General features: G+C 22.8%; 1 long non-coding RNA gene and 1 pseudogene across 2 annotated transcripts; both read left to right on the top strand.

Annotated features, from left to right (window-relative positions):
- Positions 1 to 30,236: 30,236 nt before the first annotated feature.
- LOC149513450 (N-terminal acetyltransferase A complex auxiliary subunit NAA15-like) lies at positions 30,237 to 47,335 on the top strand (annotated as a pseudogene). Its single transcript, XR_016330436.1, has 32 exons — positions 30,237 to 30,249; positions 30,334 to 30,353; positions 31,562 to 31,647; positions 31,745 to 31,824; positions 31,926 to 32,029; positions 32,116 to 32,140; positions 32,682 to 32,701; positions 32,814 to 32,892; positions 33,555 to 33,637; positions 33,728 to 33,877; positions 35,462 to 35,577; positions 36,308 to 36,413; positions 37,381 to 37,452; positions 37,554 to 37,669; positions 38,510 to 38,642; positions 39,300 to 39,377; positions 39,481 to 39,534; positions 39,667 to 39,759; positions 40,110 to 40,157; positions 40,271 to 40,366; positions 40,854 to 40,982; positions 41,086 to 41,168; positions 41,255 to 41,484; positions 44,580 to 44,703; positions 44,781 to 44,888; positions 45,010 to 45,141; positions 45,499 to 45,555; positions 45,676 to 45,773; positions 45,893 to 45,951; positions 46,040 to 46,151; positions 46,256 to 46,356; positions 46,850 to 47,335. The product of XR_016330436.1 is annotated as an N-terminal acetyltransferase A complex auxiliary subunit NAA15-like (transcript).
- Positions 47,336 to 48,579: 1,244 nt separating this feature from the next.
- On the top strand, positions 48,580 to 54,051 carry LOC111293681 (uncharacterized). The gene is made up of 5 exons (XR_016330398.1): positions 48,580 to 49,650; positions 50,598 to 50,683; positions 50,825 to 50,953; positions 51,056 to 51,455; positions 53,264 to 54,051. It is a non-coding gene; the product is annotated as an uncharacterized LOC111293681 (long non-coding RNA).
- The last annotated feature ends 18,038 nt before the right edge of the window (positions 54,052 to 72,089 follow it).

Below are 72,089 nucleotides of genomic sequence, written 5' to 3'. Positions count from 1 at the left end.
TTTTGATTCGCTAATTTTTTATTTTCTTACTTTCTTTGTTTTTATTTTTTCCTTTTTTGGTATTTTATTTAATTTTTTCTCTTAATTTATTTTTTTATTTTCTTTTTTTTCTACTTTGTAATTTTTCAAAAACTTTTGTCCTTCACAATTTTCCTTCTTTATGCTTGTTTTTTATATGCTTTCATTTTTACTTGTTTTAATTTTTTTATTGTTTTAAAAATTTTTATTTTTCTGTTTTTTATTCCAAATCTTTTGTCTTTTCTTTTTTTTTTCCACAAATTTTCTTTCATTTTTTATTTACGTTTTTAAATTCTCATACTTTTTTTTTTATTTTGCATTAACTTTTCTCTTTTTTAATTTTTTGTCTGACTTTTTATATTGTTAGGTCTTATATGTTTTTCAATTTTTTTGTATTTTTTAAACTAATTTCTTTTTTTTTTATTTTGTCATTCCATTTCATTTTTGAAATTTTTATTCAATTTTTTTCCTTTCTCGTTTCCTTACTTTTTATAATTTTTTGTTGTATTTTCGTTTGTTTTTTTTTTCGTGCTTTATTTATCTTTTTTCTTTCGCTTTAATTTTTTTTCTTATTTTATTTTCTATCTTTATTTATAATTTCATAAATTTTTATAAAGTTTTGGAATTTTATATTTTTCTATCTTTTTTTCTTTTATCATTCCTGGTTATTTTCTATTGCATTTTTATAATTTTTCATTAACTTTTTCTCCTTTCAAATTTTTCTTCTTTTTTTTTACTTTTTTTTATGTGCTTTTATTCTTTTTTGTTCACTTTTTTCTTTGTTTTAAAATTTTCTATAAATTTTTTCCTTTTTGTTTTATTTCATATTGTTGCCACTTCATTTTTTATTTTTTCTTCTTTTTCTTATTTTTTTCCCAAATTTTATTTTATATATTTTTTATTTTCATTTTTTATTTTTTTCTTAAATCTTTTTGTTCACACCTTTTTTTATTTCTTCTTGATAATTTTAAAACCTCAAACTTCTTTTTTTGCGCAGTTTCTTTTATTTTATTTTTCATCTTTCTTATTTTAAATCTTTTTCCTCTATTTGTTATATTTTTGTTTTCTTTTTCTTTGTACATTCTAAACTAAAAACTTTTTCCATTTTATATTTGAAATTTTTATTCATTTTGTGTTTTTATATTTTTTTTGATTCGCTAATTTTTTATTTTCTTACTTTGTTTGTTTTTATTTTTTCCTTTTTTGGTATTTTATTTAATTTTTTCTCTTATTTTATTTTCTTTTTTTTCTACATTGTAATTTTTCAATAACTTTTGTCCTTCACAATTTTCCTTCTTTATGCTTGTTTTTTATATGCTTTCATTTTTACTTGTTTTAATTTTTTCATTATTTTAAAGATTTTTATTTTTCTGTTTTTTATTCCAAATCTTTTGTCTTTTCTTTTTCTTTCCACAAATTTTCTTTCATTTCTTATTTACGTTTTTAAATTCTCATACTTTTTTTTATTTTGCATTAACTTTTCTCTTTTTTAATTTTTTGTCTAACTTTTTATATTGTTAGGTCTTATATGTTTTTCAATTTTTTTGTATTTTTTAAACAAATTTCTTTTTTTTTCATTTTGTCATTCCATTTCATTTTTGAAATTTTTATTCAATTTTTTTCCTTTCTCATTTCCTTACTTTTTATAATTTTTTGTTGTATTTTCGTTTGTTTTTTTTTTCGTGCTTTATTTATCTTTTTTCTTTCGCTTTAATTTTTTTTCTTATTTTATTTTCTATCTTTATTTATAATTTCATAAATTTTTATAAAGTTTTGGAATTTTTTATTTTTCTATCTTTTTTTCTTTTATCATTCCTGGTTATTTTCTATTACATTTTTATAATTTTTCATTAACTTTTTCTCCTTTCAAATTTTCTTCTTTTTTTTTACTTTTTTTTATGTGCTTTTATTCTTTTTTGTTCACTTTTTTCTTTGTTTTAAAATTTTCTATAAATTTTTTTCTTTTTGTTTTATTTCATATTGTTGCCACTTCATTTTTTATTTTTTTCTTCTTTTTCTCATTTTTTTCTCAAATTTTATTTTATATATTTTGTATTTTCAATTTTTATTTTTTTCTCAAATCTTTTTGTTCACACCATTTTTTATTTCTTCTTTATAATTTTAAAACCTCAAACTTCTTTTTTTGTGCACTTTCCTTTATTTTATTTTTCATCTTTCATATTTTATATCTTTTTCCTCTATTTGTTATATTTTTGTTTTCTTTTTCTTCGTACATTCTAAACTAAAAGTTTTTTCCATTTTATATTTGAAATTTTTATTCATTTTGTTTTTTTATATTTTTTTTATTAGCTAAATTTTTATTTTCTTACTTTGTTTATTTTTATTTTTTCCTTTTTTGGTATTTTACTTAATTTTTTCTCTTAATTTATTTTTTTTTCTACTTTGTAATTTTTTAATAACTTTTACCTTCACAATTTTCCTTCTTTTTGCTTTTTTTTCATACGCTTGCATTTTTACTTGTTTTAATTTTTTCGTTGTTTTAAAAATTTTAATTTTTCTGTTTTTTATTACAAATCTTTTGTCTTTTCTTTTTTTTTTCCCACAAATTTCCTTTCATTTTTTATTTGCGTTTTTAAATTCTCATACTTTTTTTTTATTTTGCATTAACTTTTCTCTTTTTTTATTTTTTGTATGACTCTTTATATTGTTAGGTCTTATATGTTTTTCAATTTTTTGTATTTTTTCAACTAATTTTTTTTATTTTGTCATTCCATTTCATTTTTGAAATTTTTATTCAATTTTTATCCTTTTTCATTTCCTTACTTTTTACAATTTTTTGTTGTATTTTCGTTTGTTTTTTTTTCGTGCTTTATTTATCTTTTTTTTTTTGCTTTAATTTTTTTTTCTTATTTTATTTTCTATCTTTATTTATAATTTCATAAATTTTAAAAAAGTTTTGGAATTTTTTATTTTTCTATCTTTTTTTCTTTTATCATTCCTGGTTATTTTCTATTGCATTTTTATAATTTTTCATTAACTTTTTCTCCTTTCAAATTTTTCTTCTTTTTTTTTACCTTTTTTTATGTGCTTTTAATCTTTTTTGTTCACTTTTTTCTTTGTTTTAAAATTTTCTATAAATTTTTTTCTTTTTCTTTTATTTCATATTGTTGCCACTTCATTTTTTATTTTTTTCTTAAATCTTTTTGTTCACACATTTTTTTATTTCTTCTTTATAATTTTAAAACCTCAAACTTCTTTTTTTGCGCACTTTCTTTTATTTTATTTTTGTTTTTCTTTGTGCATTCTAAACTAAAAGTTTTTTCCATTTTATATTTGAAATTTTTATTCATTTTGTGTTTTTATATTTTTTTGATTCGCTAATTTTTATTTTCTTACTTTGTTTGTTTTTATTTTTTCCTTTTTTGGTATTTTATTTAATTTTTTCTCTTAATTTATTTTTTTATTTTCTTTTTTTTCTACTTTGTCATTTTTCAATAACTTTTTTCCTTCACCATTTTCCTTCTTTATGCTTTTGTTTTCATATGCTTTCATTTTTACTTGTTTTAATTTTTTCGTTGTTTTAAAAATTTTTATTTTTCTGTTTTTTATTTCAAATCTTTTGTCTTTTCTTTTTTTTCCACAAATTTCCTTTCATTTCTTATTTTCGTTTTTAAATTCTCATACTTTTTTTTATTTTGCATTAACTTTTTTCTTTTTTAATTTTTTGTCTGACTTTTTATATTGTTAGGTCTTATATGTTTTTCAATTTTTTTGTATTTTTTAAACTAATTTCTTTTTTTTCATTTTGTCATTCCATTTCATTTTTGAAATTTTTATTCAATTTTTGTCCTTTTTCATTTTCCCACTTTCTATAATTTTTTGTTGTATTTTTGTTTGTTTTTCTTTTTTCGTGCTTTATTTATCTTTTTTCTTTTGCTATTAATTTTTTTTCATATTTTATTTTCTTTCTTTATTTATAATTTCATAAATTTTTATAAAGTTTTGGAATTTTTTATTTTTCTATCTTTTTTTCTTTTATCATTCTTGGTTATTTTCTATTACATTTTTATAATTTTTCATTAACTTTTTCTCCTTTCAAATTTTTCTCTTTTTTTTACTTTTTTTTATGTGCTTTCATTTTTTTTTGGTTCACTTTTTTTTTTGTTTTAAAATTTTCTATAAATTTTTTTCTTTTTGTTTTATTTGATATTGTTGCCACTTCTTTTTTTTATTTTTTTCTTCTTTTTCTCATTTTTTTCTCAAATTTTATTTTATATATTTTGTATTTTCAATTTTTATTTTTTTCTCAAATCTTTTTGTTCACACCATTTTTTATTTCTTCTTTATAATTTTAAAACCTCAAACTTCTTTTTTTGTGCACTTTCTTTTATTTTATTTTTCATCTTTCATATTTTATATCTTTTTCCTCTATTTGTTATATTTTTGTTTTCTTTTTCTTCGTACATTCTAAACTAAAAGTTTTTTCCATTTTATATTTGAAATTTTTATTCATTTTGTCTTTTTATATTTTTTTTATTAGCTAATTTTTTATTTTCTTACTTTGTTTATTTTTATTTTTTCCTTTTTTGGTATTTTATTTAATTTTTTTCTTTTAATTTAATTTTTTTCTTTTTTTTTCTACTTTGTAATTTTTTAATAACTTTTTCCCTTCACAATTTTCCTTCTTTTTGTTTTTTTTTCATATGCTTTCATTTTTATTTGTTTTAATTTTTTCGATGTTTTAAAAATTTTTATTTTTTTGTTTTTTATTACAAATCTTTTGTCTTTTCTTTTTTTTTTCCACAAATTTCCTTTCATTTCTTATTTGCGTTTTTAAATTCTCATACTTTTTTTTTTATTTTGCATAAACTTTTCTCTTTTTTAATTTTTTGTATGACTTTTTATATTGTTAGGTCTTATACGTTTTTCAATTTTTTGTATTTTTTCAACTAATTTTTTTTATTTTGTCATTCCATTTCATTTTGTATTTTTATATTTTTTTATTAGCTAATTTTTTATTTTCTTACTTTGTTTATTTTTATTTTTTCCTTTTTTGGTATTTTATTTAATTTTTTCTTTTAATTTATTTATTTTTTTTTTTATTTTGTAATTTTTTAATAACTTTTTCCCTTCACAATTTTCCTTCTTTTTGCTTTTTTTTTTCATATGCTTTCATTTTTACTTGTTTTAATTTTTTCGTTGTTTTAAAAATTTTTATTTTTCTTTTTTTTTTCCATAAATTTCCTTTCATTTCTTATTTGCGTTTTTCAATTCTTTTACTTTTTTTTTTATTTTGCATTAACTTTTCTCTTTTTTAATTTTTTGTATGACTTTTTATATTGTTAGGTCTTATATGTTTTTCAATTTTTTGTATTTTTTAAACTAATTTCTTTTTTTTATTTTGTCATTCCATTTCATTTTTGAAATTTTTATTCAATTTTTATCCTTTTTCATTTTCTTACTTTTTATAATTTTTTGTTGTATTTTTGTTTGTTTTTTCTTTTTTCGTGCTTTATTTATCTTTTTTCTTTTGCTTTAATTTTTTTTCTTATTTTATTTTCTATCTTTATTTATAATTTCATAAATTTTTATAAAGTTTTGGAATTTTTTATTTTTCTATCTTTTTATCTTTTATCATTCTTGGTTATTTTCTATTGCATTTTTATAATTTTTAATTAACTTTTTCTCCTTTCAAATTTTTCTTCTTTTTTTTACCTTTTTTTATGTGCTTTTATTCTTTTTTGTTCACTTTTTTCTTTGTTTTAAAATTTTCTATAAATTTTTTTCTTTTTGTTTTATTTCATATTGTTGCCACTTCATTTTTTATTTTTTTCTTCTTTTTCTCATTTTTTCTCAAATTTTATTTTATATATTTTGTATTTTCATTTTCTATTTTTTTCTTAAATCTTTTTGTTCACACCTTTTTTTATTTCTTCTTTATAATTTTAAAACCTCAAACTTCTTTTTTTGCACACTTTCTTTTATTTTATTTTTCATATTTCATATTTTAAATCTTTTTCCTCTATTTGTTATTTTTTTTTGTTTTTCTTTGTACATTCTAAACTAAAAGTTTTTTCCATTTTATATTTGAAATTTTTATTCATTTTGTGTTTTTATATTTTTTTGATTCGCTAATTTTTTTTATTTTCTTACTTTGTTTATTTTTATTTTTTCCTTTTTTGGTATTTTATTTAGTTTTTTCTCTTAATTTATTTTTTTATTTTCTTTTTTTTCTACTTTGTAATTTTTCAATAACTTTTTTCCTTTACAATTTTGCTTCTTTATACTTTTTTTTCATACGCTTTCATTTTTACTTGTTTTAATTTTTTCGGTGTTTTAAAATATTTTATTTTTTTGTTTTTTATTCCAAATCTTTTGTCTTTTCTTTTTTTTTCCACAAATTTCCTTTCATTTCTTATTTGCGTTTTTAAATTCTCATACTTTTTATTTTTATTTTGCATTAACTTTTCTCATTTTTAATTTTTTGTATGACTTTTTATATTGTTAGGTCTTATATGTTTTTCATTTTTTTTGTATTTTTTAAACTTTTTTTTTTTCATTTTGTCATTCCATTTCATTTTTTGAAATTTTTATTCAATTTTTTAATTCGCTAATTTTTTATTTTCTTACTTTGTTTGTTTTTATTTTTTCCTTTTTTGGTATTTTATTTAATTTTTTCTCTTAATTTATTTTTTTATTTTCTTTTTTTTTCTACTTTGTAATTTTTCAATAACTTTTTTCCTTCACAATTTTCCTTCTTTATGCTTTTTTTTTCATATGCTTTCATTTTTACTTGTTTTAATTGTTTCGTTGTTTTAAAAATTTTTATTTTTCTGTTTTTTATTCCAAATCTTTTGTCTTTTCTTTTTTTTTCCACAAATTTCCTTTCATTTCTTATTTGCGTTTTTAAATTCTCATACTTTTTTTTATTTTGCATTAACTTTTCTCTTTTTTAATTTTTTGTCTGACTTTTTATATTGTTAGGTCTTATATGTTTTTCAATTTTTTTGTATTTTTTAAACTTTTTTTTTCATTTTCTCTTTCCATTTCATTTTTGAAATTTTTATTCAATTTTTGTCCTTTTTCATTTTCCTACTTTCTATAATTTTTTGTTGTATTTTTGTTTGTTTTTCTTTTTTAGTGCTTTATTTATCTTTTTTCTTTGGCTTTTAATTTTTTTTCTTATTTTATTTTCTTTATTTATTTATAATTTCATAAATTTTTATAAAGTTTTGGAATTTTTTATTTTTCTATCTTTTTTTCTTTTATCATTCTTGGTTATTTTCTATTACATTTTTATAATTTTTCATTCACTTTTTCTCCTTTTTTTACTTTTTTTATGTGCTTTCATTCTTTTTTGTTCACTTTTTTCTTTGTTTTAAAATTTTCTATAAATTTTTTTTCTTTTTGTTTTATTTCATATTTTTGCCTTTTCATTTTATTATTTTTTTCTTCTTTTTCTCATTTTTTTCTCAAATTTTATTTTATAGATTTTGCATTTTCAATTTTTATTTTTTTCTCAAATCTTTTTGTTCACACCATTTTTTATTTCTTCTTTATAATTTTAAAACCTCAAACTTCTTTTTTTGTGCACTTTCTTTTATTTTATTTTTCATCTTTCATATTTTATATCTCTTTCCTCTATTTGTTATATTTTTGTTTTCTTTTTCTTCGTACATTCTAAACTAAAAGTTTTTTCCATTTTATATTTGAAATTTTTATTCATTTTGTCTTTTTATATTTTTTTTATTAGCTAATTTTTTATTTTCTTACTTTTTTATTTTTATTTTTCCTTTTTTGGTATTTTATTTAATTTTTTTTCTTTTTTTTCTACTCTGTAATTTTTTAATAACTTTTTCCCTTCACAAGTTTTCTTCTTTTTGCTTTTTTTTTCATATGCTTTCATTTTTACTTGTTTTAATTTTTTCGTTGTTTTAAAAATTTTTATTTTTCTATTTTTTATTACAAATCTTTTGTCTTTTCTTTTTTTTTCCATAAATTTCCTTTTTTTTCTTATTTGCGTTTTTAAATTCTCATACTTTTTTTTTATTTTGCATTAACTTTTCTCTTTTTTAATTTTTTGTATGACTTTTTATATTGTTAGGTCTTATATGTTTTTCAATTTTTTGTATTTTTTCAACTAATTTTTTTATTTTGTCATTCCATTTCATTTTTTAAATTTTTATAAAATTTTTATCCTTTTTCAATTTCTTATTTTTTATAATTTTTTGTTGTATTTTTGTTTGTTCTTTTTTTTCGTGCTTTATTTATCTTTTTTCTTTTGCTTTAATTTCTTTTCTTATTTTATTTTCTATCTTTATTTATAATTTCATAAATTTTTATAAAGTTTTGGAATTTTTTATTTTTCTATCTTTTTTTTCTTTTATCATTCTTGGTTATTTTCTATTGCATTTTTATAATTTTTCATTAACTTTTTCTCCTTTCAAATTTTTCTTCTTTTTTTTTACCTTTTTTTATGTGCTTTTATTCTTATTTGTTCACTTTTTTCTTTCTTTTAAAATTTTCTATAAATTTTTTTTCTTTTTGTTTTATTTCATATTTTTGCCTCTTCATTTTTTATTTTTTTCTTTTTTTTCTCATTTTTTTCTCAAATTTTATTTTATATATTTTGTATTTTCAATTTTTATTTTTTTCTCAAATTTTTTTGTTCACACCATTTTTTATTTCTTCTTTATAATTTTAAAACCTCAAACTTCTTTTTTGGTGCACTTTCTTTTATTTTATTTTTCATCTTTCATATTTTACATCTGTTTCCTCTATTTGTTATATTTTTGTTTTCTTTTTCTTTGTACATTCTTTTTTTTTCATATGCTTTCATTTTTACTTGTTTTAATTTTTTCGTTGTTTTAAAAATTTTAATTTTTCTGTTTTTTACTACAAATCTTTTATCTTTTCTTTTTTTTTTCCACAAATTTCCTTTCTTTTCTTATTTGCGTTTTTAAATTCTCATACTTTTTTTTTTATTTTGCATTAACTTTTCTCTTTTTTAATTTTTTGTATGACTTTTTATATTGTTAGGTCTTATATGTTGTTCAATTTTTTGTATTTTTTGAACTAATTTTTTTTATTTTGTCATTCCATTTCATTTTTGAAATTTTTATTCAATTTTTATCCCTTTTCATTTTCTTACTTTTTATAATTTTTTGTTGTATTTTTGTTTGTTCTTTTTTTTCGTGCTTTATTTATCTTTTTTCTTTTGCTTTAATTTCATTTCTTATTTTATTTTCTATCTTTATTTATAATTTGATAAATTTTTATAAAGTTTTCAAATTTTTTATTTTTCTATCTTTTTTTCTTTTATCATTCTTGGTTATTTTCTATTGCATTTTTATAATTTTTCATTAACTTTTTCTCCTTTCAAATTTTTATTCTTTTTTGTTCACTTTTTTCTTTCTTTTAAAATTTTCTATAAATTTTTTTCTTTTTGTTTTATTTCATATTTTTGCCTCTTCATTTTTTATTTTTTTCTTCTTTTTCTCATTTTTTTCTCAAATTTTATTTTATATATTTTGTATTTTCAATTTTTATTTTTTTCTCAAATCTTTTTGTTCACACCATTTTTTATTTCTTCTTTATAATTTTAAAACCTCAAACTTCTTTTTTTGTGCACTTTCTTTTATTTTATTTTTCATCTTTCATATTTTACATCTGTTTCCTCTATTTGTTATATTTTTGTTTTCTTTTTCTTTGTACATTCTAAACAAAAAGTTTTTTCCATTTTATATTTGAAATTTTTATTCATTTTGTCTTTTTATATTTTTTTATTAGCTAATTTTTTATTTTCTTACTTTGTTTATTTTTATTTTTTCCTTTTTTGGTATTTTATTTAATTTTTTCTCTTAATTTATTTTTTTCTTTTTTTTTCTACTTTGTAATTTTTTAATAACTTTTTCCCTTCACAATTTTCCTTCTTTTTGCTTTTTTTTTTCATATGCTTTCATTTTTACTTGTTTTAATTTTTTCGTTGTTTTAAAAATTTTTATTTTTCTGTTTTTTATTACAAATCTTTTGTCTTTTCTTCTTTTTTCCACAAATTTCTTTTCATTTCTTATTTCCGTTTTTAAATTCTCATACTTTTTTTTTATTTTGCATTAACTTTTCTCTTTTTTAATTTTTTGTATGACTTTTTATATTGTTAGGTCTTATATGTTTTTCAATTTTTTGAATTTTTTCAACTAATTTTTTTTATTTTCTCATTCCATTTCATTTTTTAAATTTTTATTCAATTTTTATCCTTTTTCATTTTCTTACCTTTTATAATTTTTTGTTGTATTTTTTTTTGTCTTTTTTTTCGTGCTTTATTTATCTTTTTTCTTTTGCTTTTATTTCTTTTCTTATTTTATTTTCTATCTTTATTTATAATTTCATAAATTTTTATAAAGTTTTGGAATTTTTTATTTTTCTATCTTTTTTTCTTTTATCATTCTTGGTTATTTTCTATTGCATTTTTATAATTTTTCATTAACTTTTTCTCCTTTCAAATTTTTCTTCTTTTTTTTTACCTTTTTTTATGTGCTTTTATTCTTTTTTGTTCACTTTTTTCTTTGTTTTAAAATTTTCTATAAATTTTTTTCTTTTTGTTTTATTTCTTATTGTTGCCACTTCATTTTTTATTTTTTTCTTCTTTTTCTCATTTTTTTCTCAAATTTATTTTTATATATTTTGTATTTTCATTTTTTATTTTTTTCTTAAATCTTTTTGTTCAAACCTTTTTTTATTTCTTCTTTATAATTTTAAAACCTCAAACTTGTTTTTTTGCGCACTCTTTTTAGTTTATTTTTCATCTTTCATATTTTAAATCTTTTTCCTCTATTTGTTATTTTTTTTGTTTTTCTTTGTACATTCTAAACTAAAAGTTTTTTCCATTTTATATTTGAAATTTTTATTCATTTTGTGTTTTTATATTTTTTTGATTCGCTAATTTTTTATTTTCTTACTTTGTTTGTTTTTATTTTTTCCTTTTTTGGTATTTTATTTAAGTTTTTCCCTTAATTTATTTTTTTATTATCTTTTTTCTCTACTTTGTAATTTTTCAATAACTTTTTTCCTTCACAATTTTCCTTCTTTATGCTTTTTTTTTCATATGCTTTCATTTTTACTTGTTTTAATTTTTTCGTTGTTTTAAAAATTTTCATTTTTTTGTTTTTTATTCCAAATCTATTGGCTTTTCTTTTTTTTTTCCACAAATTTCCTTTCATTTCTTATTTGCGTTTTTAAATTCTCAAACTTTTTTTTTATTTTGCATTAACTTTTCTCTTTTTTAATTTTTTGTCTGACTTTTTCTATTGTTAGGTCTTATATGTTTTTCAATTTTTTTGTATTTTTTAAACTTTTTTTTTTCATTTTGTCATTCCATTTCATTTTTGAAATTTTTATTCAATTTTTGTCCTTTTTTCATTTACCTACTTTCTATAATTTTTTGTTGTATTTTTGTTTGTTTTTCTTTTTTCGTGCTTTATTTATCTTTTTTCTTTTGCATTTAATTTCTTTTCTTATTTTATTTTCTATCTTTATTTATAATTTCATAAATTTTTATAAAGTTTTGGAATTTTTTATTTTTCTACCTTTTTTTCTTTTATCATTCTTGGTTATTTTCTATTGCATTTTTATAATTTTTCAATAACTTTTTCTCCTTTCAAATTTTTCTTCTTTTTTTTACTTTTCTTTATGTGCTTTCATTCTTTTTTGTTCACTTTTTTCTTTGTTTTAAAATTTTCGATAAATTTTTTTCTTTTTGTTTTATTTCATATTTTTGCCTCTTCATTTTTTAGTTTTTTCTTCTTTTTCTCATTTTTTTTCTCAAATTTTATTTTATATACTTTGTATTTTCATTTTTTATTTTTTTCTTAAAAATTTTTGTTCACACCTTTTTTTATTTCTTCTTTATAATTTTAAAACCTCAAACTTCTTTTTTTGCGCACTTTCTTTTATTTTATTTTACATCTTTCATATTTTAAATCTTTTTCCTCTATTTGTTATTTTTTTTTGTTTTTCTTTGTACATTCTAAACTAAAAGTTTTTTCCATTTTATATTTGAGATTTTTATTCATTTTGTGTTTTTATATTTTTTTGATTTGCTAATTTTTTATTTTCTTACTTTGTTTGTTTTTATTTTTTCTCTTAATTTATTTTTTTTTTCTTTTTTTTTCTACTTTGTAATTTTTTAATTACTTTTTCCCTTCACAATTTTCCTTCTTTTTGCTTTCTTTTTCATATGCTTTCATTTTTACTTGTTTTAATTTTTTCGTTGTTTTAAAAATTTTTATTTATCGATTTTTTATTCCAAATCTTTTGTCTTTTCTTTTTTTTTCCACAAATTTCCTTTCATTTCTTATTTGCGTTTTTAAATTCTCATACTTTTTTTATTTTGCATTAACTTTTCTCTTTTTTAATTTTTTGTCTGACTTTTTATATTGTTAGGTCTTATATGTTTTTCAATTTTTTTGTATTTTTTAAACTATTTTTTTTTTCATTTTATCATTCCATTTCATTTTTAAAATTTTTATTCAATTTTTGCCCTTTTTCATTTTCTTACTTTTTATATTTTTTGTTGTATTTTTGTTTTTTTTTCTTTTTTGGGCTTTATTTATCTTTTATCTTTTTGCTTTAATTTTTTTCTTTCTTTATTTATAATTTCATAAATTTTATAAATTTTTGAATTTTTTTATTTTTCTATGTTTTTTTCCTTTCATCATTCTTGGTTATTTTCTATTTAATTTTTATAATTTTTCATTAACTTTTTCTCCTTTCAAATTTTTCTTCTTTTTTTTACTTTTTTTATGTGCTTTCATTCTTTTTTGTTCACTTTTTTCTTTGTTTTAAAATTTTCTATAAATTTTTTCGTTTTGTTTTATTTCATATTTTTGCCTCTTCCTTTTTTATTTTTTCTACTTTTTCTCATTTTTTTCTCAAATTTTATTTTATAAATTTTGTATTTTTATTTTTTATTTTTTTGTTAAATCTTTTTGTTCACACCCTTTTTTATTTCTTCTTTATAATTTTACAACCTCAAACTTCTTTTTTTGTGTACTTTCTTTTATTTTATTTTTCATCTTTCATTTCATTTTTGAAATTTTTATTCAATTTTTTCCCTTTTTCATTTTCTTACTTTTTATATTTTTTGTTGTATTTTTGTTTTTTTTTTCATTTTATTGTGCTTTATTTATCTTTTTTCTCATTTTATTTTCTTTCTTTATTTACGATTTCATAAATTTTTATAAACTTTTAGAATTTTTTATTTTTCTATCTTTTTTTCTTTTATCATTCTTGGTTATTTTCTATTGCATTTTTTTAATTTTTCATTAAATTTTTCTCCTTTCAAATTTTTCTTCTTTATTTTTTTTTATGTGCTTTCATTCTTTTTTGTTCACTTTTTTCTTTGTTTTAAAATTTTCTATAAATTTTTTTCTTTTTGTTTTATTTCATATTTTTGCCTTTTCATTTTTTAGTTTCTTCTTCTTTTTCTCATTTTTTTCTCAAATTTTATTTTATATATTTTTTATTTTCCTTTTTTATTTTTTTCTTAAATCTTTTTTTTCACACCTTTTTTTCTTTCTTTTTTATAATCTTAAAACCCCAACTTCTTTTTTTTGCACTTTCTTTTATTTTATTTTTCATCTTTCATATTTTATATCTTTTTCCTCTATTTGTTATTTTTTTTTGTTTTTCTTTGTACATTCTAAACTAAAAGTTTTTTTCATTTTATATTTGAAATTTTTATTCATTTCGTCTTTTTATATTTTTTGATTCATTAATTTTTTATTTTCATACTTTGTTTATTTTTATTTTTTTGTATTTTATTTAATTTTTTCTCTTAATTTATTTTTTTATTTTCTTTTTTTTCTACTTTGTAATTTTTTATTAACTTTTTCCCTTCACAATTTTCCTTCTTTTTGCTTTTTTTTCATATGCTTTCTTTTTTACTTGTTTTAATTTTTTCGTTGTTTTAAAAAAATAATTTTCTGTTTTTTATTCCAAATCTTTTGTCTTTTTTTTTCCACAAATTTCCTTTCATTTCTTATTTGTGTTTTTAAATTCTCATACTTTTTTTTTATTTTGCATTAACTTTTCTCTTTTTTTATTTTTTGTCTAACTTTTTATATTGTTAGGCCTTAATTATTTTTTAATTTTTTGTATTTTTTAAACTAATTTTTTTTCATTTTGTCATTCCATTTCATTTTTGAACTTTTTATTCAATTTTTGTCCTCTTTCATTTTCTCACTTTTTATAATTTTTTGTTGTATTTGTTTTTGTTTTTCTTTTTTCGTGTTTATTTATCTTTTTTCTTTTGCTTTAATTTTTTTCCTATTTTATTTTCTTTCTTTATTTATAATTTCATAAATTTTTATAAAGTTTTAGAATTTTTTATTTTTCTATCTTTTTTTCTTTTATCATTCTTGGTTATTTTCTCTTACATTTTTATGTGCTTTCATTTTTTTTGTTCGCTTTTTTCTTTGTCTTAAAATTTTCTATAAATTTTTTTCTTTTTGTTTTATTTCATATTTTTGCCTCTTCATTTTTTATTTTTTTTCTTCTTTTTCTCATTTTGTTTCTCAAATTTTATTTTATATATTTTGTATTTTCATTTTTTATTTTTTTCTTAAATCTTTTTGTTCACACCTTTTTTTATTTCTTCTTTATAATTTTAAAACCACAAACTTTTTTTTTTGTGCACTATCTTTTATTTTATTTTTCATCTTTCATATTTTATATCTTTTTCCTCTATTTGTTATATTTTTTTCTGTTTTTCTTTGTACATTTAAAACTAAAAGTTTTTTCCATTTTATATTTGAAATTTTTACTCATTTTGTCTTTTTATATTTTTTTTATTCACTAATTTTTTTATTTTCTTACTTTGTTTATTTTTTTTCCTTTTTTATTTAATTTTTTCTCTTATTTTATTTTTTTTCTACTTTGTAATTTTTTAATAACTTTTTCCCTTCACAATTTTCTTTCTTTTTGCTTTTTTTTCATATGCTTTCATTTTTAGTTGTTTTAATGTTTTCGTTGTTTTAAAATTTTTTATTTTTTTGTTTTTTATTCCAAATCTTTTGTCTTTTCATTTTTATTCTTTTCTTGCTTCTCTTTTTTTTTTCACAAATTTCCTTTCATTTCTTATTGGCATTTTTAAATTCTCATACTTTTCTTTATTTTGCATTAACTTTTCTTTTTTTTTTTTTAAGACTTTTTATATTGTTAGGTCTTTTATTTTTTCCAATTTTTTTGTACTTTTTAAACTATTTTTTTTTCATATTTTCATTTTTATTCATTTTTTGCCCTTTTTCATTTTCTTACTTTTTATATTTTTTGTTGTATTTTAGTTTTTTTTCTTTTTTCTCACTTTATTTATCTTTTTTCTTTTGCTTTAATTTTTTTCTTATTTTATTTTCTTTCTTTATTTATAATTTCATAAATTTTTATAAAGTTTTGGAATTTTTTATTTTTCTATCTTTTTTTCTTTTATCATTCTTGGTTATTTTCTACTGCATTTTTATAATTTTTCATTAACTTTTTTCTCTTTTCAAATTTTCTTTCTTTTTTCTACTTTTTTTTATGTGCTTTCATTTTTTTTGTTCACTTATTTCTTTGTTTTAAAATTTTCTATAATTTTTTCTTTTTGTTTTATTTCATATTTTTACCTCTTCATTTTTTATTTTTTCTTCTTTTTCACATTTTTTTCTCAAATTTTATTTTATATATTTTGTACTTTCATTTTGTTTTCTTAAATCTTTTTGTTCACACTTTTTTTTATTTCTTCTTTATAATTTTAAAACCTCAAACTTCTTTTTTTTTCCACTTTCTTTTATTTTATTTTTGATCTTTCATATTCTATATCTTTATCCTCTATTTGTTATATTTTTTTTTTTGCTTTTCTTTGTACATTCTAAACTAAAAGTTTTTTCAATTTTATATTTGAAATTTTTATTCATTTTGTCTTTTTATATTTTTTTGATTCGCTAATTTTTTATTTTCTCACTTTGTTTATTTTTATTTTTTCCTTTTTTGGTATTTTATTTAATTTTTTCTCTTAATTTATTTTTTTATTTTCTTTTTTTTCTACTTTGTAATTTTTTAATAACTTTTTCCCTTCACAATTTTCCTTCTTTTTGCTTTTTTTCATATGCTTTCATTTTTACTTGTTTTAATTTTTCCGCTATTTTAAAAATTTTTATTTTTTTGTTTTTTCTTTTTTTTTCCACAAATTTCCTTTCATTTCTTATTTGCATTTTTAAATTCCCATACTATTTTTTATTTTGCATTAAGTTTTCTCTTTTCTAATTTTTTGTCTGACTTTTTATATTGTTAGGACTTATATGTTTTTCAAATTTTTTGTACTTTTTAATCTATTTTCTTTTTCATTTTGTCATTCCATTTCATTTTTGAAATTTTTATTCAATTTTTGTCCTTTTTTATTTTCTTACTTTTTATATTTTTTGTTGTATTTTTCTTTTTTTAATTTTTTTGTGCTTTATTTATCTTTTTTCTTTTGCTTTAATTTTTTTTCTTATTCTATTTTCTTTCTTTATTTATAATTTCATAAATTTTTATAAAGTTTTGGCATTTTTTATTTTTCTATCTTTTTTTCTATTATCATTCTTGGTTATTTTCTATTGCATTTTTATTATTTTTCATTAACTTTTTCTCCTTTCAAATTTTTCTTCTTTTTTTTCACTTTTTTTTATGTGCTTTCAATTTTTTTGTTCACTTTATTCCTTGTTTTAAAATTTTTTATAAATTTTTCTCTTTTTGTTTTATTTCATATTTTTTTCTTCTTTTTCTCATTTTTTTCTTAAATCTTTTTGTTCACACTTGTTTTACTTCTCCTTTATAATTTTAAAACCTCAAACTTCTTTTTTTGTGCACTTTCTTTTATTTTATTTTTCATCTTTCATCTTTTATATCTTTTTCCTCTATTTTTTATATTTTTTTTTGTTTTTCTTTGTACATTCTAAACTAAAAGTTTTTTCCATTTTTATTCATTTTGTCTTTTTATATTTTTTTATTCGCTAATTTTATTTTCTTACTTTGTTTATTTTAATTTTTTCCTTTTTTATTTAATTTTTTCTCTTATTTTATTTTATTTTCTTTTTTTTCTACTTTTTAATTTTTTAATAACTTTTTCCCTTCACAATTTTTCTTCTTTTTGCTTTTTTCTCATATGCTTTCATTTTTACGTGTTTTAATTTTTCGTGTTTTAAAAAATTTTATTTTTCTATTTTTTATTCCAAATCTTTGTCTTTTCTTTTTTTTTCCACAATTTTCCTTTCATTTCTTATTTGCGTTTTTAAATTCTCATACTTTTTTCTATTTTTCATTAACTTTTCTCTTTTTTAATTTTTTGTTTGACTTTTTATATTGCTAGGTCTTATATGTTTTTCAATTTTTTCTATTTTTTAAACTATTTTTTTTCATTTTGTCATTCCATTTCATTTTTGAAATTTTTATTCAATTTTTGTTTTTTTTATTTTCTTACTTTTTATATTTTTGTTGTATTTTTGTTTTTTTATGCTTTATTTATCTTTTTTCTTTTGCTTTAATTTTTTTTTCTTATTTTATTTTTTTTTTAATTTTCTTTCTTTATTTATAATTTCATAAATTTTTATAAAGTTTTGGAATTTTTTATTTTTCTATCTTTTTTTCTTTTATCATTCTTAGTTATTTTCTATTGCATTTTTATAATTTTTCATTAACTTTTTCTCCTTTCAAATTTTTCTTCTTTCTTTTACCTTTTTTTATGTGCTTTCATTCTTTTTTATTCAGTTTTTTCTTTGTTTTAAAATTTTCTATAAATTTTTTTCTTTTTGTTTTATTTCATATTTTTGCCTCTTTCTTTTTTATTTTTTCTTCTTTTTCTAATTTTTTTCTCAAATTTTATTTTATGTATTTTGTATTTTCATTTTTCATTTTTTTGTTAAATCTTTTTGTTCACACCTTTTTTTATTTCTTCTTTATAATTTTAAAACCTCAAACTTCTTTTTTTGTGTAGTTTCTTTTATTTTATTTTCCATCTTTCATATTTTATATCTTTTTCCTCTATTTGTTATTTTTTTTTGTTTTTCTTTGTACATTCTAAACTAAAAGTTTTTTCCATTTTATATTTGAAATTTTTATTCATTTTGTCTTTTTATATTTTTTTGATTCACTAATTTTTTATTTTCTTACTTTGTTTATATTTGTTTTTTCCTTCTTTGGTATTTTATTTAATTTTTTTTCTTAATTTATATTTTTTTGATTCACTAATTTTTTATTTTCTTACTTTGTTTATTTTTAATTTTTGGTATTTTATTTAATTTTTTCTCTTAATTTATTTTTTTATTTTCTTTTTTTTCTACTTTCTAATTTTTTAATAATTTTTCCCTTCACAATTTTCCTTCTTTTTGCTTTTTTTTCATATGCTTTAATTTTTACTTGTTTTAATTTTTTCGTTGTTTTAAAAATTTTTATTTTTCTGTTTTTTATTCCAAATCTTTTGTCTTTTCATTTTTATTCTTTTCTTGCTTCTCTTTTTTTTTCCACAAATTTCCTTTCATTTCTTATTTGCGTTTTTAAATTCTCATACTTCTTTTATTTTGCATTAACTTTTCTCTTTTTTAATTTTTTGTCTGACTTTTTATATTGTTAGGTCTTATATGTCTTTCAATTTTTTTTTCATTTTGTCATTCCATTTCATTTTTGAAATTTTTATTCAATTTTTGTCCTTTTTCATTTTCTTACTTTTTATATTTTTTGTTGTACTTTTTTCTTTTTTCGTGCTTTATTTATCTTTTTTCTTTTGCTTTAATTTTTTTATTATTTTATTTTATTTTTTATTTTCTTTCTTTATTTATAATTTCATAGATTTTTCTAAAGTTTTGGAATTTTTTATTTTTTTATCTTTTTTTCTTTTATCATTCTTGGTTATTTTCTATTGCATTTTTATAATTTTTCATTAACTTTTTCTCCTTTCAAATTTTTTTCATCTTTTTCTCATTTTTTTCTTAAATCTTTTTGTTCACACTTTTTTCTATTTCCCCTTTATAATTTTAAAACCTCAAACTTCTTTTTTTGTGCACTTTCTGTTATTTTATTTTTCATCTTTCATATTTTATATCTTTTTCCTCTATTTGTTTTTTTTTTTTGTTTTTCTTTGTAAATTCTAAACTATAACTTTTTCCCATTTTATATTTGAAAATTTTATTCATTTTGCCTTTTTATATTTTTTTGATTCGGTAATTTTTTATTTTCTTACTTTGTTTATTTTTATTTTATGGTATTTTATTTAATTTTCTCTCTTAATTTATTTTTTATTTTCTTTTTTTTCTGCTTTGTAATTTTTTAATAACTTTTTCCCTTCACAATTTGCCTTTTTTTTGCTTTTTTTTCATATGCTTTCATTTTTACTTGTTTTAATTTTTTCGTTGTTTTAAAAGTTTTTATTTTTCTGTTTTTTATTCCAAATCTTTTGTCTTTTCTTTTTTTTTTTCACTAATTTCCTTTTATGTCTTATTTGCGTTTTTAAATTCTTATACTTTTTTTTATTTTGTATTAACTTTTCTTTCTTTTAATTTTTTGTCTGACTTTTTATATTGTTAGGTCTTGTATGTTTTTCAATTTTTTTGTATTTTTTAAACTATTTTTTTTTCATTTTGTCATTCCAATTCATTTTTTAAATTTTTATTCAATTTTTGTCCTTTTTCATTTTCTTAATTTTTATATTTTTTGTTGTATTTTTGTTTTTTTTCTTTTTTCGTGCCTTATTTCTCTTATTTTTCTTAAAACTTTTTGTTCACACCTTTTTTTATTTCTTCTTTATAATTTTAAAATTACAAACTTCTTTTTTTGTGCACTTTCTTTTATTTTATTTTTCACCTTTCATATTTTATATATTTTCCCTCTATTTTTTTTTGTTTTTCTTTGTACATTCTAAACTAAAAGTTTTTTCTATTTTATATTTGAAATTTTTATTCATTTTATCTTTTTATATTTTTTTGATTCGCTAATTTTTTATTTTCTTACTTTGTTTATTTTTATTTTTTCCTTTTTTGGTATTTTATTTAATTTTTTCTCTTAATTTATTTTTTTATTTTCTTTTTTTTCTACTTTGTAATTTTTTAATAACTTTTTCCCTTCACAATTTTTCTTCTTTTTGCTTGTCTTTCATATGCTTTCGTTTTTACTTGTTTTAATTTTTTCGCTGTTTTAAAAATTTTATTTTTTTGTTTTTTATTCCAAATCTTTTGTCTTTTCTTTTTTTTTCCACAAATTTCCTTTCATTTCTTATTTTCATTTTTAAATTCTTATACTTTTTTTTTAATTTTGCATTAACTTTTCTCTTTTTTAATTTTTTGTCTGACTTTTTATATTGTTAGGTCTTATATGTTTTTCAATTTTTTTGTACTTTTTAATCTATTTTCTTTTTCATTTTGTCATTCCATTTCATTTTTGAAATTTTTATTCAATTTTTGTCCTTTTTTATTTTCTTACTTTTTATATTTTTTATTGTATTTTTCTTTTTTTTGTGCTTTATTTATCTTTTTTCTTTTTATATTATTTAAATGACGGTCACTTTAGCTTCCCATATCTTTGGTAGACTATTGAAAATTTTCTTCACCATCTCTATATTTGAGTACGTCTTCCCAAGAGCCTTAAACCATTAATGATGTCGGTGAAGTGGTTTGACATCTCACTAATTGTTTCATCTTGAATAACTCATAATCATAAGTGAGCATGCCAATTTTTGTCTTTTTCACTTAATTTGTACCTTCATAAGTGACAGCTAACTTATCCCAAATTTTTTTTACATTTTCATACAAAGAAACTTTATTGTACTCATTAGGCTCTAATGCACAAAAGAGTGTATGCATTGCTTTGGCATTAAGTTGGACTATTTTCATATCATTGACATCTCATTCATTCTCTTGCTCGATCACCTCCTTACCATCCATCATCTTCATTAGAATTTGAAGATCATTTACAATGACCCTCCAAACCTCATAGTCATTAGCTTGAATGAATAATCTCATTTTAGTCTTCTAATATAAGTAGTTGTCACCAACAAAGAGATGAGGTCTTACAATTGAATGCCCTTCACTTTCAAAAAATGTTGCAATTGTTTTATTTGCCATAAGACACACCTCTTGTTGGCCACTACATTTATTGTAGCTTGAGGATGGTTGTTTCACATTGATCACCATATTTCTTTAAGCCATTTTCAGGATCATTCTTGGGTTGTTAGACCTACAAAAAAATAATACTAGCTCTGATACCAATTGTTAGCTCAAAGACTTGAAATAAACTAAGATGAGGTGAATTGGTTATAATAAAATTTTCAAAATCAATACTTAATAATTACAAATTTAGCAAAACAATTTATCTAAGCAAAAAAACATAATGAATGAGAGTAAACAAGAGATAAAGTTAGAGAATTGGACACCAATATTTATAGAGGTTCGGTCTTTTTTTTAGGCACCTACATCATCTCCCTTAGCCTCTATTGCCAAGGAGTTCAATCCATTATATGTTGAACACAATACAATTTAGCTTCTCAAAGCTTTACACAATCAACTCTACAAACTCTTAAGGGTTATCATCCCCCTTAAGCTCACAATCTCACAATACAATATTTTCTGAGGTGTTTTACAAACTTAAAGAATCTCTTTAAGGTTGGGTGTTTGTTAATTTAAAGTACACAACAGTATTGACAAGAAATTTAGAGAAAAACTTATATGGGTAGGATTTTTTACACTTTTCTCTTTTTGAATTACTTTGAATGCTAGAACAAGGTGGTTGGTGAATAGCAATAAGTTCTCTTAACTCTTCTTTCTTTTGTTCTATAGTGGAAGGCTTTATTTATAGGTAGGAAAAAGTTAAAAGCCGTTGCCTTGCATTTAATGCTTCAAACCTGTAAAATATCAGACAAAATATAGTCGTTAAGGCTTTTTGGGACTCAAGAGATCGGTCCCTTCCTTTAGGGGATTAATTGGGTTAGCTTTAAAATACCTTGAAATTATGTATAAAAGGTCTTACCCGATCGATCTGGTAATGCACCTGATCGATCCTTATGTAGGGGAATCAATCCCTTTTGCTCATTTTCAAACAAGAAAAGCATTTTTTTTCAAAACAGATCGATCCCTTTAATAGAGGGATCGATTGAATAAGCTTGAAACCCTAGCCAATTGATCCTTACAGAGAGATGATTGATTAGTTTTTACCAAAACTTCACAAATTTTGCTTCTGGAAGAAAATTGGATCGATTTGGTAATGAGGGGATCGATCCCTTCCCTTAGGGGGTCGGTCCCTTCTATCAAAACATGCATTAATCCCTTTTTGTTTCGAGAATTTAACTTGTTTGGTTCCTAAATGAATTTTGTCAAGATAGAAGAGTGGAAAATATTCAATTTAAGATTAGAAGAGATTGATTCAAGTTAGACAAATTTTTGTTTTGTCAAATCAAAACTTTTAATCAATTCAAGGCCAACATTCTTCTTAATTAAAAAACAATAATTTTTAATTAGTATTATTTTAGCTATAACTTATATCAAATAATTATTATATTTTTATTAAATATATATCAAATATGTAATTATGAATTACAATATTAATTATATAATAATTATAATATTTTATAATTTAGTAAATATAATTCAAACTTATTTAGTCGATTAATAGATTTATTTTTTTAAATCTCTTTCTTATTAATTTTTTGAATATTAATAAATTAGTAGTAATTTATTCTGAATAAACTTGTATTAACTAAAACAATTGTTTTATGACTAAACAAAAGGTCAAAACAATTTCAAATAGATAATTGTTCTAATAGTCTTAGCTATTTAAACTAATTAGGTAAATAAATTTAATTTTTAAATCTATTATTTATTAATTTTCAAAATATTATTAAATTAGTATTATTTTAATTAGAATAAGTTTGTATGAACAAAACAATTCTTTTATGACAAAAAAAAAAGGTCATAACGATTTCAAATAGAGAATCATAAATATAATAAATATTTATAAAACTATATATTAAATTACATTATTATTAATAATTAGTTAATATATATAATATTTCAAAAAACATTTATTATTATAATTAATTAAAACAAACCAATAGTCATATGCTTATATCAAATTATACTATTTATTAATATTAATATAATTAATAATTTTAATTATTTATATAAATTTACAGTAACAAATATTTTATGACTACTTATTATTTATTATAAATAACTAAAATTTCAAATTAATAAATTATTGATTTTAATATAATTCAATATTAAGTTAACTAATAACAAAGAGTTATAATTAATTATTAGTTTAATATTCTATTAGTTTCATTCTAATAAAATAAAATTAATTAATTAAATAATATAATTATCTATTATATTATAATTATTAATATTAAATAAGCTAATATAAGAATATAATAACTATTATTATGAATAGTCATAATTATTAATTTTTTAATAACTATATAATATTATAATTAAATATATTATATTTAATATATAATTATTAAATAAATATTAATTTATAATTATAAATTAATAATTATTATAATTAATTAATTATAATAAATTAGTATTAATATTTTTTTATTAATATTAAGAAATATAATTATATAGTATTAATTTAATATTTATCAAATAATATATTAAATATATTTATAATAATTATAATAATTATTTATAAATTAATTATCATAATAGTTATCATTAGTAACATAATTATTTGAACTAATTTCTCTATCATATATATAAATTATTATGTTATAACTAATAATAATTGGATAAAATTATTATTATTATTTTTAAAGATTATAATTATTATTAATTAATACTATAATATTTATTATACTTTATAATAATATTAATTAATTAATTAACTTAAATTAATTAAATATAATTAATTATTATTCAGACAATATTAATTATACGATAAATTATAATTAATATTTTATTAATATATTTAATATTAATTATAATTATAATATATTAATATAATTATTAATTTGAATAATTAATTAATAAAAGGTTATAATGACTTGAAATATATAATTGTCTAAATAGTCATAATTATTTGAATTAGTTCAGTAAACAGATGCTCTCTTACTTTTTAATTTTTAAAATATTAATAAAAAAGTATTATTAATAATTTAAAAATTAATAATATATTAATGATTATAATAATTAATTATGACTATTTTAATAATGAATTGTTTAATTATTTATATAAATTATGTATTAAATGAATTAAGATAATTGTAATAATTATTATTATAATAATTTATAATATATTATTTATAACACGTTCAAATAGTTATTACTATTTTATTAAATAATAAATCTAATTTACTATTTTAATATTAAATTAATATAATATAACTATATATTAAATTATAATATAATTAATTAATATAATTGAATATTAAGCTATTAATAAATAATATTGTTTTAATATTATAACAAACTTATTTTAAATTTATTTACAGAATAAGTTCAAATAGTTATGACTATTTAACAATTATTTATTTCAAATCATTAAAATAATAATAAATAATTAAAATAAATATAATAATTATAAATAACTTAAATATATAATGATTATTAATATTATATAATTAATAAATAAATAATATATTATATAATTATATAGTATAATATATTAGTATAATTTATAAATATGATATAATTAGATTATTTTATCAAATAGTTAAATAATTATTTGTAATCATGAATTAAGATTTGTATTTTAACTATATTAATATTAATTATAGTATTATATTTAAATTATATAATTAATAATATTATTTAATATATTACTAATATAGAAATAATATAACGTAATTATTAATTTCAAATAAGCATGTATGAGTTGAAGCAATTATATTAAATTTTAATTATAATAAATACTAATAATTTATTAAATAAATATTATTTTATTAATATTTTTTAAAAAATTTAAACTAATACTTATATTAAATTGTAATACATTATAATAATCAAATAATTGAAATAAAATTTGATTTTAATATTATAACTATTGAAAATTTGGATTATAAACTTTAATCAAAAGGAATTTATTAATTATTTATTGTTATATTAAATTAATAATAATAATTATCCGTTATTTGATAATAGACTAAATATTTATACTTGTTTATTTTTATATAAAAATATACTCATTCATTATAATAATATAAAACAATAAATATTTAATATTATTTGACAAATAATATATAATAAATATTTATATATTTTAAAAATATAATATTATTTTAGTATTTGATTAATTAATAATTGTTGAAATATTACTACTATTATTAAAATTGAATACCAATCAATATAACAGGTCACTTGTTAATTTATCATTAATTTTATAATATTAATTAATTATAAAATACTATAAATCTTCTAATATTATAATTAATATTATAAAATTATAAAATTATTTATAAATTTAAAGTAATAGATAATTTAATAAATTACTACAATAATTTATTTTACTAATTTAACAATTAGGATTTGAAAAGGTCTTAACTAGGCTTCAAATATATTGATAATTATAATTAATAAATATTAATAAATTAGTTAATTAAACTATTAATTGTTAAATTATAAAGTGATTTAAAAAATAAATCTATTTATCAAACTTGTTCAAATAGTTATAACTATTTGAGCAATTATTTACTTCAAATCTTATCATATTAATATTATATAATTTATCCAATATTAGCAATAATTAATTGTATATTAATAAATATAATATATTAGTTTATATATTATAATTAAATAATATAATTTCAATTAGTTACACTAATAATAATAATTATTATTATTATTAAATAATTATAAATATTATATATTATACTTATATTTAGAATATAAATTAATAAATTGTATAATTAGTTATAATTATATCATATTAATAATTAATTTATTGTTCATAAATAAAGTAAATAGTTATGATAATTTAATTATATTACATTATAATTATTTATTAAAAATAACCATTATATTTTTATAAAATTATATTTGAATAAATAATTTATTATTCTTTTATATTTTATAATTATAATTTAATATAAAATAATATTAATTTTTTATATTTATAAATTATATATAATTATTAATTTACAATCTTATAATTATAATATATTAATAATAATGAGATGTTATTTAAGTAATTATATAAATATAAATTAATAATAATACAATATTATAATGTGACTTAATTATCAATATGTTTATGATATAAATAGAAATAAATGTTATATATTAAATAAATTATAATACTTTTAATATTTAATTTCAAATCATTATTAATAAATTCAACATATTCCTAACTTATAGATAATTTATTTTTATTAATTATTAATATAATTAATATTAAGTTAATATTAAATTTTAAATTCTTATAAATTATTATATATTAAGTATGTTAATACTTATAATTAATATTATTGTATTATTTAGATGATATTTAATCTACTTTTTAATAATTAATTATAGTTATTTATAATTATTAAATTATCAAATAGTTAGTTTAAATAATAATTATTAATATATATAAATATATTATATATTATAAATCTAATTTAGATTATATATAATTAAGTAATATTAAAATATATTATCTAATAATATTTATATAATATTATATTATTTAATTAATGAATATTTAAATATTAACATTAATTATATTTATATTAAATATATTATAATTAATTATAATATAATTATATTTATTATAATGTAATAATATAAATTATAATATTAATAATTTGATATATAACTAAAATATTTTAATATATAAAAATATATTCTTTACTTTTTAAATCATAATTATTTAAAAAATGATTATTTATATATATTAATAAATAAAATAACTACATAATTTTTATAATCAATTAATTCTCAAAGTGATGTTATATTTTTTAAATATAAATATACTATAGTTATAATAATAAATATTATTAGTACTATTAGAATAATTATCAAATAACTAAAATAATTATTAAATTATTAATAATAACAAATAAGTTATAACAATTATTACATAATTAAATTATATAATTATTAATATTAGTTAATCAAGTTATATGTTATAAACTATTATTAATATAATAATTATATTGAAATTATAAATTGTTTTATATATGTAAATTCTTCATATATAATATAATAACTTAATTAATTTATATTAACTTATAAATTTGATAACTATTATTTTACAAATGTCTTATTATGTTATTATATAATTTATTAATTATTAATTTGTAAATAATTTCTTAAATATTATAAATAAAATAGTAATAATATATATTATAATAAATATTAAATATTGTTAATAATGTGTTTACTGAACAATTATAGATTAATAAATAAAATAACTATATAATTATAAATTAATAATTATTATAATTAATTAATTATAATCATTTAGCATCAATATTTTTTTATTAATATTAAAAAATATAATTATATAATTATATTTATCAAATAATATATTAAATATATTAATAATTATTATAATAATTATTTATAAATTAATTATAATAATAGTTATAATCAGTACCATAATTATTTGAACTAATTTCTCTATCACATATATAAATTATTATGTTATAACTAATAATAATTGGATAAAACTATTATTATTAGATTTTTATTTTTATTTTTAAAGATTATAATTATTATTAATTAATATTACAATGTTTATTATACTTTATAATAAAATAAATTCATTAATTATACTTTATAATAAGAAAAGCAATTAGAAATAAACAAGAAAAAGAAAATAAAAAATTAACAAATCAACAAAATAATAAAAAAAGAGAAAATGAATAAAATTTTTAAAAATAAACAGGAATGTCAAAATAGAAAAAAACTTTTAGTTTAGAAAATACAAAGAAAAAAAAACAAATATAGAAAAAAAATAAAAAATCAAAGAAAAATTAATACAAAAATAATTAAAACAAAATGAAGTGTGAAAAGATATAAGAAAAAGTAAAAAAAAATGAAAATACTAAATATATAAAATAAAATCAAAATAAAAAACAAATAAAGATTTCAAAAATTAAATGGGATGACAAAATAGAAAAAAATTTAGTTTAGAAAATACAAGCAATATATATATATATATATATAAGAAGTAATAAGAAAACTTAACAAAGGAAAAAAGTTAATACAAAAAAAAAATAAAAACAAAACAAGGAAGTGCAAAAAAAATTGGAAACAATAAATAAAAAGAAATTTGTGAAAAAAAGAGAAAAAAATGAAAAGACAAATATGAAATAAAACAAAAAGAAAAAAAAAGTATATAGAAAATTTTAAAACAAAGTAAAAGGTGAAAACAAAAAAATATGAAAGTACATGAAAAAATAAGTAAAAAAAAGAAAAACAATTTAAAAGGAAAAAAAGTTAATAAAAAATTATAAAAATGCAATAGAAAATAACCAACAAATGATAAAATAAAAAAAAGCAAAAGAAAAGATAAAAAGATGAAAAAATAAAAAATCTAAAACCTTATAAAAATTTATGAAAATATAAATAAAAAATAAACCGAAAAAAATAAAAATAAGAAAAAATATTAAAGCAAAAGAAAAAGGATAAATAAAGTAAAAAGAAAAAAAAGAAAAAAAATCAATACCAATAAGAAAAGAAAAAAATTTAAAATATACAAAAATATAATAAAAATAAAAAAAGTGAGAAATGAAAAAATAACGACTCAAAAATAAAAAATAAAAAATGAATAACAAATTCAAAAATGAAAAGGAATGACAAAATGAAAAAAAATTAGTATAAAAAATACACAAAAAGGAAAAAAATAATGAGAAAACAGTATAAAAAATCAAAGACAAAAAAATTAAAAAAAGAGAAAAGTTAATATAAAATAAAAATGAAAACCAAAGAAGGAAGTGCAAAAAAAAAAGTATGAGAATTTAAAAACGTAAATAAGAAATAAAAAAATTTGTGAAAAAAATAAGAAAAGCAAGAGAAGAATAAAAATTAAAACAAAAAAATGAAAGCATATGAAAAAATAAGTAAAAAGAAAGAAAAATTTGTAGGAAAAAAAGTTATTGAAAAATAATAAAATAGGACAAGAAATAAGTAAATAAAAAAAACCAAAAAATAAAAAAATTCAAAACTTTATAAAATTTTTTTAAAAATATAAATAAAAAAGGAAAAATAAGAAAAATACTAACAAAAAAGTAATAAAAAAGTAATAAAAATAAGAAAAGTAATTAGAAATAAACAAAAAAAAAAGAAAATAAAAAATTAACAAATCAACAAAATAATAAAAAAAGACAAAATGATTAAAAATTTAAAAAATAAATAGGAATGTCAAAATAGAAAAAACTTTTAGTTTAGAAAATACAAAGAAAAATAAAAAAAAAAACAAATATAGAAAAAAAGATATAAAAAACTAAAGAAAAGTTAATACAAAATATAATAAAAACAAAATGAAATGAGAAAAAAGATATAAGAGAAATTAAAAAAATAAAAAAATAAAAAAACTAAATATATAAAATAAAATCAAAATAAAAAAATTTCTAAAATGAAAAGGGATGACAAAATAGAAAAAAATTTAGTTTAGAAAATACAAGCAAAAAATATATATAAGAAGTAATAAGAAAACTTAACAAAGGAAAAAAGTTAATACAAAATAAAAATAAAAACAAAACAAGGAAGTGCAAAAAAAAAAATTCAAACAAGAAATAAAAAGAAATTTGTGAAAAAAAGAGAAAAACAAGAAAAAAAAATAAAAATTAGAAAACCTACCCATTTCTTCTTAACTTCTTTTTTCCTTCTAGTTATTTTATCGTCAAAATCTCGTCTACTTTCATGTACATGTTATACTCATTCTTTCTACTTGTGAAGTATGGTTTTTCATGATTCTGTGTGTATGGCTATTAAGAGATTGTTTCTTCAAGCTACCTCTCGTTCTTTTTTCCCTCCACTGTTTTATATTTTGCTATTTCCTTGCCATGAAATTGTTTTGATTGGTACTGTTATTGAATACTCCATCTGCTCTTCACCATGTTGTAAATTGGAATTTTTTAGACTAAAGTTGGAATATTTGGTGGCTTTATCGTACTTGACGACGAAAATTTCTTCTTTCATCATGTATGATAGTAGAAAAAATCATCTTTATAATGAACATACTTGCCCCATCTCTTACTTTGATCTTGTTATCAAATTATTAGGGATAACAACTGGTTGGATTAGGGCATCCTCTAAGTCGATTTAGGTAGTATGGATTTGGATGGTAAGATTAGGGCATCCTAAAAGTCGGTTTAGGTAGTATGATTTGGATGGTATTCCGATAGTAAAATATTATAATTCATTATAGGTTGCAATAAAGTTCGGATAGTGTTTTAAGGGTACTAATTATTTGAACTTGATTATAAATAATAATATTTTAATATTATAGATTATTTAAAAATTATTTATTATGAAGGTAATACTTAAATTAATTCATTCAGTGTTTTAATTTATAATTTTAGCTTTTATTTATTTTATATGGATTACTTTCATTTATTAATTTTATTTCTTTTAATAATTTTTTTAAAATCAATTTTAAATTTAAATTTAAAATTTAAAATTTAACTTAATAAACGAATATTTAATGAGTTTGAACAATAATGAGTTTTTTTTTATACATATTATGTGAGTTAGATTTAGATAATAAAATTAAAAATTATTTGAGTATTTATTGAATTCAAATATTTTAATAAATAAAAAAATTAGGATACTTAAAATTAACATATATCCTATCTGTTGTCATTCATAAAATTCGTAACACAATTTATAAAAGCAGGCTTCCCTGCTAGTTTTAAACCGAAGAAAAACAGGTTCTATTTCTTTCTCTGAAATCATCATAAGAATTAAATATTTTTGTGATCTTTGATTTAACATGTAATGCAAAGATAATACGATTATTTAAAACGACGAATTTTGGTATTCACTTTATTTTTGTTTAGCTATTATTTGAAGTAAAAGTTTTCTCCAATTGTTTTTGATTAGTTTGTACTTTAAAACAGCTTGCTTATCAAAATATCGAACATATTTTATTAGTGATTGAAGTTGTCTTTTAGTATGTCGGATTCAAAGACGAGCCAAAGTGATTTTTTTAATTGATATCTGTTACTAACATAGATGATTAGAAAATGATTGGACCTACGAAAAAAGGAGAGAATTATAAAATTAAGTACTTTAAAAAAATATTTATTATTTGATTTTATAATAAAATAATTAATAAAAATATTTATAAGTAAAATTAATAAAAAGTTAAAATTACATCTCAATATTTAAATGTACATATCTTTTGATTAAATGTATATGTAACATATAATAATCATTTAAATTTTAAATTAACACCTATTAAACATTAAAGTGATAAAAATAATTTATATTTTTATTAATTTTATATGTTAAATATCTGATTATGATATCAATTAATAAAAATTTATGAGATCACCCTTTTAGTAAATTTTCCGTAAGACAAATGAACCAACGGCCCATATATATGAATCAAAAAGTTACTTATTTATTCCTTTTTAATTTTACTTTTGTTCAAGCTTCTTATTGACCGTAGGGTTGAAGCAGCAGATAACGCCACCACTCTATTCTCTCTCTTGCAAGCCCCTAACTCTCACTTCATCAAGTCTCAATCTTCTCATTTTTTTTTCTCTTACGATTCTTGTTTTTCTTTTAAAATTTTCTAATTTTCTTCAACAATGGGAGCTTCGTTGCCTCCGAAGGAAGCTAACCTCTTCAAACTCAACTCATTGTCGTAAGGCTTCGATTCTCTTTTCTCCCTCATTTTTGAGTTCGTATCTACGTATTTCTAGTTGGTATTTATACTTGTATTTTGCTTTCTTATTTTTTGTTTATTGGATCGCACTTCTTTTTTCTTTTTGTTCTTTGCTTGCAAAACCCTAGCTGGATACTGGTCTGTTTGCTTGCTGAGAAAATCGGTGGATATCAATTATGAATGGAAATTTGGACTAGATAAGCTTGTTTGTCAATTAGGTTTTTGCTTTTGGGCAATTTTTCATATAAATTAAGTTCATTTTCTTTGTTCTGTTTAGCGATTGAAGCTTAATTAAGTTTATTGCTTTGCTTAATTTAGGTCAATGAATTCGATTTGTTGAAAAGCAACTTTAAAAAATTGAATTTTGCTTTGACCTTTTTTTTTTTTTAAAGTAAGGATGCTCGTTGTGCTTTCCTTTTGGTGATAATTCATTTGTATCATCATGGAGAAAATTAGAGAAATGAAAATAAAAGGGTTTGGTGACTCTTCCTACTTTAGTAATTTCTCTTGTATGTTGCCAACTTTTTAAAATAGGAATTTTGTTGGTTCCTAATGGGAAACAATTGTGGCATTCTGGCTTTTATGCACATAAGCATTCAAGACAATAACAAACTTTGTGAAACAATCTAGTTAAGAATTTGATAAATTGACTGGGACAATTTTTAATGTAATTGTAGGCTTTGCTGGTTAAACTTGAATATTTATATATTTTAAGAACTTGTTCATATTAGATGTAGAATAGCAAAATTTGGATGTTTTCCACACACTATTGAGAGTTTTCCCCCCTTCCCTCTTATTTCTTCTAATTTATAGTGAAAACTAGAGTTTTGACGGGTGAATTCTTACTCTATTTTAACTTCTATAGTAATGGACTCTTGACACAGTTTTTTTGCCTGATTTTTATGTAATTAATATTTATCTGTTATTATACTCTAGCTAATTCTCATAACTGAATTTTTATTGCTTTGGAGGTCCATGTGCTATTGCTAAAGCTCTTGTATATTTTATCATTGCAGAAATCATATGAAACTAAACAGTACAAGAAAGGACTGAAGGCTGCAGATGCAATACTGAAAAAGTTTCCTGACCATGGAGGTAGTTTAATTTTAAGCACTTATTTATTTATTTGTTTTTGGCTGAGAGGCACTTATTGTTTAGTGTTTATGTTTGCATGGTTCTTGTAAATGTACCTGTATAAAGATGCAAGAACTCTGAAACAAAAAGAACTTTACACTTTAGAGGAAAAAGGGGCTGTCACTAGATAGTTTATGTTGTTATCAAGGTTATTGGTTTCAATAATCCTTACAAGAATGCCTCTAAGTTTGACATGATTGTTTCTGTAGACTGTATGTTCCTTTCTCATGTCTTATGATTGATGTCAATTGCATTTTTGAAAGCACTAGCTGTATGGTGACTAGTCCATGATTTATGATGGTTCTAGAGATAAGTGGAACATTCTAGCAGTATCAATGTGGAGATATTCTCTATCAACTGAATATATTGCATTAATTTCGGGTATATAACTACATTTTTAACCTCTACAGTTTGAAATCTGCAATATTTGAATACCTTCTTCATCTTGGTTGGGTTTTGTGAATATTCATTAGTGTGCGGTATTGGTAGAGTGTAGTAGCGTTTTGTTTAATATATCCATCCTTTTAAATATGCAGTTTCCAAGTAATATTTTATACTATCTGGTAACTGTTTGTTTGTTGTGTTTGTATGTTGTCATATGGGCTTTTATTCATTATTGCCAGAAACATTGTCGATGAAGGGGTTAACCTTAAATTGCATGGATCGGAAAACTGAAGCTTATGAGCTTGTTCGGCTAGGTGTAAAGGTTATCTTATTTATTTTCTTTTGGTTGCTATAATGTCAAAGCAGTGTCACTTTTTCCTAACATTGTTTTCATGTTTGTGTCTTAATGTAGAATGATGTAAAAAGTCATGTTTGCTGGCACGTTTATGGTCTCCTCTATCGGTCAGATAGAGAATACAGGGAGGCTATCAAATGCTATCGCAACGCTTTGAGAATAAATCCAGACAACATTGAAATACTACGGGACTTGTCACTCTTGCAGGTATACCTTATTTACCTTCCTTCTCTATGATTTGTACATCTAGACTCAGTGTTAAATCTAAGATGTTTATCTGTTGTATGCTTAATGTTAAGTAAGAACATTTGCTTGTCATGGTATTTTTTGAACATTTAAAGGAGTTTCTCTGTATAAGATTTCTTGTAAGCTTTGTGGTTTGCCTAAAAGATTTTTCAGATTCCATTGTAGAATTTGAGAATCTTAAGTATTAGGGTACTTATAGGCAAGTCAATATTGCAACTAAAACAGTTTGGTGCCAACTTTTGTGCAACTGTAAGTTATGTGGTAGTTGGTAAGGGCAGGTTCATTGTGGCAACTTAATATAACTGGATGAAAACACCAAGATCAGCTACATAGTTAGTAGTGAAGTGAAAATAAATTTTATGAAATTTGACGCTGTTTAGTTGCTTGACGGAATCTACTAGTAGATGGATGGAAAAGGCATAATTATATTAAGATAGCAACAAAAGAGACGAAGATATATGGCTTAAAACAGAGGAATGGAATTTATGGAGATAACTCAACTAAAAGGGAGAGGCTGTATGAGACCATGAAAAAAATATCTTCTTAAACTCTTAGAAAGTAGATGAGTCAGCTGGTTTTATAACTTTGAAAATTTAGATCATAGTTTTGGTAGAAACAATTTATGGCTTTAGGGGAAGGAAAAGGATATAACGGATATAACAGACATCATCTGATATTCTGGCAGCAGATTAATATGAGAGATGGTTCAGATTTAGTATCTTAATTGAAGGTTTTGTTTTGAGGCACACGCAAAAATAAAACATAAGTAATATAATCAGAAGCAACCAGTCTGATTTGATCCTTTCGTTCTCATTATACTGTAACAAGCAACCACCTTGAATTGATAGTTTCTGGTCTATCGCCACAGATCCCTTTTATCTCTCATTCTACTAGTTCCTTAATGGTTGAAAGTGTTTATAGAATGACAAGTAATATAATCAGAAGCAACCAGTCTGATTTGATCCTTTCATTCTCATTATCCTGTAAGAATCAACCACCTTGAATTGATACTTTCTGGTCTACCGCCACAGAACCTTTTTCTGTCTCATTCTACTAGTTCCTTAATGGTTGAAGGTTTTAACATTAATGACCTTTGCAATTAGAAAGTGTTTATACTTTCTGGATCAGATCTGGTTCGGTTCTTCTCTTAATTTCATCTGCCCATGTGCCTTACTGCTCCAGAATAGTAACAAAAGTCGGTGTCTTTGATACTGAAATTGATGATTTTCATTTCTATTATTCTCCCTCGATGCTTTAGCGCTTGCCATATTATGGATTCTTAACTCATGATTTCAGATGATTAAGTCATTTGTTGGCATTAACTTATTTGTGCCCCCCCCCCCCCCCCCCCCCCTTATTTATGGTTTATATGCCTTGAAAAGTTAAAAGGAAAAAGTATGAAGATGATGAGCATTTGTCTTTCTACTAAGATATGAAGTTTAAGAGAAATTTTTTGGATTTGATCATGGTTTTGTATTTTCTCATTGTCATGTTTCAGGTTGTATCAGAAATTATTACATTTATGTTTTATCTTTTGCATTGCAGGCACAAATGCGAGATTTGACAGGATTTGTTGATACAAGACAACAACTTTTGCATTTGAAACCAAATCATCGCATGAAATGGATTGGCTTTGCTGTAGCCCACCGTTTAAACTCAAAGTACTTGTCCTTTATTTTTTTCTTAAAAAAATTTGTTCCAATTCTTATGCTAACTTTCACTAATTTCTGTTGACTTTTATTTTGTGAAACATGTTTTAGAGTGTTGTTATTGTTATGTATACTTGAAGGTCCAAATTGAAGGGCCTTTGGGTATTGAAAGTTGAAATATTTGTTGATATAATGAAAGCCTTTCTTTAAATTAAATGCTTAATCAGGACTTAGTGTTTCTAATTATATGATCAACTGGGTGCTAACGTGGATGAAATTACTGTTGATTTTTAACACGTGGTTCATATTGTTTGTATGACTTCAACTAAACATCCAATAAGATATCAAACTTCTTTTGTGACAATATATGGTGGGTGTAGAATGTGTTAAAGATGTTACTAATATGTATAGATAGGTGGGTAGATAGATAGGTACCCAACTATTCTAAGCTGGTTGCACTTGCATTTATGAAATTTGGTTGCAAATTAGCCTTTTACAAACAATGCCTAGTTAACTGCAGAGTTCTGTTGTTTTTGCTATAGTTTTATATGGAGACAATGATGATGCCATATTTTCATTTGGCTTTATATATGAATGAATTGAAGTTGTTGGCACAACAGTTACGACGGTTTTTCCTTTTCTGTCCCTGTCTTAGCCAAGTAGTTCTAAGTGAATGAAGTCTTATTAATTTCATTCACCCTTTAGGTATTTATGCTGTATTCCTTTTTTTGGTTGATATTAGTGGTGCAAAAGCAGTTGAAATTTTGGAAGCATTTGAAGGGACATTAGAAGATGATTATCCACCAGATAATGAACGTTGTGAGCATGGTGAAATGCTTTTATATAAGGTTTTGGTCATGTACTTCAACTCTTTTTTTTTGCATGCATATGTATGTGGGATGTGGCTGTAATTTCACATGAGTTGACTTCATTATACAGACATTCAAAATTTTAGAATTTATAATAACGTATAATGGAGTGACTGATTTGATGTCACTTGTTAACCAGATGCCAACACAATTAGTGAAATTATCCATAAACCAAATAAAGCAATTAAATATACAAAAATTAAAGATTTTTAATGCCTTTACCTTCTTTATAAATGGGGTCCCTTTTTTGAATTAATTCTAATTTTTTTCACATGCAATTAGAAAACCTACCCATTTCTTCTTAACTTCTTTTTTCCTTCTGCTTATTTTATTGCCAAAATCTCATCTACTTTCATGTACATGTTACACCCATTTTTTCTACCTGTGAAGTATGGCTTTTCATGATTCTGTGTGTATGGCTGATAAGTTAAATTAAATCATCTCCAAGTTAACTTTAATCTGAGATGGAGGACTAACTAGTGGCCTATAGTGGTATTTGGCATCTATAAGATACTTAATTCTTGATGTATTCATGTTAGAGAGAAATATGGCTTGCTCACTAATTGTTGGGCCTTCTACAAGTAATCATATCTGTGGTGTTTGTACTTAGCAGCTCTGAATCTTAATAATTGCTAATCTCCAATTATATGTTCTGTGGAACCATTTCGGAATTTTTGTTTCTAACATCTTAATAAATTACTCTATCTTTCTTTTTGACTACTCTTTTTTGGTTTAACACCATTAACATGATTTGAAAACAGCTTAACCAATTGGACAAGTACCTACAAGCCTTAGCCCTTGCAGTAGCATTTATTTCTTTAATAATATATTGGCATAGAAATATGCATAACTACATTCATTATGCATAATGGATGCTGTACATCTAGACTAGTGGTGCCCCCTGCTGCTTTTCTGATGTTTATGAGGGTATGGTATTTTTCTCCAGATCTCTTTGCTAGAGGAATCTGGGTTTCTTGAGAGAGCATTTGAGGAATTGTAGAAGAAAGAGCCAAAAATAGTACGTGTCAAACGTATAATGCCTGAATACTTTTAACATTAAAAATTTTGTAAGTTTTGAATTTTTGGACATTAAAATTCTAACCAATTCTATTATTCTAGGTTGATAAATTGACTTATAAAGAACAAGAGGTTTCTCTCCTGGTGAAACTTGGATGCCTAGAAGAAGGTGCCAATATTTACAAGGCTTTACTTACCATGAACCCTGACAATTACAGGTGAGTCTTATGCATTTGGTACTCTTTTGAAACACCTAGTTAAGTTCATTAATAAATCTTTCATAGCAAAGAATATTAGTCAACTCTTTCCTTTTATATAGCACTTCTTGAAGTTATAATTGACTTCTTTTTCTCAATGCCATGGTGTATTATTATTGTAGGAAATGAAGAATAATTAATATTCTGAATAGTTTGTGTGTTTAAATATATTTTTGTTGGGCTAATAGGTTTTTCAATTCTTCTTGTAGTAACACCCAAATTCCTTTACCTTTGTTAGAACTTTATGAAGGGTTAAAAGAATGGTAGAAATAGTCATTATTTTTTATGTTCTATTTTCGTTGGTGCTTTAAGCTTGAAACTAATCAGTGTGTATCCCTTATGTCACAAATTCAATCGTTTTTTAGTTTTAAATTTTGTTTCTTTAAGCTTTTGCTTATACTTGTGCGTGTTACATTTACATCATGGTATCTTTACATAAAATGAGGTTATTTTTATTTTTTTCATTCTTGGGATTGTTTTATATCTCTCTGTCCTGTCAAGCCCTTTGCTTAGCTCTTTTAGTAAAAAGAAGCATTATGCACCACCTCATATATAAATATAATTAAAAAGTAGCAAAGCAACTATGAGCAGAACTGTAATTCTATACTACTATATGTGTCAACAGTCTCTTGGGTGCTTTCTCAGATTGGGAAATGAGGAAAATTCTTTTACAGAACTGTTAACTTATGTCTCTTCACTCAGTATATGCCTATATATCGGCGCAATTTATTGCTATTAGGTCTGATAAACCAGGAGCCAACCAACTTACAATTTTTGTATTTGTATATGTATATTTTTCAGATATTATGAAGGCTTGCAGAAATGCTTTGGCCTATATTCTGAAAATGCCAAGTATTCCTCTGATGAATTTGATCGATTGGATGCACTATACAAATCACTTTCACAATAGTACACTTGGTCTTGTGCAGTTAAGGTGATGGATTTATGTTGTGCTTCTGTTTTCATAAGGAATTTATGATGGATGTTATCAATACATTCTGTTTATTGCAAAAACTCCCTAGTGGTGGAATGTGCTAGTCTAAACTGTTTTATTATGTCTTAACTGTTAGTCATATTAATTTCATTTTCTGTTTTGTATCTCTTTTTTTTTATTAATTTATTTATGAGCTCCAAATGGTACCTTGGGATGTTCTGTTCATTATATTTACTCTGGATTTCTTCTCTCTCTCTCTCTCTCTCTCTTATTTATGGAATCACATGATGCAAATCCAACGAAAACCTTACTTTTCTGCAGAGCTGTCAAGCTTTCCCCCCTTTTCTAGAGAGAGGAGGGTTGGCTATTTTTACAAATACTCTTGTAGGGATCTTATTTTTCTTGATGGCTTGATAAGAAATTATGTGACAAAAATCTAGTGATGTGCTTCTACAACAGACACAATCCATTCAATAGCTTGTGATATTCTTAAATAATCTAGAAATAGATAGTTGTGGTATTATGCTGAAATACTTAATTGATGTCTTGATGTGACAATTGTAAGAACTCTAGGTGGTTAAAATTATCCTTTCATATGCTTCACCCTTAGAGATTTGACATGGACTTATATTAGAACTTTGTTTTCTCAATTTTTAGAGGATACCTCTTGATTTTTTGCAAGGAGACAAATTTTGTGAAGCAGCATTTATTTACATTAAGCCTCTTCTAACAAAGGTATATACATCCAATGAGATTTTTTTTTTTTTTTTTGTGTCAGTTTGACTGGTGTTTTTAGTTTGTTTTGTGAAATAATGATATATTTTCTTGGTGGTCTCAGGGGGTTCCATCTTTATTCTCAGACCTTTCTCCCTTGTATGATCACCCTGGAAAGGTAAGTTTTCTTACTTACATATTCTAAAAATAGAATTAAGTTTCTAAATATTGATTATTCTAAACTGCTTAGCAACTGGTTGGAGCTTGATTTCATTAGGATTGATTGCCTGCTTTGTTGACACTTACACAGGCAGACATATTGGAACAACTTATTCTTCAGTTGGAGCATTCAATTAGGACAACCGGCAGATACCCTGATAGCTATTATATGCTTTAAAACCTTGTGTAATATTTTATTAAGTCTTAAAAGCAAATAAATGTTTAGATTTACTACTCTTTGAGGTAATATAGACTTCCAGCCCTTATGTGATATTCTAGTAAGTCTTAACAGTGTCTAAATGTTTAGATATTGGGTGCGGTCTGAGTGCATTTTTTTCTTTTACTGCTTATTGTTTGGTGAAGTCCTCAGTCATTTATGTGTTGTTATCTATTAAACAAGTACATAATGGTTGTCCCATATGGTTGCATGTGAAGTTTCTATATGTTTTTGTTTGTATGCTAATACACAAGCACGCATTTGGTATTATGCTGAGTCATTTCTTGCTTGTGTTTCATATTGAGTGCAGGACAGAGAAAGAGCCCCCTTCAACACTTTTATGGATTTTATTCTTTTTGGCTCAGGCGGGTAATCATCAGGTTTCCTCACCCCGTGGGCCATGGCCTTTTCTTCTTTTCTTGCTATAAATGTTTGGTGCTTTCTTTGCATTTGAGTAACTTTGAATTTATTGATGCAGCATTATGATAGAAAAGGCCAATATGATGTTGCTCTTTCAAAAATTAATGAGGCCATAGAGCACACACCAACTGTAATTGATTTATACTCTGTCAAGGTTTGTTCTCGTCTTCAATCTTCAAATTTTTGCATTGGCTTCATCTGCTGGTTTTATATTTTTGTTAGCTGGATTCTTTTATTTTATTTTTTAATCTTATATTTTGAAATCTTTTTGCCTGGTTTGTCTCGCATCTCACAAGGCATAGCAATACCCGAAAATCTTTCTAGATATTTCCTTGTAGTTATCTTTCACTTGTAAGAGACTTATCACTTTCTATGATACTGACCTTGATTGAATATATTGTTTTGCACTAAATTGTGCAAAGTTGATATGCATTCATTTAAAATGCATACTAGTTTTTCTTTGTGGACCTTAAGTCTTGATGGGCATTGGGCAGGCATATGATCTCCTTTCTTAGGTTTTAGGGTTTTTGGTACATGGCTATTGTTTCTTGATGAACCTTTTTACTATCTTTTGGAGAAGTACTTGGAATTTTCTTGAAGCTGGTTCTATGTGTATATTATTTACTTCTCTTTGGTGACAGACTCGGATACTGAAACATGCTGGTGATTTGGTAGCTGCAGCTTCATTGGCAGATGAAGCTAGGTGTATGGATCTCGCAGACCGTTATATAAACAGTGAATCTGCGAAGCGAATGTTGCAGGCTGATCAGGTTCTAAAGCTCCCCCGTTCATCTTTTATCATAGTTAATATTTGTCACCGTAAATTTCTTTCAGTATTACTGTACTGTTCACAAACTTTTTCCACTCTTGAAGATGGCTTTGGCAGAAAAAACTGCTATTTTGTTCACAAAAGATGGGGACCAGCACAACAACCTTCATGACATGCAGTGCATGTGGTCTGTTTTTGTTTATTACCTTCTACATGTTGTTGTCTCTAATTATAATTTGGGTGCACCTACTGAGTGTCATCCATCTTTTGAAGGTATTAACTTGCTTCTGGTGAAAGTTACCTTCGACAAGGTGATCTTGGACGTCCCTGAAGAAATTTTTAGCTGTGGAGAAGCACTATGCTGATATTGCTGAAGATCAATTTGATTTCCATTCTTATTGTTTGCGGAAAATGACACTCTGTGCATATGTTGAAATGCTAAAATTTCAAGATCGGTTGCATTCACATGCTTATTTTCGCAAAGCAGCAGCTGGTGCCATCAGGTGAACATTTTTGTTAGGATCTGCAAGCTTTTTGATGATTTGGAATAGACTTATTCCGTTTGGTTGTGGCCTGTACGTGAAAAATGCTATGTAATCTCTGTTGTCTACTTGTCTGGGTGCTTTTAGCTTCTGCCACCTATTGTTGATCAACACATGCATGTGATGCTTCACTTTGGATTAGATTTTCTTTGCCTCCCTCTTTTTCCTTTTGTCTTTTGGGGAATGGGGGATTATTGCATACATATATATTGCATTAATCATATGTTGCAATGATGTGTTGTCTGAACCTTGCTTTCAAAGCACGAAAAGCTTCCTAAAGGTAACTGTTGTTCATTACTTACCCTTGTACAACCATTCATTTGTTAATTAGACACTCCCATTATGATATCCGGTCTAATTCAAGACTCTTCTAGCAGCCCCTCCATTAATAGGGGAGGGGCTATCTGATTCCCTTCCACTACTCTAGTTTTTCCTTGAATCTTGGATGTACGGATTTACAACATTTTTCAAGACAAAACCTCGCAAAGTTTATAATCAGGAAAGTATCAGGATTCCTTTTCTTACATTTGTTTTTGCTAGAGAAAATTTTTCGAGTTATATGAGCAAAACAGAATATAGGGTTCCAAGTTTTTTGTTGATTAAGCAACAACCTGATTTGAACCGGGGAATAAGGGATTTGCAGTCCCTCGCCTTACTGGTTGGCCATGTCACCAAAGGTTAGAAACAAAAAAAATGAGAGTATCCCCTTTTTGGTTATAGATTGGAACCATACCTTCAATTAGTTATAGTATCTCAAGTAAAAAATTAGTATTGTTCTTTTTTTCAATAAAAAAAAAATTCTTAATTTGATTTATATTATATTATAATAATATAACAACAATTATGATTCTATGTAAACCCCAGAACAAAAGTTATTACACAGCTATAGTTATCTAATAATGTATTTCATCTATCTAGATATGATGTCCATAGGGAATTAGCAAAAAATTATCATGTTTCAATTTTTCATTGAATAGATTAAAATTAAAGAAAAATAGAATTTTTCATAGAGCACGTTGTGTGTTTTCTCCACTAGAGTTCTATAATGGAATAAAAAAAAGGAAAGAATATAAATAGAAATGCTATATCTACGCATGTTTAATAAATACAAGCCTCTTTTCGTGCACACTTCAATCATATTCTAAATATTCTACTAAAAAATAAAAAACTAAAAAGTTGGTGAAACGTCTCTCTGCAAATCATTTTTTGAACAATGGAATCTATGGAAAAGTTAAGTTCTAGAAAAATCAACTCTCTCCCTATATATATTTTATGATTATTTTCTCTTTATCTAAATGAATAGATAAAATTAGGAATTCATTTTATTTTTCTAGTATTCAATTGGATTGGAATATGTAATATCATAATAATGGTAGCAATGGAATTATTATTATTATTATTATTATTATTATTGATATTCTATACAAAACTCCATTCGGCTAAATGGCTATCATATTGACTATACTAAGGCCTTTTTTTGTAGCTGATAGATTCATAAGTTTTTCCTTAATTCACTCTTACATGGATTATTGAAAATTAAAAGTATATCAAAATGAAATATCTAATAAATTGACTAATTCAAAATTTTCAAATTAGCGATTTTTTTATTCTTGAATATCCAACTCACTAATTAATTCTTTATAGTGTATTTTATTTTTCTTTGATAAATAAGATAGTAGCCATTGATGTTTTCCTATAATTTTACATAGACCTTTTTGAGGTAAATAATCTTTTTTGTGCAATTCCTAATTTGAGGTAAATCTTTGTATCTTATTTGTGAAACTAATTAGTTGAAATTCAATGGACTCCTTGTTTTCTTTTTTCTCCCCTTGAAAATTAACTGAGATCCATGAATGAATTTTTTTATCATAAAACAAAATTTTCTCTCTTCTTTTTGAATGTGAATTTTAATAATGAGTAATAATAATACTAGTCATTTTGATATGCACAATGATTTTAAGTTCGTTATGAACTTTGTGATTTTTTCAAATAATGTTAATCAATCTGTTTTTCAATTTCATTTGTATAGGAATACAAAAGAGAGTTTTAGAGTTCAAATAAGAGGCTGTTGTTGATTCATTTGTTGATCTAATTGATATGTATGTGATTAAATTAGTATTATGTATCACAATGCTATGTAAGACAATCCTTGTGCCCCGTCTCTTTGTTTTATATACCTGATGGACCAAATACATAATATATAGGAAAATGTACCATTAACGAATTTTCAACTGTGGATACATGTCTATCCTTACCATACAGAAACAAATGCTATTAATAAGCCAATTATGTTATATTATAAAGCAGTTTTTTTTTTTTTTTTTGTGGCTTTACACATACCTTAGTTGCAATAACTCCTCTTGCCCTGGTAGGAGGTCTGAAGTTCAAATGCTCTCCCACAAATTATTAACTATTAAAAGAAGATGCAAATATTTGGATCTGCTTAAAAAATTTGTGTTCAAATGATGCTAAAGTCAAATTTAATTTAACAAGTATTCTAGATTATAGTTTCTGATTTTTATAAGGTTATATACTTGTTTCATACTTAGGATGGTGTTTTACGTTGTACTTAGGGGATTCTTATTATGTCGAGACCTTGTGGTATATGCCAAACAGGATAAAAATTTTGCTTGGTAGTCTCAATTTGCTTTCGTTATATCTTTTGTAAGTTCATATTCTCGTGATGTTATTACTGAAAGGATTAAATGTTCCTTGCAGGCATATTGAAATTTGAGATTGTGGCTTTTTAAATGATAGGAAGGCGGCGCCTGGGATTTCTGTTGGGTTAAGGATGGAGAATTGCATGTTATTGTACCAGAATTTATTTGTTGATTACAGCTTTTTATATTGATCTTATTGATTTGATGGTGAAATGGAATGGGATGATATAGTGACAGGCCATGCAACAATTAAGTAATAGTTTTTGTGATTGATCCATTGTCCCATTTCTATGTTGGTGTTTCTTTCTCTGAAACTCTTGGATTGAAACTGGTGATTACTTCAATTTTGAACCTTTTCTTTCTGCATTGTGATAATTATTGGATTTTGAAGTGCAAATGCTATCTAAAGTTGTTTGATTCTCCTTTGAACTCACTGGCTGAAGAAGAGGATGACACATCAAAGACTCTTTCTCAGAAAAAGAAAATGAAGAAGCAGAGGAAGGCGGAACGAGCTAAGAAAGTATATCAGCTTGTTTTGGTGATTATTGGCTAACACTCTCTTTGATGATTTCATTCTGATGCCGTGTATTATTTTAGGAGGCAGAGGAGAAAAATGAAGAATCAAGTTCTAGTGGCATCTCTAAGTCTGGGCAACGACATGTTAAACCTGTAGATCCTTATCCTTTTGGAGAAAAATTATTGAAGGTTACCTATTATTATCTTTTCCCTGTGCTTTAGATTCCTGATTAAAGTCCTCGTGCTGTAAAAATGTGTTACGCTAATGCCTATTAAGCTAAGACTGTTTAATCTGTATTTTGTTTTTCAGACAGAGTATCCCTTGTCAGAAGCAACGAAGTACTTGAAGTTGCTTCAGAAGAACTCACCTGATTCTTTGGAGACGCACTTACTTTCTTTTGAAGTAAATATGAGAAAGCAGAAGATTTTGCTTGCCTTTCAGGTATTATATTTTCAAGAATTGAACATGAGATGTGTTTCTTGTTCTTTTTGTGTTTGGTCAACTAGAACTGATATTTAATTGTCAGCTAGTGGTTTGTGAGGAAGCCCCTTCTCTTGTTTTCTCCTCTCTTTTTTCACTTGCTGCCTGTGGATATGTTCTTGAAATAAAGAAACTGTACCGTTTAACCAAACATCCTTTTCTTATTACTCTACTCACTCAATGAATTTATGTGTGAATTAGATAGTTTGCACGACATATCTTTGAGTTGTAGAACAATGGTTTTGTGCAGTAGTACTTTTACTATTTCATGAGCTCATATTAGTACGTTTGTCTTGGTTTTATTTTGTTTTCCTGAAGGCTGTAAAGCAACTGCTAAGGCTGGATGCTGAGAATCCAGATTCACATCGCTGCTTGGTATGTAACATCTGCCCTACCATATTTGTGCATTGCCATGCACAATTGCATTCTTTTCTGTTCTTAGATACAAAGATCATGTAATCTTTACAATGCTTATTTGAATTTAATCTAATGCAGATTAAATTTTTCCATAAATTGGGCTCAATGCCTGCTCCATTAACTGATGCTGAAAAACTTGTTTGGAGTGTCTTAGAAGCTGAGCGTCCATCCATCAGGTTCTCTTTGAAATGGTTTTATGATAGCTATTCCCCCTACTAGAATTTTGTTGTGTTACTGCTACTATTATTATTTTGATCCCTGATGCATTAAATCCCTTTATTTTCTCTTTCCGCAGTCAATTGCAGGAGAAAACTCTTAGTGAGGCGAACAAAGTTTTCCTTGGTAAAAATGAAGGTATTACGACCTTTACATAACATGATGCATTTTAGGTTCCTTGAGGTAGGTTGTATAATCATGCAAATTTCACTTTTTGGTTCTGCAGAATCTTTGATGCATATAGTGGGAGTTGCAGAAATGTTATATACCTTGGAGCAGACCAAGAAACTTGAGGCTGTTAAGTTAATTGAAGATTCATGCAATAAAGTCATGCCAATGTAATGCTCTTAGTGTACATTAAAATTTTTGCTGTTTGATGTCGATTCCATGCCTTGCAACTTACTCTTGAGATTAATTGTTTCTTTCTCTTTTGCTTGTCCAGGAATGGGGCACTTGGACCAGTACTGGCGTGGAAACTCAAGGACTGTATTGCAGTCCATAAACTCTTAGAAAGGGTTCTTATTGACCAAGATGCTGCTTTGAGTAAGTATAATTCTCCACATAAATTGATGCTGACTAGAAATTTGACTTTGACTCCATTAACAACTAATGAAATTAATTACTGTTGTTTGTTTAGAAAGTATTTTAGTAAGAATATTAATGGTATTGAAATTTTGATATACTGTTAATTGAATATTGTAGATTAGATGCCTAAAAATAAAACATTAAATTAGGAATTTTAAATTTATGGTTTCAACATCATTCAGTGATTTTTTTGAGATGTATCTCACGAGTTCTGATTGCTTGGTTTTTGTTATTATGATGCTTAATCTTTGAAAGTTGGATGCTGTGATTATTATTGGCATTTTAAAGAAAGGTTGACTTTCATGATAATAATTTTCTCACTTTCTTATTGATGTTTATTTAATTGAAGTTGCAAGCTATGTGACAAAATTATTCAAGAAATGATTGTTTATTCTTTGATTAGGCCCTCTTTATTGATAGCTTATTAGACAATTGAAGTAAAATTATGTAGACAATTTGAAAGAGTGCTTTGCAGCAGGCGGAAAAAAGGAGCATCTTGAAGTTGTGCAAGCCATGACAATGCTTTCTTCTGTTGCTTTGAGATCAAAATTTTCGCTGCCTTTCTAATCGTGAAATGCATTCCTTTGCAAATGTGTATAATTTATCCGCATTTATGATTTTAGGGTTGAAATATATATATATATATATATATATATTCTTTTAATTTGCTCACCATTTGGTTGAGATCTTTAGAGATATCTGGCTCCATGGTTTTGCCCCAAAATTTGAGGTGCTATAGAAAATTTTTGGGTACTGCTGAAGAAATCTTCTGGTCAGCATGGGAAGAACACTGTTTTAGGGCTAATCTTTGCCTTTGGAGCATGTTGTACTTCGCCCCTTTTATTAGTTGCCATTTATAAACACTACATAATGTGGAGAATTTTGCTACGGAGCTGACAAGAGTGGCTATAAAAAATTCCCAGTTTTGTTGTTCTAAGTCTTGTCTCTTATGGTTTGCTGTTTGAATTTTATTATGGAGGAAAGGTTGATAATTAGCAACAAAAAGTGGATTTTGATTGGATTATAAAATTTTATTATTAGTTGAAAAAGGTTAACCAAATCTTGTTGAGATGCTACAGAAAATTATTTTTCTTTAAAATTTATATAATTTAAATTATTAATATAATTTTTAATGTTATAATAAAATATATAAATTTAATATCGTCAATAAAAAATAGTTATTTTTATTTTCGAAAAATTAAATCATTTTATACCAATACGATTAATTAGATATAAATCAAATATAATCTAAAATTATTATATCTTATCTATTATTTTATGCACTAAACATAACTAAAAAGATTAAATAATAAGTATTATATGTAATTGGATGATTAAATTGTTAAACACTTAATTTTTTTTGTTTTGAGTAATTGTTAATTATTAGATTTTTAAAATTCTTTTAACCAATCAAATTTGAATTTCGTCATAGTATATTTTGATTTGCTAATTTTTTTTAATACATTCAAAGTTATTTGATTATAATTATAATTTTTAATGGTATATAATTTTATAAAAAATCAAAAGAAGTGTTTTCGTATATTTATAATTTTATCACCTCAAACCTCACGTTACGGAAAAACATGAATTCTCAATTTTTAAGCTTTGGATTATTCTTTAAAAAAGTCTCGAAGAAAAAATAAAATCTAAGTGATTAATTTCTTGAAATTTTAATTTATTAATTTAATTTGTATGAAAAAAAATTAAACATTTAAAATATTTCAAATTTATAATTTTAAAAATATGACTAAATTAAAATTTAATTAAATTACATATTATTTGAATTAATAATTACTCCAAAAGATCTCGCACCACAAGTTAAAAAAAAAAAAATTCATATATCTCCTTGCTAGTTTGCATGAACAATTTTATCAGCTTGTCATGAACTTTTTTTTCTTTCTTTCAGCACTTTATTGAGTTTTTCTTTTACTAATTATAATCAAATAAGCCAATAAAAATTGGTGCAAATGATTAAAGTTTAAGATTTAGATGTAAAGTATCTAGATTTATGATAATTAGATTCAAATCTTTAATGATTTTTTATTAATAAATAATTTATTAATTTTTAAAAATAAGATAACTTCTCTTATTTAAAATTTTTTTTTTTACAAAAAAATATAATAAAATAAAAACGTCATAATATAAAGAGAATTTAAGAACACACAATGTCTTCAAAAAAGATTTGATATATTTAACTTGGTTTTCTTCTCAATTGATTCATTATTTCAATTTTTCGTTCATGATTTTGCTAATTTTCTCCTTGATAATATAGTTATCAACAATGTTTTAGAAGCTGATCATGGGATGCAGTGATGGTTGACCCCATGGAATCATAAACACCACCACGTGTCTTTGGGAATAGGACTAACGAGAAAAGGAAGGTCCTCCCCTTATTTTGAGAAAAGTCCAAATTTCTAAACCGTCAAATAAAATAAAATGATCAGCTATTTTTTTTTTTTGGTGAATTGGTGAGGGGTCTTTTTGTAATTACAGATATTTATCAGTCTTTCACCATCCTTCTGGCCAATTTTGAGAAACGATGCTATTCCTTCTCACTACTCATCCTTGCAACTTTTAAGCTTTGGCTTGGCTGGGCTTTTGTTAAAGTTTGGTGTGGGGGTAATTTAGATTTTAATTTAGAATTGCTTTTGCTAACATTCGCATCCTTCATTCTTCCTCAACTTTGTTTTCGTTAGAAAAATGAAATTTCTTTTAAAATTGATGGGGCTTCTCCACTTTTTCTATTTGCATTTTTTTTTCTTCTGAAGTGCATTTCTTTTTCATTTATATAAAAGAAGCAAAGCTGATTTTCATCAAATATGTTTTTCATTTAGTCACTACATTTATTTTAAAAAAGTTAATTTTTAAAATAAAATTTAATTGGTTAAGTTTCAACGGTTAGATTTTTTTGCATTTTAAATTTAAAACCCACTGTCTTCAGTCATTCTTATCATCATTTCAATTTTCTTTCTCTCAAATTTAGGTTTTTCGTTTTTGGATTCCCTTTCGGCTTGGAATATAGATTATTGTCGATAATATTGACATCAAACAAGTAATGAGTCGATTCAACTTTCCTTGAGATTGGGCATCAAGATTAGGTTGGGAAATTAGGGTTCTTGATCTAATAAGAGGGAAATTAATTCCTTTGAGGGGAAGGAATTTTTCTCGGCCATTAGTCAATCCAAACAAAGTAGAGAATTAGTTGGTGGAGGACAAATTGAAATGTGTGAGGAATTTGGAGACCTTCTGAAGGTTTGATTTCTACCATCTTAATTTTATTTAAATTTTTTTACTTCAAATAATGCCCGATTTGATTTTTTTCTATTTTTTTCTGAGGATAAAATGTGTTCTCGTTATAGACTGTAGATAATGATATTGCTAGTGTAAGCTGTTTTATTATGTCTTAGCTGTTAGTCATATTAATTTGATTTTCTGTTTGTATTTTTTTTTAATGAGCTCCAAATGGTACCTTGGGATGTTCTATTCATTATATTTACTCTGGATTTCTTCTTCTCTTATTTATAGAATCACATGATGCAAATCCAACGAAAACCTTACTTTTTTGTAGAGCTATCAAGCTTTCTCCCTTTTTCTAGAGAGAGGAGGGGCGGCTATTTTTACAAATACTCTTGTAGGGATCTTGTTTTTCTTGATGGCTTGATAAGAAATTATGTGACAAAAATCTATTGATGTGCTTCTACAATAGACACAGTCCATTCGATGGCTTGTGATATTCTTAAATAATCTAGAAATAGATAGTTGTGGTATTATGCTGAAATACTTCATTGATGTCTTGATGTGACAATAGTAAGAACTCTAGGTGGTTAAAATTATGCTTTCATATGCTTCACCACTAGAGAGTTGACATGGTGGCTAATTCTTTTATTAGTGGCTGTCTTTATCTCATTCTTTTAGTTAAACTGACTTTCCTATATAAAAACCTTTTGGCGATGGGCCAGGTTATGGCATGATTGAAATAAAGTGTCAAACTCTAGAGCTTTTGGAATTTGACTCATGTAGTGAGGATGTATTTAAATTGTTTTCTTCTTGTAACCCACATTTGTTATGTATTCATTCATGAGAATTGTAATTATTGCTGTTACAATGTGCATCATTATTGCTAATAAATGCTACTTCATTTATGATGTGTGATGGATGTTCTAGGACTTATATTAAAACTTTGTTTTCTCAATTTTTAGAGGATACCACTTGATTTACTGCAAGGAAACAGATTTCGTAAAGCGGCAATTGATTGCATTAAGCCTCTTCTAACCTTTATATCCAGGTGAGATTTTTTTTTTTTGTATTAGTTTGACTGGTGTTTTTTAGTTTGACTAGCTATTGTTTCTTGATCTTTTGGAGAAGTTCTTGGAATTTTCTTGAAGCTGGGTCTATGTGTATATTATTTACTTCTCTTTGGTGACAGAGTCGGATACTGAAACATGTTGGTGATTTGGTAGCTGTGGCTTCATTGACAGATGAAGCTAGGTGTATGGATCTTGCAGATCGCTATATAAACAGTTAATTTGTGAAGCGAATGTTGCAGTCTGATCAGGTTCTAAGGCTTCCCCACTTCATCTTTTGTCATGGTTAATATTTGTCACTAAATTTCTTTTGGTATTATTGTACTGTTCACAAACTTTTTCTACTTTTGAAGGTGGCTTTGGCAGGAAAAACTGCTGTTTTGTTCACGAAAGATGGGGGCCAGCACAACAATCTTCATGACATGCAGTGCATGTGGTCTGTTTTTGTTTATTACCTTCCACATGTTGTTGTCTCTGATTATAATTTGGGTACACCTACTGAGTGTTATCCATCTTTTGAAGGTATTAACTTGCTTCTGATGAAAGTTACTTTCGACATGGTGATTTTGGACGGGCCCTGGAAAAATTTATAGTTGTGGAGAAGCACTATGCTGATATTACTGAAGATCAATTTGATTTCCATTCTTATTGTTTGCGGAAAATGACACCACGTGCATATGTTGGAAAGCTAAAATTTAAAGATTGGTCGCATTCACATGCTTATTTTCACAAAGTAGCAGCTGGAGCCATTAGGTGAACATTTTTGTTAGTATCTGCAGCCTTTTCAATGATTTGCAATAGACTTATTCTGTTTGGTTGTGGCCTGTACGTGTAAAATGCTATGCAAGCTCTGTTGTCTACTTGTCTGGGTGCTTTTAGCATCTGTCACCTATTGTTGATCAACACATGCATGTGATGCTTTATTTTTGTTAGGATCTGTAGCCTTTTCAATGATTTGCAATAGACTTATTCTGTTTGGTTGTGGCCTGTACGTGTACAATGCTATGCAAGCTCTGTTGTCTACTTGTCTGGGTGCTTTTAGCGTCTGTCACCTATTGTTGATCAACACATGCATGTGATGCTTCATTTTGGGTTAGATTCCTCTTTGCCTCCCTCTTTTTCCCTTTGTCTTTTGGGGAATGGGGGATTATTGCATACATATATGTTGCATTAATCATACGTTGCAATGATGTGCTGTCTGAACCTTGCTTTCAAAGCATGAAAAACTTCTTAAAGGTAACTGTTGTTCATTACTTACCCTTGCACAACTATTCATTTGTTAATAATTAGACACTCCCATTATGATATCCTATCTAATTGAAGACTCTTCTAGCAGCCCCTCCATTAATAGGAGAGGGGATATCATATCAAGATTTCTGATTCCCCTCCCCTACTCTAATTTTTCCTTGAATCCTAGACGTAAGGATTTACAACATTTTTGAAGACAAAACCTTGCTAAGTTTATAATCAAGAAAGTATCAAGAGTCCTTTTCTTGCACTTGTTTTTGCTAGAGAAAATATTTTGAGTCATATGAGCAAAGCAGAATATAGGGTTCCAAGTTTTTTGTTGATCAAGCAACAACCTGATTTGAATTGGGGAATAAGGGATTTGCAATCCCCCGCCTTACTGGTTAGCCATGTCACCAAAGGTTAGAAACCAAAAAGAATGAGTGTATCCCCTTTATAACTTTAGTTATAGATTGGATCCATACCTTCAATTAGTTATAGTATCTCAAGTAAAAAAATTAGTATTGTTCTTTTTTTCTTTCAATAAAAAAATTCTTAATTTGATTTATATTATAATGTAATAATATAACAACAATTATGAGTCTAGGTAAACCCCATAACGAAAGTTATTGCACGGCAACAAAAAGTTCAACCCAACAATGAAAAGCAGCTTGAGATTTTTGTTCTTTTCATCCCTATGCCATTATGAAAAATTTTATCTTTACGAGTACCCATTTGCATGTTCATTGATTTATGATTTGGGTGAGTGTTTTTTGATTTCATTTTGTGTCTTTTGTCATCTATTGTCTTGCTTATAAGTAGTCCAGTTTAAGGGTACCCATTTGCCTGTGCTGCTAGTTCATACATTTGAAGATTTTATCTTGGTTAATGAGGAGGTCAAATAATTTGATAGAATTTCAAGCTATTGCTATTGGAAATTACCTTCTGCAGATGTTTAGCTCAAAAATCAGATTGATTTAGTTAGATATATGAGGGTTGATTAGGAGACACTGTCTGGTGTAATATAAAAGATTTTGGCTGAGGGGCTTAAATGAGCAAGTTCAAGTCCTGAAAGTAGCCTCATTGTGTAAAAAATGATGAATCCTAAAGGCTAGGAACATTTTTCAAATGACTCTTCTTGGTTTCTCATCCTTCATTGGCAGGATTGAGGCTGAGTAATGATCCTCTTTATAAGGGAAGATTACTCAAAAGGCTGTTTAGAAAGCATTCTCCAAATTGCTATAAAAACCAACCATCATAGCAAAACGGCAATGTCTGTGTTTCTTCATTTTTGGGTTCTTCCACACACTGAAATAACCTTTGCATATCAACAGGAGTTGACCTCAATCTCTGGACCTTGTGATCCTTTATGTTGAGTTGATGAAGCTAGCTCGTTAGATTTTGAAGTTACTTACCAGCCAAAGACTAATTTGTTGAAAACTATTGGTGTTTTCACAGCAGCTTTAATAGGGACTATGGCAATTAACCTATCATGGGTTACCAACATCCAGGTTATCTTTAATTTCTTGTGCAATCCTTTCTTTGTAGGTTGTAATCATTTTTTCATCTTTGACCAATATTTTTTATATTCTTGTATTATGCACAGAAGCCTTTCTTAATTTGATCTAATTTCATAATGCATATTTCTATGGCATTGCTTTTTGTAATAGGATATGCAGGCATTATCTTTGAAGAATTTCTAGCCTTCAATAAAAGTGGAATAGATTGTTGATGGCTGTGAGTTTATGGGTGGTAAGGAGAATAGGGGTAAGAATGATTCTCAGATGTTTAGGATTGGACTGTGTTTTTCTGCTGTCCCTCTTCTTGTAGTTTGCATCATATTTATCATTCTCATAAATTGGGATGAAAACACAAAATTCTGTTGCGTATTGGATGCTTTATTCGGTACTATGTCAGGTTTCAACCTGTTTCTCTCATGTTCATTGGTGGTGGCCTCATGACCCGGTATTCATTCAAGAGTTAATGAAATACAGGATGCTTGGGCTCTAAACTTATTTCCTGATCTACTAGTTTTATTGGTCTATGTTTTTTGGTGAGCAATGGCTTGTCTTTTAATGAAGTGATCATTGCAATTTAATATCCTTTATTTTTAATTTATGTTAGAGCCCACTTCCCATTTAAAGGAGGGAGCATCTCCAATTTAAACCAATTCCAAGGAACTACCCTAGTAATGAATTAGGATAGCAAAACTAGGTACTTACCCCCATGGTCAATTGGGAGAGTCAAAGTTTGTGTTTGTGTGTGGCTTGTTACCATCACTAGGAATTCTGCAAATGGTTACTATGACTATCTCCCTTTATTAATGGAATTCTATGGTCTACTTATGCTGATGCATCTGACTTCTGTACGAAAATTTTTTTTTATCATTTTTTTATTTATTTCCGCCTTTATCTGTTAATACTTGTGTAATAATGCTTGGGCCATTCACATTTGTAGGCTCCTTCAACTGATTTAGCTGTTTTAGAGCTGAAACATGCATCTGCTGATCGTTTTTTCTTGCTTGGTGCAATGACCATTGTAGAGATAGTTGATGCCCCTCAAGGATTTGAGCTGGTTACTGACAATATAACCACTCTAAAGCCACGGACTCCGCTTTGGGTGGTGAGTTGATTTCTTTCGGCTATAGTCATACTGACAATTTTATCATTAATGGTTCATATATGAATCTAATTGAGAGTTCAATTGCACATTGAAGCATACCCTGTGGCCTAATTTACCCACCGACCGTGAAATTTGTCTAGTGGGTATAAACCAATGATGTAGATGATTAAAACTGATAAGATGGATTCAGAAGAATCTTAAATGTGCATACTTATGTGTCATGGCTAAAGTTGTTAACCTGCCGAAGAAAATTGGAGAAAGGATAAAAAAAAATGCAAAAGTTATGTTAAAGTATTCATTAGTTGCTTTTCATGATTCAAGTCCAATCTCACCTCCTGGAAATTAAAAAATTAAGCTCTTAAAATTTTTAAATCTTGGCCCATTCATGTCCCAAACCAGTGCAGTAGAAGAGCCTTTGTAGTTAATTTTCAATTATAAGATAAAGATTTGATGTTGCAACTTAATCAAAAAGACCTTAATTATGTCTTACCTTGAAGAATAAAGCAGACGATGGCCTTTAGTATTTGCCCTAAGCCTTAATTGTAAATATTCTTGTTTGATTAAAATCTCTTTTAGCATTTGCCAATCAATAGATGTTAGTATTTTGGATTTTTTTGATGGTATAGGATTTTTGTAATTATCATTGAGAAACTACTTTTTTAGGAAGATCAATTATCATTTAATGTTTTGCTCATAGAAATCTATTAATTTTTGCATTAATGATACTAAAATGGAGAGAGGTTATCTAGGTGAGTACAGATACCAATATTTTCATCATGTTTATTTATGGCATTGGTTGTAAAGTAGTGGGATATTCACAGAACAAATGTAATTTTTTTAATGGATTTTTCTTTTTGGTTCCAAAGGAACTTATCGAGGCTACTGCTTTGCGATACCATATGTTGAATGATATGCCACTTCAAAAGAAAGCTTACCTCGTTTCATATTGTATTCTCTAAAACTCTAAATACGTGTCTTTTTCGTCTTTCATTAGATGTGTGTTCTCATTGAGTTTTTCTTATGTTATGTAATGATTATTCATTGAGAAAGTAAGTTAATGTTGTCTTAAGGTTAGGGTTAGTCTAAATTTCCATGGTTGTGTAGCATTTAAGGATTAAAAATTTATGTGGCTGTGTGTATGGGAGTTTTCCTGTTGTTTTTCTCCTTGTGTGCTTCAAGCAGTGAATTCAATTTCTGTGCCTCTTGTGTGTGTAGGTATGTGTTTAGGGAGGTTTTTATTTTGTTGGTTTCACTCTATTTGTTACAGGGCAGATTGGTTTACTAGGTTCAATTTCTGTAATTTAATTTTGACATGCATTGTGCTTGAATGCTTGAAAGGAAGATTATTTCCTTTTGCTGGATTCTTTGAAACTCTAAATATATGTTGTCATAGGCTCTCAGTTGGTGTCTTTTTCATTGAGATTGTCTCTGGATTCTTCTTGTGTCATTTTTAAATTTTTACATAAATTAGGGCTTTGTAACTTTACTTTGGAAAATTCCTTGGGTTGTTCTTCCTTTAGTGTGGTTTGTGATTCGTTGGTCTCTATGAAACTTATGCGCTATGTGCTCCAAGAACGACTTGCAGTGTAGGGGGAATTAAGGATTCTAAAGTTGTATGTGTGTAGGATTTAAGGATTAAAAATTTGTGTGGCTGTGTATGGGAGTTTCCTTGTTGTTTTTCTCTTTGTGTGTTCTAAGCTAATGGCTTGCATGATTAGCTGAATTCAATTTCTATGCCTGATGTGTGTGTAGGTGTATTTTGGGAGTTTTTTGTTTTGTTGATTTCACTCTGTTACAGAACAGGTTGGTTTGTTGGGTTCAATTTTTGAAACTTAATTTTGACATGCATTGTGGTCAAATGTTTAAAAGAAAGATTATTTCCTTTTGCTGGATTCTTTGAAACTCTAAATATGTGTATGAGAGTTTCCTTGTTGCTTTGTAGTGTAGGGGGAATTAAGGATTCTAAATTTCTATGGTTGTGTAGCATTTAAGGATTAAAAATTTATGTGGCTGTGTGTATGGCAGTTTCCCTGTTGTTTTTCTCCTTGTGTGCTTCAAGCAGTGAATTCAATTTCTGTGCCTCTTGTGTGTGTAGGTATGTGTTTAGGGAGGGTTTTATTTTGTTGGTTTCACTCTATTTGTTACAGGACAGATTGGTTTGCTAGGTTCAATTTCTGTAATTTAATTTTGACATGCATTGTGCTTGAATGCTTGAAAGGAAGATTATTTCCTTTTGCTGGATTCTTTGAAACTCTAAATATATGTTGTCATAGGCTCTCAGTTGGTGTCTTTTTCATTGAGATTGTCTCTGGATTCTTCTTGTGTCATTTTTAAATTTTTACATAAATTAGGGCTTTGTAACTTTACTTTGGAAAATTCCTTGGGTTGTTCTTCCTTTAGAGTGGTTTGTGATTCATTGGTCTCTATGAAACTTATGTGCGATGTGCTCCGAGAATGACTTGCAGTGTAAGGAGAATTAAGGATTCTAAAGTAGTATGTGTGTAGGATTTAAGGATTAAAAATTTGTGTGGCTGTGTATGGGAGTTTCCTTGTTTTTCTCTTTGTGTGCTCTAAGCTAATGGCTTGCATGATTAGCTGAATTCAATTTCTGTGCCTGATGTGTGTGTAGGTGTATTTTGGGAGTTTTTTGTTTTGTTGATTTCACTCTATTTGTTACAGAACAGGTTGGTTCGTTGGGTTCAATTTTTGAAACTTAATTTTGACATGCATTGTGGTCAAATGTTTAAAAGGAAGATTATTTTCTTTTGCTGGATTCTTTGAAACTCTAAATATGTGTATGGGAGTTTCCTTGTTGTTTTGTAGTGTAGGAGGAATTAAAGATTCTAAATTTCTATGGTTGCGTAGCATTTAAGGATTAAAAATTTATGTGGCTGTGTGTATGGGAGTTTCCCTATTATTTTTCTCCTTGTGTGCTTTAAGCAGTGAATTCAATTTTTGTGCCTCTTGTGTTCGTAGGTATGTGTTTAGGGAGGTTTTTATTTTGTTGGTTTCACTTTATTTGTTACAGGGCAGATTGGTTTGCTAGGTTCAATTTCTGTAATTTAATTTTGACATGCATTGTGGTTGAATGCTTGAAAGGAATATTATTTCCTTTTGTTGGATTCTTTGAAACTCTAAATATATGTTGTCATAGGCTCTCAGTTGGTGTCTTTTTCATTGAGATTGTCTCTGGATTCTTCTTGTGTCATTTTTAAATTTTTACATAAATTAGGGCTTTGTAACTTTACGTTGAAAAATTCCTTGGGTTCTTCCTTTAGTGTGGTTTGTGATTCATTGGTCTCTATGAAACTTATGTGCGATGTGCTCCGAGAATGACTTGCAGTGTAGGGGGAATTAAGGATTTTAAAGTTGTATGTGTGTAAGATTTAAGGATTAAAAATTTGTGTGGTTGTGTATGGGAGTTTCCTTGTTGTGTTTCTCTTTGTGTGCTTTAAGCTAATGGCTTGCATGATTAGCTGAATTCAATTTCTGTGATTGATGTGTGTGTAGGTGTATTTTGGGAGTTTTTTGTTTTGTTGATTTCACTCTGTTTGTTATAGAACAAGTTGGTTTGTTGGGTTCAATTTCTGAAACTTAATTTTGACATGCGTTGTGGTCAAATGTTTAAAAGGAAGATTATTTCCTTTTGCTGGATTCTTTGAAACTCTAAATGTGTATGGGAGTTTCCTTGTTGTTTTGTAGTGTAGGGGGAATTAAGGATTCTAAATTTCTATGGTTGTGTAGCATTTAAGGATTAAAAATTTATGTGACTGTGTGTATGGGAGTTTCCCTGTTGTTTTTTTCTTTGTGTGCTTCAAGCAGTGAATTCAATTTCTATGCCTCGTGTGTGTAGGTATGTGTTTAGGGAGGTTTTTATTTTGTTGGTTTCACTCTATTTGTTACAAGGCAGATTGGTTTGCTAGGTTCAATTTCTGTAATTTAATTTTGACATGCATTGTGGTTGAATGCTTAAAAGGAAGATTATTTCCTTTTGCTGGATTCTTTGAAACTCTAAATATATGTTGTCATAGGCTCTCAGTTGGTGTCTTTCTCATTGAGATTGTCTCTGGATTCTTCTTGTGTCATTTTTAAATTTTTACATAAATTAGGGCTTTGTATCTTTACTTTGGAAAATTCCCTTGGGTTGTTCATTTTGTGTGGTTGTGATCTGATGGTCTATATGAAACTTAATGCGCTGTGTGGTCCAAGAATGACTTGCAGGGGAATTATGGATTCTAAATTTATATGGCCGTGTGTAGGATTTAAGGATTAAAAATTTGTGTGGCTCTGTGTGTATGGGAGCTTTCTTCTTGTTTTTCTCTCTGTGGCATGACAGATGAGGTTCTTAGGTTTCACTGGCTTGGCTTTTTAGTTATTGATGATGTTGTCAAACTTTTCATTGTGGTTGCATCTAATTTGATGAAGTTGTTTGAGAATGCATTAGGAGAATGTTACTGCAAAAGAAATTCCTGGGTTGTGGTTTCTTCATTCATTAGTGTGCCTAGTTGTCATCTGTTTGTCTCTTTAAAGCTTAATGGGCTATGTACTCCAAGCATACCTTGCAGGATAGAAAGAATTAAAGTTTCAAAATTTCTATGTCTATGTGTTTGTTGGTTTTATTTTGTAAGTTAGCTTTTAGATTTCATTCGCATAGCTTCTGGTTAATGTCTAATTTTTTGTTGTAGTGCTTTTGACTTGCTTTAGTTTGATCTGAACTTCAATTAATATTTGATCTCTTATGCTTTAACATTCCATTTAAATTTTAGTTTTATCTTTTGTGTACAGCTTGTAGTTTTGTAAACTTTTCTTAATTGTGGTTGCATTTAGTAGTCTATACGGAAATTAGTTGATCGTGTACTCCGAACACGATTTGCTAGAGAGAGGAATTAGAGATTGTATAGCAGTGTACTCCAAATTTGTATGGTTGAGTTTTTTATTTTTTATTTTTTTATTTTGCTAGTTCAACTCTATTGCATGAAAAATTGTAATCTTAGGTTTAATTTAAAAAACTTAATCCAGCCTCGCACTGAGGATGAGTGCTTACAATGAAGAGTACCTTTTTCTTCTTGTGTTGTGTTTGATTCTTCTTGTTTTGCTGATTTCACTTTACTTTGTTGCATGATGGATTACTTTCTTAAGATTAATTTCATAAACTTAAATCTAGTTAAGCACTGAGATGGAAGATTGGCTCTTTCTTATTGGATTCTTTGAAAGTCTATGATCTTGCATAGAATTTTTTTTGTATTGTATGGTAACTTTCGATGATAACTGTACTTGTTCTAGTACATTTCAGATCATGAAGAGTTTGATTAAAGTTGCTAAAATTCTATGTTTCTGATTATAATATAGACTTTGTTTTCTTAAGTAACACTGTTATTATTGGAAGCATCCTGACTTATGATGTGGTTGGTGGTTGTTGTTTTTTAACTTTGGTATATAATTGTTGTATATTTATGTTGAGATGCAAAACTACCTCTTATCTTTGGCCTTTCGTTATAGTCTTTTCTTGTTAAGGTTTTGTTGCTTTAGTTTTAATTTCTCTTTAGGTTCTTAAAGGCCTTCTACTTTCGTATCTTTGGGTTTTCGAGTTAAAACATTTATAATGTTTGATTTGTGAGCAGTGGATGTGATTAGGTTTATTTTGCAAGCAGTCTTTGCCTTGAATCTTTATGCTTTAGGATTAGTTCATTATGGTCTTAAATCATGAAGTTCAAGTTTGATTGTCTTTATTTCTAAAATAGCATTGTTCTCTATATATGTGGCATGTTGCTTGTGTTTAACTTAAATGCTTATCACCCTATTATTAAACATTGTTGAATGGGACTTTGACTTCATTAAAAATGTAAGGTGTTATGTGCATGTATACTAATTAGATATCTAATTAAGATCATCTTGTATTTTATCTTTAAATTTATTTTTATTTATCGTGTAATTTATTTAATTAACAAAATTATATTGTATAATATGCATTTTCTTATTTGGTTTTCATTTTTATTTTGCATCAACTTTTTTCATTTTTAATATTTTGTCTTTGATTTTTTATATTGTTTTCTTATTATTTCTTATATGTTTTTCAATTTTTTGTATTTTTTAAAATATTTTTTCTATCTTGTCATTTCCTTTCATTTTTGACATTTTTGTTCAATTTGCCTTTTTTTTATTTTTTATTTTTCATTCATTTTTTTTATTTTCTTACTTTTTATATTTTTATTGTATTTTTGTTTATTTTATATTTTATATTTTTTGTATTTTATTTATCTTTTTTGTTTTGCTTTAAAATTTTTTTCTTATTTTATTTTTATTTTCATTTTTTATTTTGGTTTATTTTTTTATTTCTTTCTCTATTTATATTTTCATAAATTTTTATAATGTTTTGGATTTTTTTAATTTTCTATCTCTTTTTTTTCTTTTTTTATTTATCATTGTTGGTTATTTTCTGTTGTATTTTTATAATTTTTTATTAACTCATTTTCCTTTTAAATTTTTTTTTTTACTTATTTTTTCATGTGCTTTCATATATTTTTTTTTGTTTTCACTTTTTTCATTGTTTTAAAAATTTCTATAAAACTTTTTTTTATTTTATTTCATATTTTTGCCTCTTCATTTTTTATTTTTTCTTGTTTTTCTAATTTTTTTCACAATTTTTTTTATTTCTTGTTTTCATTTTTTTTTTACACTTCCTTGGATTTTTTTTATTTTTCATAAATCTTTTGTCTTTTCATTTTTATTCTTTTCTTAATTTTTTCACGAATTTTTTTTATTTTTAATTTTCATTTTTAAATTCTTATATTTTTTTTTTTGCATTTTCTTTTTTGGTTTTCATTTTTATTTTGCATTAACTTTTCTCTTTTTTAATTTTTAATTTTTGAATTTTTATATTGTTTTCTTATTATATCTTATATGTTTTTCAATTTTTTGTATTTTTTAAAATATTTTTTCTATTTTCTCATTTCATTTCATTTCTGTCTTTTTTTATTTTTTATTTTTGATTCATTATTTTTGATTTTTTGACTTTTTATATTTTATATTTTATATTATATTTTATTTTATTTATATTTTTTGTTTTGCTTTAATATTTTTTTCTTTTTATTTTTTATTTCTTTCTTTATTTATATTTTCATAAATTTTTATAATGTTTTGAATTTTTTTATTTTTTTATCTTTTTTTATTTATCGTTGTTGGTTATTTTCTATTGTATTTTTATAATTTTTCATTAACTCTTTTTCCTTTTGAATTTTTCTTTTTTTTTTTTACGTATTTTTTCATGCGCTTTCATATTTTCTTTTGTTTTCACTTTTTTTTTCTTTGTTTTAAAAATTTTTACAAAACATTTTTTTTATTTTATTTCATATTTTTGCCTTTTCATATTTTATTTTTTCTTGTTTTTCTAATTTTTTTCGTAAAATTCTTTTTATTTCTTGTTTCCATTTTTTTTTTTACACTTCCTTGGATTTTTTATTTTTCATAAATCTTTTGTCTTTTCATTTTTATTCTTTTCTTAATTTTTTTACAAATTTTTTTTTTATTTTTTATTTTCATTTTTAAATTCTTATAGTTTTTTTTGTTGAATTTTCTTTTTTCGTTTTCATTTTTATTTTGCATTAACTTTTCTCTTTTTTAATTTTTTGTCTTTGAATTTTTATATTGTTTTCTTATTATATCTTATATATTTTTCAATTTTTTGTATTTTTTAAAATATTTTTTTTCTATTTTCTCATCTCATTTCATTTTTGTCTTTTTTTACTTTTTATTTTCTTACTTTTTATATTTTATATTTTATTGTATTTTATTTATATTTTTTGTTTTGCTTTAATATTTTTGTTTTTCTTACTTTTCATCTTTCTTTATATTTTCATAAATTTTTATACTGTTTTGAATTTTTTTATTTTTCTTTTCTTTTTTTATTTATCGCTGTTTCTTATTTTTTATTGTATTTTTATAATTTTTCATTAACTCTTTTTCCTTTTAAATTTTTTTTTTTTTTTTACTTATTTTTTCATGTGCTTTCATATTTTCTTTTGTTTTCACTTTTTTTTTTGTTTTAAAAATTTCTACAAAACATTTTTTTATTTTATTTCATATTTTTGCATCTTCTTTTTTTATTTTTTCTTGTTTTTTTAATTTTTTTCGTAAAATACTTTTTATTTCTTGTGTCCATATTTTTTTTTACACTTGGATTTTTTATTTTTCATAAATCTTTTGTCTTTTCATTTTTATTCTTTTTTTAATTTTTTTACAAATTTTTGTTATTTTTTATTTTCATTTTTAAATTCTTATAGTTTTTTTTGTTGCATTTTCTTTTTTGCTTTTCATTTTTATTTTGCATTAACTTTTCTCTTTTTTAATTTTTTGTCTTTGAATTTTTATATTGTTTTCTTATTATATCTTATATGTTTTTCAATTTTTTGTATTTTTTAAAATATTTTTTTTTCTATTTTCTCATTTCATTTCATTTTTGTCTTTTTTTATTTTTTATTTTATATTTTATTGCATTTTATTTATTTTATTTGTTTTGTTTTAATATTTTTTTCTTTTTTATTTCTTTCTTTATTTATATTTTCATAAATTTTTATAATGTTTTGGATTTTTTTACTTTTCTTCTTTTTTTATTTATTGTTGTTTCTTATTTTCTATTGTATTTTTATAATTTTTCATTAACTCTTTTTCCTTTTAAATTTTTCTTTTTTTTACTTATATTTTCTTGTGCTTTCATATTTTCTTTTGTTTTCACTTTTTTTCTTTGTTATAAAAATTTCTACAAAACATTTTTTCTTTTATTTTATTTCAAATTTTTTCCTCTTCATTTTTTTTTGTTGTTTTTCTAATTTTTTTTCCAAAATTCTTTTTATTTCTTGTTTCCATTTTTTTTTACACTTCCTTAGATTTTTTATTTTTCATAAATCTTGTCTTTCCATTTTTATTATTTTCTTAATTTTTTCACAAATTTTTTTTATTTTTTATTTCATTTTTAAATTCTTATAGTTTTTTTTTTGTTGCATTTTCTTTTTTCGTTTTCATTTTTATTTTCCATTAACCTTTCTCTTTTTCAATTTTTTGTCTTTGAATTTTTATATTGTTTTCTTATTATATCTTATATGTTTTTCAATTTTTTGTATTTTTTAAAATATTTTTTTCTATTTTCTCATTTCATTTCATTTTTGTCTTTTTTTATTTTTTATTTTTGATTTTCTTACTTTTTATATTTTATATTTTATTGTATTTTAATTATAATTTTTTTTTGCTTTAATATTTTTTTCTTTTTTATTTCTTTCTTTATTTATATTTTCATAAATTTTTATAATGTTTTGGATTTTTTTATTTTTCTTTTCTTTTTTTATTTATCGTTGTTTCTTATTTTCTATTGTATTTTTATAATTTTTCATTAACTCTTTTTTTTTTTACTTATTTTGTTCATGTGCTTTCATATTTTCTTTTGTTTTCACTTTTTTTCTTTGTTTTAAAAATTTCTACAAAACGTTTTTTCTTTTTATTTTATTTCATATTTTTGCCTCTTCATTTTTTTTTATTTTTTCTTGTTTTTCTAATTTTTTTCGCAAAATTCTTTTTGTTTCTTGTTTCCATTTTTTTTTCACACTTCCTTGGATTTTTTTTTTCATAAATCTTGTCTTTTCATTTTTATTCTTTTCTTAATTTTTTCACAATTTTTTTTATTTTTTATTTTCATTTTTAAATTCTTATAGTTTTTTTTTGTTGCATTTTCTTTTTTCGTTTTCATTTTTATTTTGCATTAACTTTTCTCTTTTTTATCTTTTTGTCTTTGAATTTTTATATTGTTTTCTTATTATATCTTACATGTTTTTCAATTTTTTGTATTTTTTAAAATATTTTTTTCTATTTTCTCATTTCATTTCATTTTTGTCTTTTTTTATTTTTTATTTTTGATTCATTATTTTTTATTTTCTTACTTTTTATATTTTATATTTTATTGTATTCTAATTATAATTTTTTTTTGCTTTAATATTTTTTTCTTTTTATTTCTTTCTTTATTTATATTTTCATAAATTTTTATAATGTTTTGGATTTTTTTATTTTTTTATTTACCGTTGTTTCTTATTTTCTATTGTATTTTTATAATTTTTCATTAACTCTTTTTCCTTCTAAATTTTTCTTTTTTTTTCCTTATTTTTTTCATGTGCTTTCATATTTTCTTTTGTTTTCACTTTTTTTCTTTGTTTTAAAAATTTCTACAAAACATTTTTTCTTTTTATTTTATTTCATATTTTTGCCTCTTCATTTTTTATTTTTTCTTGTTTTTCTAATTTTTTTCACAAAATTCTTTTTATTTCTTGTTTCCATTTTTTTTTTTACACTTCCTTGGAATTTTTATTTTTCATAAATCAGTTGTCTTTCCATTTTTATTCTTTTCTTAATTTTTTCACAAATTTCTTTTTATTTTTTATTTTCATTTTTTAAATTCTTAGAGTTTTTTTTTTGTTGTATTTTCTTTTTTCGTTTTCATTTTTATTTTGCATTAACTTTTCTCTTTTTTAATTTTTTGTCTTTGAATTTTTATATTGTTTTCTTATTATATCTTATATGTTTTTCAATTTTTTGTTTTTTTTCAAATATTTTTTTTCTATTTTCTCGTTTCATTTCATTTTTGTATTTTTTTATTTTCTTACTTTTTATATTTTATATAATTTTTTTTTTGCTTTAATATTTTTTCTTTTTTATTTCTTTCTTTATTTATATTTTCATAAATTTTTATAATGTTTTGGATTTTTTTATTTTTCTTTTCTTTTTTTATTTATCGGTTTCTTATTTTCTATTGTATTTTTATAATTTTTAATTAACTCTTTTTCCTTTTAAATTTTTCTTTTTTTTTTCCTTATTTTTTTCATGTGCTTTCATATTTTCTTTTGTTTTCACTTTTTTTCTTTGTTTTAAAAATTTCTAAAAAACATTTTTTCTTTTTATTTTATTTCATATTTTTGCCTCTTCATTTTTTTTATTTTTTCTTGTTTTTCTAATTTTTTTTGCAAAATTCTTTTTGTTTCTTGTTTCCATTTTTTTTTCACACTTCCTTGGATTTTTTTTTTCATAAATCTTTTGCCTTTTCATTTTTATTCTTTTCTTAATTTTTTCACAAATTTCTTTTTATTTTTTATTTTCATTTTAAAATTCTTATAGTTTTTTTTTTGTTGCATTTTCTTTTTTCGTTTTCATTTTTATTTTGCATTAACTTTTCTCTTTTTTAATTTTTTGTCTTTGAAATTTTATATTGTTTTCTTATTATATCTTATATGCTTTTAAATTTTTTGTTTTTTTTCAAATATTTTTGTTCTATTTTCTCGTTTCATTTCATTTTTGTCTTTTTTTATTTTTTATTTTTTATTCATTATTTTTGATTTTCTTACTTTTTATATTTTATATTTTATTGTATTTTAATTATAATTTTTTTTTGCTTTAATATTTTTTTCTTTTTTATTTCTTTCTTTATTTATATTTTCATAAAATTTTATAATGTTTTGGATTTTTTTATTTTTCTTTTCTTTTTTTATTTATCGTTGTTTCTTATTTTCTATTGTATTTTTATAATTTTTCATTAACTCTTTTTCCTTTTAAATTTTTCTTTTTTTTTTTCCTTATTTTTTTCATGTGCTTTCATATTTTCTTTTGCTTTCACTTTTTTTCTTTGTTTTAAAAATTTCTACAAAATATTTTTTCTTTTTATTTTATTTCATATTTTTGCCTCTTCTTTTTTTATTTTTTCATGTTTTTCTAATTTTTTTTCCCAAAATTCTTTTTATTTCTTGTTTCCATTTTTTTTTTACACTTCCTTGGATTTTTTATTTTTCATAAATCTTTTGTCTTTCCATTTTTATTCTTTTCTTAATTTTTTCACAAATTTCTTTTTATTTTTTATTTTCATTTTTAAATTCTTATAGTTTTTTTTTGTTGCATTTTCTTTTTTCGTTTTCATTTTTATTTTGCATTAACTTTTCTCTTTTTTAATTTTTTGTCTTTGAATTTTTATATTGTTTTCTTATTATATCTTATATGCTTTTAAATTTTTTGTTTTTTTTCAAATATTTTTGTTCTATTTTCTCGTTTCATTTCATTTTTGTCTTTTTTTATTTTTTATTTTTGATTCAATATTTTTTATTTTCTTACTTTTTATATTTTATATTTTATTGTATTTTAATTATAATTTTTTTTTGCTTTAATATTTTTTTCTTTTTTTTTTCTTTCTTTATTTATATTTTAATAAATTTTTACAATGTTTTGGATTTTTTTATTTTTCTTTTCTTTTTTTATTTATCGTTGTTTCTTATTTTCTAATGTATTTTTATAATTTTTCATTAACTCTTTTTCCTTTTAAATTTTTCTTTTTTTTTCCTTATTTTTTTCATGTGCTTTCATATTTTCTTTTGTTTTCACTTTTTTTCTTTGTTTTAAAAATTTCTACAAAACATTTTTTCTTTTTATTTTATTTCATATTTTTGCCTCTTCATTTTTTTTATTTTTTCTTGTTTTTCTAATTTTTTTCGCAAAATTCTTTTTGTTTCTTGTTTCCATTTTTTTTTCACACTTCCTTGGATTTTTTTTCTCATAAACCTTTTGCCTTTTCATTTTTATTCTTTTCTTAATTTTTTCACAAATTTCTTTTTATTTTTTATTTTCATTTTTAAATTCTTATAGTTTTTTTTTTGTTGCATTTTCTTTTTTCGTTTTCATTTTTATTTTGCATTAACTTTTCTCTTTTTTAATTTTTTGTCTTTGAATTTTTATATTGTTTTCTTATTATATCTTATATGCTTTTAAATTTTTTGTTTTTTTTCAAATATTTTTGTTCTATTTTCTCGTTTCATTTCATTTGTCTTTTTTATTTTTTATTTTTGATTCATTATTTTTGATTTTCTTACTTTTTATATTTTATATTTTATTGTATTTTAATTATAATTTTTTTTTGCTTTAATATTTTTTTCTTTTTTTTTTCTTTCTTTATTTATATTTTCATAAATTTTTATAATGTTTTGGATTTTTTTATTTTTCTTTTCTTTTTTTATTTATCGTTGTTTCTTATTTTCTAATGTATTTTTATAATTTTTCATTAACTCTTTTTCCTTTTAAATTTTTCATTAACTCTTTTTCCTTATTTTTTTCATGTGCTTTCATATTTTCTTTTGTTTTCACTTTTTTTCTTTGTTTTAAAAATTTCTACAAAACATTTTTTCTTTTTATTTTATTTCATATTTTTGCCTCTTCATTTTTTTTATTTTTTCTTGTTTTTCTAATTTTTTTCGCAAAATTCTTTTTGTTTCTTGTTTCCATTTTTTTTCACACTTCCTTGGATTTTTTTTCTGATATACCTTTTGTCTTTTCATTTTTATTCTTTCCTTAATTTTTTCACAAATTTCTTTTTATTTTTTATTTTCATTTTTAAATTGTTATAGTTTTTTTTTGTTGCATTTTCTTTTTTCGTTTTCATTTTTATTTTGCATTAACTTTTCTCTTTTTTAATTTTTTGTCTTTGAATTTTTATATTGTTTTCTTATTATATCTTACATGTTTTTCAATTTTTTGTATTTTTTAAAATATTTTTTTTCTATTTTCTCATTTCATTTCATTTTTGTCTTTTTTTATTTTTTATTTTTGATTCATTATTTTTTATTCTCTTACTTTTTATATTTTATATTTTATTGTATTCTAATTATAATTTTTTTTTGCTTTAATATTATTTCTTTTTTATTTCTTTCTTTATTTATATTTTCATAAATTTTTATAATGTTTTGGATTTTTTTATTTTTTTATTTACCGTTGTTTCTTATTTTCTATTGTATTTTTATAATTTTTCATTAACTCTTTTTCCTTTTAAATTTTTCTTTTTTTTTCCTTATTTTTTTCATGTGCTTTCATATTTTCTTTTTTTTCACTTTTTTTCTTTGTTTTAAAAATTTCTACAAAACATTTTTTCTTTTTATTTTGTTTCATATTTTTGCCTCTTCATTTTTTATTTTTTCTTGTTTTTTTAATTTTTTTCACAAAATTCTTTTTATTTCTTGTTTTCATTTTTTTTTTACACTTCCTTGGATTTTTTATTTTTCATAAATCAGTTGTCTTTCCATTTTTATTCTTTTCTTAATTTTTTCACAAATTTCTTTTTATTTTTTATTTTCATTTTTTATATTCTTATAGTTTTTTTTTGTTGCATTTTTTTTTTCGTTTTCATTTTTATTTTGCATTAACTTTTCTCTTTTTTAATTTTTTGTCTTTGAATTTTTATATTGTTTTCTTATTATATCTTATATGTTTTTCAATTTGTTGTTTTTTTTCAAATATTTTTGTTCTATTTTCTCGTTTCATTTCATTTTTGTCTTTTTTTATTTTCTTACTTTTTATATTTTATATTTTTTGTTTTGCTTTATTATTTTTTTCTTTTTTATTTCTTTCCTTATTTATATTTTCATAAATTTTTATAATGTTTTGGATTTTTTTTTCTTTTCTTTTTTTATTTATCGTTGTTTCTTATTTTCTATTGTATTTTTATAATTTCTCATTAACCCTTTTTCCTTTTAAATTTTTCTTTTTGTTTTTTACTTATTTTTTCATGTGCTTTCATATTTTCTTTTGTTTTCTCTTTTTTTCTTCGTTTTAAAAATTTCTACAAAACATTTTTTCTTTTTATTTTATTTCATATTTTTGCCTCTTCATTTTTTATTTTTTCTTGTTTTTCTAATTTTTTTTGCAAAATTCTTTTTATTTCTTGTTTCCATTTTTTTTTCACACTTCCTTGGATTTTTTATTTTTCATAAATCTTTTGTCTTTTCATTTTTATTCTTTTCTTAATTTTTTCACAAATTTCTTTTTATTTTTTATTTTCATTTTTAAATTCTTATAGTTCATTTTTTGTTGCATTTTCTTTTTTCGTTTTCATTTTTATTTTGCATTAATTTTTCTCTTTTTAAATTTTTTGTCTTTGAATTTTTATATTGTTTTCTTATTATATCTTATATGTTTTTCAATTTCTTGTATTTTTTAAAATATTTTTTTCTATTTTCTCATTTCATTTCATTTTTGTCTTTTTTTATTTTTTATTTTTGATTCATTTTTTTTGATTTTCTTACTTTTTATATTTTATATTTTATTGTATTTTAATTATAATTTTTTTTTGCTTTAATATTTTTTTCTTTTTTATTTCTTTCTTTATTTATATTTTCATAAATTTTTATAATGTTTTGGATTTTTTTGTTTTTCTTTTCTTTTTTTATTTATCGGTTTCTTATTTTCTATTGTATTTTTATAATTTTTCATTAACTTTTTTTCCTTTTAAATTTTTCTTTTTTTTTTCCTTATTTTTTTCATGTGCTTTCATATTTTCTTTTGTTTTCACTTTTTTTCTTTGTTTTAAAAATTTCTACAAAACATTTTTTCTTTTTATTTTATTTCATATTTTTGCCTCTTCATTTTTTTTATTTTTTCTTGTTTTTCTAATTTTTTTTGCAAAATTCTTTTTGTTTCTTGTTTCCATTTTTTTTCACACTTCCTTGGATTTTGTTTTTCATAAATCTTTTGCCTTTTCATTTTTATTCTTTTCTTAATTTTTTCACAAATTTCTTTTTATTTTTTATTTTCATTTTTAAATTCTTATAGTGTTTTTTTTGTTGCATTTTCTTTTTTCGTTTTCATTTTTATTTTGCATTAATTTTTCTCTTTTTTAATTTTTTGTCTTTGAAATTTTATATTGTTTTCTTATTATATCTTATATGCTTTTAAATTTTTTGTTTTTTTTCAAATATTTTTGTTCTATTTTCTCGTTTCATTTCATTTTTGTCTTTTTTTATTTTTTATTTTTTATTCATTATTTTTGATTTTCTTACTTTTTATATTTTATATTTTATTGTATTTTAATTATAATTTTTTTTTGCTTTAATATTTTTCTCTTTTTTATTTCTTTCTTTATTTATATTTTCATAAATTTTTATAATGTTTTGGATTTTTATATTTTTCTTTTCTTTTTTTATTTATCGTTGTTTCTTATTTTCTATTGTATTTTTATAATTTTTCATTAACTCTTTTTCCTTTTAAATTTTTCTTTTTTTTTTCCTTATTTTTTTCATGTGCTTTCATATTTTCTTTTGTTTTCACTTTTTTTCTTTGTTTTAAAAATTTCTACAAAACATTTTTTCTTTTTATTTTATTTCATATTTTTGCCTCTTCATTTTTTTTAATTTTTTCTTTATTTTTCTAATTTTTTTCGCAAAATTCTTTTTTTTCTTGTTTCCATTTTTTTTTTCACACTTCCTTGGATTTTTTTTTTCGTAAACCTTTTGCCTTTTCATTTTTATTCTTTTCTTAATTTTTTCACAAATTTTTTTTTATTTTTATTTTCATTTTAAATTCTTATAGTTTTTTTTTTGTTGCATTTTTTTTTTCGTTTTCATTTTTATTTTGCATTAACTTTTCTCTTTTTTAATTTTTTGTCTTTGAATTTTTATATTGTTTTCTTATTATATCTTATATGTTTTTCAATTTTTTGTATTTTTTAAAATATTTTTTTCTATTTTCTCATTTCATTTCATTTTTGTCTTTTTTTATTTTTTATTTTTGATTCATTATTTTTGATTTTCTTACTTTTTATATTTTATATTTTATTGTATTTTAATTATAATTTTTTTTTGCTTTAATATTTTTTGCTTCTTTATTTCTTTCTTTATTTATATTTTCATAAATTTTTATAATGTTTTGGATTTTTTTATTTTTCTTTTCTTTTTTTATTTATCGTTGTTTCTTATTTTCTATTGTATTTTTATAATTTTTCATTAACTCTTTTTCCTTTTAAATTTTTCTTTTTTTTTTCCTTATTTTTTTCATGTGCTTTCATATTTTCTATTGTTTTCCCTTTTTTTCTTTGTTTTAAAAATTTCTACAAAACATTTTTTCTTTTTATTTTATTTCATATTTTTGCCTCTTCATTTTTTTTATTTTTTCTTGTTTTTCTAATTTTTTTCGCAAAATTCTTTTTGTTTCTTGTTTCCATTTTTTTTTCATAAATCTTTTGCCTTTTCATTTTTATTCTTTTCTTAATTTTTTCACAAATTTCTTTTTATTTTTTATTTTCATTTTTAAATTCTTATAGTTTTTTTTGTTGCATTTTCTTTTTTCGTTTTCATTTTTATTTTGCATTAACTTTTCTCTTTTTTAATTTTTTGTCTTTGAATTTTTATATTGTTTTCTTATTATATCGTATATGTTTTTCAATTTTTTGTATTTTTTAAAATATTTTTTTCTATTTTCTCATTTCATTTCATTTTTGTCTTTTTTTATTTTTTATTTTTGATTTTCTTACTTTTTATATTTTATATTTTATTGTATTTTAATTATAATTTTTTTTTTGCTTTAATATTTTTTTCTTTTTTATTTCTTTCTTTATTTATATTTTTATAAATTTTTATAATGTTTTGGATTTTTTTAATTTTTCTTTTCTTTTTTTATTTATCGTTGTTTCTTATTTTCTATTGTATTTTTATAATTTTTCTTTAACTCATTTTCCTTTTAAATTTTTCCTTTTTTTTC

The sequence above is a fragment of the Durio zibethinus genome, chromosome 19 (genome assembly GCF_047325235.1).
Source record: "Durio zibethinus cultivar Kanyao isolate XHJ-2024 chromosome 19, ASM4732523v1, whole genome shotgun sequence".
Taxonomy (NCBI): Eukaryota; Viridiplantae; Streptophyta; class Magnoliopsida; order Malvales; family Malvaceae; genus Durio; species Durio zibethinus.
The sequence above is the reverse complement of the archived record's forward strand: the minus strand, read 5'-3'. Positions and strand labels throughout refer to the sequence as shown.